The sequence below is a fragment of the Orycteropus afer genome, unplaced genomic scaffold (assembly GCF_000298275.1).
Source record: "Orycteropus afer afer isolate SDZICR_OR568_19922 unplaced genomic scaffold, OryAfe1.0 scaffold00006, whole genome shotgun sequence".
NCBI classification, from domain to species: Eukaryota; Metazoa; Chordata; class Mammalia; order Tubulidentata; family Orycteropodidae; genus Orycteropus; species Orycteropus afer.
In genome coordinates, this window is record NW_006921593.1 from 3,048,805 (window position 1) to 3,119,026 (window position 70,222).

The following is a 70,222-nucleotide window of genomic DNA, read 5'->3' on the forward strand; positions in this document are numbered from 1 at the left end:
TAGAACCAAGTAATATGAAGTCTTTGACAACTTCAGTTTTTTCTCCATTTGTCATGATGCTGCTTATAGGTCCACTTGTGAGAATATATATATATATATATATATATATATATATACACACACACACACACATATATGTGTGTGTGTGTAATCCATGCAGACTATAGTCTTTAATATTCATCAGTAAGTGCTTCAAGTCATCTTCACTTTCAGAAAGCAAAGTTGTGTCATCAGAGTATCGCAGGTCATTAATGAATCTTCTTCCAATCCTCATGCCACATTCTTCTTCATATGGTCCAACTTCTTGGATTATTTGCTCAGCATACAGATTGAATAACTATGGTGAAAGGATAAAACTCTGACACACTCCCTTCCTGTTTTTAAACCATGCACTGTCCCCTTGTTCTGTTTGAACAACAGCCTCCTGGACTGTGAACAGGTTCCTCATGAGTACAATGAAATGTTCTGGAATTCCCATTCTTCTCAATGTTACCCATAATTTGTCATGATCTACACAACTGAATGTTTTTGCATAGTCAATAAAACACAAGTAAACATCTTTCTGGTATTCTTTGCTCTACCAGAAGATACCATAAATGACTTGAACAAACAAGAGTTTATTGTACAGTTTTGGAGGCTAGAAGTCCAAGTTCAAAGTGCCAGGCTCTAGGGGCTGGTGAAAGCCCCTCGACCTTGGGCTTCAGTCCTGCCTCTTGCTCTTGCTCCCGGCCCACTGAAGCCAAATGGCAGGCCATTGATTCAAGTCCATTAAAAGTCCTGAGATTGGCAAAGGATGGCAGACTGCTGAATGAAGACTTGGCTACATGTAGGGTCCAAGCGTGCCAAAAAACTAGAGACCTTCCTCAAAGTTCCTTCTTATATACTAGAAATAGCCCACATCCCTAAGCAGCTACTTAGCTGCTCCAGTAGATTTCCACCATGGAGTTAATTACCAATCTCACCATGGGGAATAACTACATCCAGCTGCCCAGCCACTCAGCCAGGCCCAGCCAAGGTGACACACAACCTTAACTACCACAGCACCTAACAACAACATTCTGATAGGTGTGCAGCAGTAGCTTATTGTGTTTTTAATTTGTATTTCCTCAATGGCCAGTCATTTTAAACATCTGTTCATATGCTTATTTGCCATCTGTGTATCTTCTTCAGTGAAATGTATTTTCATTTCTTTTGCCCGTTGTAAAACAGTGAGAGTCATAATAGTAGTATTAGAACCTCTCTAACTTCATGGCAGGTGTGTGGTGCCGTGAATGACTTAGTATGGCTCTTCTAGCTGTGGTCTTTGTGACTCCCACCAGATGATTGGGTGGAACTATATACATGTGAGGTGCTTGTGGCCCACCAAGGAGATTGGAGAGCTTGTTAATAATGTAAATAAGGTGCATGGTACCCTTGTGGGGGTGGGACCATGGAAATAAGGTGTTTGGAACCCTAATGTGAGCATTCGTCAGTTTTGCCATTTGCTGCCCTTAAAAGGAGCCATTCTCATAACATTCTACACAAAAACATTGTTCTACATCCTACTTTGGCAAGTAGCAACTGGGATCTTAAAAGCTTGCAAGCGGCCATCTAGATGCAACAATGGGTCTCTCCTTGTCCAGGGCAAAGAAGAATGAAGAAAACCAAAGACACGTAGCAGCAGTTAGTCCAAGGGACTGGTACACCATGTGATCCTCAGCCTGTATGACTATGAGACCAGAAGAACTAGATGGTGCCTGGCTACCACTGTCAACCACTCAGAGGGGAATCTATGGAGGAGATCCTGGAAAGAGAGGGAGAACAATGTGGAACAAAACTCAAAATCATAAAAAAAAAAAAAAAAAAGGACCAGGTTTGCTAGTCTGATAGAGCCTGGTAGAACCTCTGAAACTATGGCCCCAAACTGTTCTTTCAGGTCTGAAATTGAACCTACTCCTATGACTTCCAGCCAAGCAAAAGACAGGCATATGAGGTGAACATTTACATTAGGTAGATACACTTCTTGGAGAGATCCATCATGGGAGAATAGAAGGGCTGTGTATGCACCCGGAGACAGCTCAGGGGGCAGGAGTGCATGGGAGGGAAGGACACAGGAAGAGATGACTACGGGGAGGAAGTGGGAAGAGAGCTGTTGCACTGTGGGAAATTGCAGTCAATGTCATGAGACAAAGTGGATGTGAACTGCTGCGTGGAAAATGAATTTGCTCTGTAAACTTTCACCCAAATCACAATTAAAGAAAAAAAAAAAAGACCATCCCAGAGACAGAAAGGGGTATCTCACTGACATTAAGAGAGAGACACAGGAGGGGAGTGGGTCCTCAGACCCAAGATCCCGGTGCTGGACCTCCTTGACCCAGGAGAGGGAGAGATGTAACACTTGACTGAGATGGCAGAGAGACGGCAGAGAGATAGCGGCAGCAGAGGCAACAGAACCCAGAGCCTGGCTAGAGACAGAACAAGAAGACTGCTGGTGTGAGAAATCTGAGTGCCTTTGTGCAGGAACCTTGCTGGCAGAACGCCAGCCCCTATTGGCAGAGCTAAGAGGGCTCTATAACACTTGCTCAAGCAGGACGGACGCCTGAGAGGCCGAGGGCCTAAGAGAAGCGTGCCTATAGGCTTAGCCAAGGGGAGTCTGTCCTGACTGAAGAATGGTATCCTGAGCGTTCCTGAACCTGAACTGTAACCCGTTACTTCTCTGATATACTCCGTAATTGTGAGTACTGTCTATGAGTTCGGTGTGGCCATTGCCACAGATTATCAAACTCAGCAGAGAAGTAGACAGCGCTGTGGGCGGGACAGTTGGTGTCACAATTGGTAAAAGGTTGGGGGGTGGCAGCATGTCTGACTCTGCCTCATAGGAGTCGGCCTTGGGCTGCTGATGGGAGGTCAGATGCCACGCCTGTTCCCTTGAAGTGGGCATTGAGAATCACCAGCAGCACACAGTTGACTCCTATAAGACGGAGGTCAGCCGTACCTCCACCCTCCAACCCTTTACGGTTGAGTACTTTGGTCCTGGGTCCTCTACGGCAACCAACGTGAGAACAAGGAAAAGGAAAAGAGAGAAATCCAAGAAGAGAAGTTCAGTTGAGATTGAGGCTGGGGCTGAGGAGGGCTTCAGGAGAGAGGGGCACCCATCCCCCTCTGTCCCTTGTCTCCCTGCTCACTGAGCCTTTCTTCCAGGGAACGGAGAGCAATCCACTCTGTTGACTTCTAAGTTTATTTAAACCTTGAGGACCTTATCATATCTTCATCCAAACAGCACGAAATTAAACAAAGCAGCTTTCGAGGCCCAAGGAAAGAGAAGTTGATTTAAGATAGGGCTCTATCAGAGGTTACTCAAGCGTTAGTAGCCTTATCGCTGACAAAGGACACACCCTGTCAGGGCAAAACTGTGTGCCCTGACTCTGAGCTCCAATCCAAAGAGTGGTGTTCTGTGGTTGAAGGGGCTCAATTAACTTTGTGGGCCAATGAGCAGCTCTGTGGCTGGTAGACTGCCTTCTTCCCAGCCAGCCTGGCATCTGCTCAATGAGTTGTGACCACAGTGGCCATGGTGGCAGGGAGGAGGCCATGCAGGAGCTTGACAGCATGGGCCTTCTCTCACCAAGGTGGACCTGCATGCCCACTGGCAGCAAAGTAGCATCAACTTTGAGTCCAATATGTCCCTCCCTTGAGGAATCAGCCTGCAAAGGATGACCCAGGGATTCCAGAATCCTGTTGTGAACAGGTCAGCAATTTGTCATCACACGAATAGATGCTCATCCTGGATTTGGATTTGCTTTGCTTGCCTATCATGTTCCTGCCGATACCACCCGTCACGAACTTATTAATGGGAGTCATGCAATATTGCTTCTGATCTAGAAGCTCCCTGACAGCCAAAGAAGTATGAGGAGGTGTTGCACGACTCCCTGCTCTTATCATTCAGAAGCTTCAGGCCTTAGAGGATGACGAAACATTCTTTTCAAGACAGCTGTGGCCTCACCTGCAAGATAATAGTGTGTGAGTCTGAGCCAGTATCTTTCAGCTGTTCTTACGTTTAGTGCTATGTCTCCGACAGCCAGGACATACATGTCTCCACAGACTTCCTTCTCTCCTGGTCTGGGTAGGCTGAAGGAGATCCCCTGATTGTGCCTGATTCCCCCCCTTTTCACCTCTCAGGAGGAAGGATGCGTACTCACTGTGGGAAGGACAGTATGGATCTGCGTAAAACAAGTGTTGAGGTGGGTGGAGGTGGAGGTGGGGAGGAGGAGAGGATTTAGGGGCAGCTTTGGGAAAGATGAATGGTCTGGTTCCCTAGTGCCGCTCTGACAAGAATAGACCACAAATGCAATGGTCTTAACAAACAGGAGTTTATTCTCTAATAGTTTGGAGGCTTTAAGTCCAAGTTCAAAGTGCCAGGCTCTAGGGGCTGGGTGAAAGCCCCTCAACCTTGGGGTCCAGCTCTGCCTCCAGCTCCCAGCCCACTGGAGCTAGAGGCTTTTCTTCACTCAGACAGCTGCTGGCTGCTGAGGCTGCCAAGCCCAAGGTTGACAAGTAAAAAGGCACAGTCCCGATATTACCAAATCACACGGCAGGCCAATAATTTAAGTCCATTGTAAGTCCCCAGGTCAGCAGAGCATGGCAGGCTGCTGAACAATGACACAGCTACATGCAGGGTCCAAGTGTACCATAAGCTAGAGACTATTCCCAAGGCTTCTCCTTATATACAGGAAGCAGACCACATTCCCTAAGGCAGCTACTCAGCTGCTTGTGACAGATCCCACCATGGAGCTGATTGCTAGTCTCATCACGGGGAAAAACTACCACCAGCTGCCCAACCACTCAACCAGGCTCAGCCAAATTGACATACAAATTTAACCACCACAATGAACTAGTGTGAGGAGTAAGGTGAGGAGAGAGGACGGGAAAGGGGATTCTCATCTGTGTGGCAGTGGACCACATATTTGGATAACTTTGATGTCTCTCAAAAGACAAGGTTGGGAGGGATTCCTTCTCAGTTGATATTCACTCCTAGGCTGTACCTTGTGAATGTGACACTGAGGTTGGGTTGAACCAAGTCTTCAGGATCATTAAGTGTTAGGTGTGGATCCAGAAATGGAAGAGCAAAGTCAGAGGTGGTACCACCCCCAGGAATACCCAATGACCCATTCTCGAGAGGTTTGTTTCCTGTCTCTGTGAGCTCTGCCACGGGAGAGATGTTTTCTCGGGGCATGGCATGATAAGAGACAGGAGGACCTGGGTGATGCAGACAGCTAACGCATACAGCATCTTCAAGAAATCAGCCATTGAAAACCCTATGGAGCCCACACCTAGGGGCTTCATGAGTCAGAATAGACTGCAGCTGGTAAAGGAACCGAGACCTAGAAGGGAGGAACTCTCCGGCCATGTTGGGCCCCTGATACCTCTGCAGAAGGAGCTCTGATGCTGTAGTGGTTAAGGCTTTTGGCTACTAACAAAAAGGTCAATGGTTAGAACCCACGAGCTGCTCCATGGAAGAAAGATGAGGCAATTGGCATTTGTAAAGATTTATAGTCTTGGAAACCCAGTGGGGATAGCTAAGAGTGGGAATCAACTCTCTGGCAGTGGGCTTGGTCTGGCTTTTCAGACCTCTTCAGTAACAGGCAAAACGGGATCACGGTAGCAGCTGAGGTGACCAACCCTCAGAGGGTGAATCTAGTCACAGTTACTGAAGAAGAGCACGGGCAGTATATGCATAGCTCAGAGATCCTCCGGGGCCTCCACATTCTGCCGCGGCAAGTGGTAAATGTTCGCAGAGGGCCACTGCCAACCCCCTAGCATGACCACCAGGGTCTGGAAGGCTCAGTCAGCTGTGTGGGAAAAGAGCCCTAGCCCCAGCCGAGGGCCCCCAAAGCTGAGCCGTGGCATGGAGGAGGGGAGGCACAGCCTGGGAAACCTACAGAAACCAAGATGCAGCCCACCATCTTGTGGCTAGAATATAAAACTGCTCTCTTCCTTTTAAAAAAAAAAAAATTTAAAAAATTATGAGATATTTCAAACACACAAGAAATACAAAGAATAATACAAGAAATACCCATGTGGAAAGACAGGCCTATGAGTTGAACATGTACCTGAGGTAGATACACTCCTTGCAGAGAACAACCATGGGAGAAAGAGGTGCTGTGTATTCACAGGGACATAGCTCAGGAGGCAGGAGTGCATGGAGGGATGGACACAGGGAAGAGGTAACTATCGGGAGGAAGTGGGAGGGGAGCTGTTGCATTGGGATAAATTGTAGTCAATGTCATGAGACAACGTGTGTGTGAACAGCTGTACGGAAAGTGAGTTTGCTCTATAAACTTTCACCCAAATCACAATAAAAAAGAAATACCCATGTGGCCCTACCACTCAGAGTTAACACATCCTTACATTCTGTGGAAGCCCCTTTTATATCTCTTCTCCATCCCATTCACTTCCCTTTCTCCCAGAGCTAACACTTTTCTGGAATTAAAACACCATAGTCCAGTTCGCGTTCTTGTATGTTTGCTATTTAAGACGTAAAAAAAAAAAAGCAGAAAACAACATGGGTTGACACAGTGACTGCAACAATGGGCTGCAGTGTGAGGCTGGCACAGACTGGGCAGTGTTTTATTCTGTTGTACATGGGGTCACTATGAGTAGGAGCCAACCTGACGGCACCCAAGAACAACAATATTTAGGACTAACGGCGCTCTGGTGGTGTAGTGGTTAAAGCATTTGGCTGCCAACCAAAAGGTCAGTGGTTCGGGCCTGCCAGCTGCTCCATAGAAGAAAGATGAGGCAGTCTGCTTCCCTAAAGATTTACAAATCGGGGTCACTATGAGTTGGAACTGACGCAATGGCAGTAAGTTTTTGGAGCTTATTTAGGTCTGTATCCATTCATAATCCATAGAACTATTTTGTGCATTTAAAAATTTTACATAAGTGGTATTATATTATACTTATCATTCACAATTTCTTTTTTTTTTTCATTGACCTATATTTTCAACGTTTATCGATGTTTACACAAGAAGCTCTAGTTCGTTCATTTTAACTGCTATGTGGTATTCCAGTGTGGGAATACTACACGTTTTTTATCCATTCTCCTGTTGATGAATTTGAATTGTTTCCAACTGTTTTGCTATTTTAAATAATACTGTGATTCACATCCTTGCAAATGCCTTCAGGTGCTCACACATGAGAATTTCTCTAGAAGTGTAAATGCTGAGTCAAGTCGTAGATGTACACATCTTCCACATTACCAGATATTGCCAAATGTATCTATAAAATTGTTGTGCCAATCAACACACTCCCTCCAACACGTCAGAGCGTTCCTATTGTTACACATCTCTGCCAACACTTATAAATGTCAGACTTTCTACTTTTTTTTTTTTTTTTTTGGTCATTCTGTGGATGTTAAGTGGTATCTCATTGTCATTTTATATGTATTTATCTGACTCCTGGTGACATTGAGCATCTTTCTGTATGTTTATTGCTCATTTCAGTGTTTCCTTCAATGGGCTTCTTATTGATGGCATTTGCCTAGTCTTCTGTTGGGTTGTTTGTCATTTTCTTTTTGATTGATAGAATTCTTAAAATATATTCTGACTACTAATCATTTGTTGGTCCTAAAGGTGACACATATCCTCTCCTAGACTGTGGCTTATCTTCCCCCCACCCCCCTCATTTTTATGGTACCCTTTTATCCTATAGTTTCTTTTTTGAGGCATAAAATACATTCAGTGAGGTACTTAAAATGCACATTTTTTTTTAAATTGTGATTTGGGTGAAAATTTAGAGCAAATTCACTTTCCACACAGCAGCTCACATACACTTTGTCTCATGACATTGACCCCAATGCAACAGCTCCCTTCCCACTCAATAGTTACCTCTTCCCTGTGTCCATCCCTCCATGCACTCCTGCCCCCTGAGCTGTCTTCCTGAAAATGCACAACTCTTAAAGGTACCTGTAGAAATGGTCAAGATAGCATATATTTCTTATGTCTATTTTCACCACAATGAAATTTAAAAAAAGAAAAGAAAAATATCTTAAGGGTACAGCTTAATGAAACGTTTACTTTGGTACACACCCACACAACCACTACCCCAATTAAGATATACAGCATTACTATAACCCCAGAAGTTTCCTGGTATCCCTTCCTAGTCAACACCACTCTCCCCAGAGGTGACCACTAGTCCAACTTCTATCACTATTAATTTTTTAACTTGTTTTTGTTCTAACATGGTGATTGGTCAGTTTTTGCCATCCCACTAGGCTTAAAATGAGCTATCCCAGAGGCAGTAAGGGGGTATCTCACAACCACCAGTAAGAAGAGCTAGGGTGTGGGGTTCCTGCACTGGGAGCCTCCTTGACCCAGGGGACACAGAGAGAGCTGTACCAACTTGCTGAGATGGTGAGAGACAGCGAGAAGCAGCAGCAGAGAAGTAGCAGCAACAGAAGCAACACAAACAAGAGACGCCGTGATACCGTGTGGTGGGCTTCTGGACCGTGGAGCGAGAATGCTGAGTGCCTCCAGGCAGGCGGCTTGCTGGAGGAGTGGGGTGCCCCTGGGCACTTGGTGTAGCTAACTTTGCCCACTGACAGAGGTAGAGCTCAGCGCATTAGGGCTGAGGCTTATGGGGCAGAGTGGGGTGCCTCTTATTACCAGAGTTAAAAGAGCTTTTTAACATTTGCCTGAGCAGGGCAGAGGCCAAGAGGCTGTGGGGACCAAGCCGAGGGCCAGAGAGTGGCATGCCCATGGGCACGGCTAAGAAGAGGCTGTCCTGATCGAAGAACTGTATCCTGAATCATCTCTGATCCTGAATTGTAGCCTCTTAAAACAAAACAAAACAAAACACCCTCTTACTTCCCTAATAAACCCCATAATCATGAGTATTGTTGTGAGTTCTGTGTGGCCATTGCAATGGATTATAGAGCCCAGTAGAGAGTGCTGTGGGAAGGACGGTTGGTATAAGAATTGGTAAAAAGCCTGAAGGGTGGAAGCATGTCTGACCTCCGCCTCATAGGAGTCAGCCTTGGGCTATTGATGCTGACAGTGATTCTCTACTCCCCCTTGTGAAGTGAGAGGCGGTCAGACCCCTCCTCCACACCACTTTTATCAGGGATGTCTGTTTTTCCACATGAAGAACCAGATGTTTTGGCATCTTTTATCTCATTCTCCATTCCTTCTTTTCCTACCTTGTTTGTCTTCCAAACAGGCTTGTCTGTCCTTGGCTCTCTGCTTTCACATATGAATACCAGACCCAGCTTGACAAATTCTTAACAACTACTCCCTCTCCCCCCAAATGAAAAAAGGGTTAGGATTTTGATGGGAATGACTTTGAAATTATAGATGAATGTGGGAAGAATTCACATCTTTTCACAACATAAATCTTGCATAGCTTTTTATTTAAATCTTGTTTTATACCCCTCAATAATAGCCAATTCTTATAGCTTTGATTGGTATTATGAATGCTCTTTTTTTTTTTTTCCCTATTATATTCTCTTAAAAGGAGCTCTGGTAGCATAGTGGCTAAAGCACTTGACTGCTAACCAGAAGGCTGGCGGTTCAAACCCACTAGCCACTCCTCGGAAGGAAGGTTGGGCAATCCTACTTCCATAGTGATACTGCCTCGGAAACCCAAGGAGGGGTCGCTATGAGTCGGGGCGACTCAACGGCACATAACAACAACAACAACAACATTCTCTTAAAAAATGTAGGCACAATATTACTGTATTTTTCCATGTTCTTCCTTTATCTTAAATTCCGTCTGTCTGTCTCTTTCTCTCTCTCTCTCACACACACACACACTCTCTCTCTCTCTCTCTCACACACACACACACACACACAATACTTGTTCCCAAGATGTCCCATATTGTTCCTGTTCTGGAATCTGAATGACAAACTCTTAATTTGTTCCTATAGGAAACCCCAGTATTTATCCTATAAGAATTCCCCCAACCCTAATGATTTTTTCCTTAAGTACATTGTCAGTGTTTGTTGCTTTTCAATCAAAACAATCCTATGGAATGCACCTGCTATCTTTAACACAAAGTCCCTCATCTGATTGGAGAGACACGATCATGCCTTTGAGGGGACCCTTCTGAGGAGAGTTAGGCCCTGCCCTGGGAAGCCTCAGTTTAAGGGGGAAAAGTAAATAATCATGCACACCAGGAGCTGCCAATCAGTCAACAGATGCTGTGTGTGTTGGCACCAGCGCTGGGCTGTGGTGGTGGAAATGGCCCATGTGGCCGGGCGCTATGGGTCCCAGGGACTTCTTGGAGAGGTGATTTTGCTGCTGGCATTTGTTACACAAGACTTCTGGGCTGGATCGGCAAGATTTTTGTGTATTCTCCAAGCCATAAATGGGAAATGTGTTGAGGGCAGGAGACAGCGAAGGCAGGGTGGGGCAGCTGGGTAATTTTGGGCAGGAAATTTCACCTCAGAGTTACTGGCAAATGGCAACAATTATCCCCACCTCAGGCCAGGGGTGATAAAGTGCTTGGCCCTGGGTCACTTAAAAGCCAATCTCGTGCTTTCCTTACTTGAGTCAGTCACTGGTGTTCACTCCCCACCCCAATCTGGCCTCCACCTCTGCTGCCCCCAGGGCCTCATTCCCTCATCTCTCTCCCTAGAGCAGAGCTCTAAGGAATGTCTTAGACCGGCCATCTGAGAAGCAGAACAGGTTCCTGGACTAGCAGGCGAGGTGTGGGTGGCCCCACACCTGTGTCTTTGTGTGTGTTTACCGGGCAGGGAGTGTTGTCAGTAAGTGTGTGTGACTTGGTGGGTGGTCCTCTGTGAGTCTGAAATGGTGGGGGTCTGTGGTTCACATATGGTGGGGTCTGTGTCTGTCTGTGGGGGACGGTGGGTGAAAAAAACCAAAGCCATGGAGTCGATTCCAACTCACAGTGACCCCCTTTGGGTTTCTGAGGCAGTAAATCTTTACAGAAGTAGATTGCCCGGTCTTCCTTCCAAGGAGTGGGTAGTGGGTTTGAACCGCCAGCCTTCTGGTTAGCAGTCAAATGCCTTAGGCACTATGCCACCAGAGCTGGTGGGTGTTTATTTGCTGGTGGGGGGGTGGGAACATTTGGATTTATATCTGTCTCTGTGTTTCCCCTTCAGGGTGTCCACAGTTCCGGGCGTGGTTTTTCCCTCTGTGTGGGTGAAGGTAGGAAGGTGTGTGGTGAGAGTGGCCGGGGCGGGTGGAACTGCTTTCTCTCGGCCTGGCCGGGTTGGCTGGTTTTGGGTACTTCCCAGGCTCTGTAGGGTCACCAAGCAATCGCGAAGGGAGGGAGGAGTGAGTCACTCCCTCCGCCCCCTGCCCCCCCCCCAAACTTCTTCCCTGGCCCCAGGGTCAGGTTTCACCGGAGCCATAAAGAGGCCATACCCAAGCTTGGAGCTCAGTTTCTTCCCATTTTTAGTGAGGTCTGAGGAAACGGAGCCTGGGGGCTGTGCCCTGGCCGCTACCAGGGTGGGACCCAGACAGGTTAGGAATCCCAGGGTCCCTGGGGTCCCAGGGCAACACCTCAGGGCTTTCCCTGGTCAACTCTGGTCTGTGTCCAGATGTGCAGGGTCCCTTCTGCCCACCCAGAGCCCCCTCTCTCTCAGGTGTCCCCTTCCCTCCTGGAGATCCCTCCCTCTCTCTGAGCCCCCTCCCTTCCCTAAAGCCCTCATCCCTCACTGAACCCTCTCCTCCGGGAGCCCCGACCCTTCCTAGACCCCCTGCCCTCCATGAGTTCCTTCCCTCCCTGAACTCCCTTTCCTTCACTGAGGCCACGCCTTCCCTCTGCGCTCACCAATCACGGGGCCCCTTCCTCTCCAGGGACCCCTCCCTCCCCCTGAGCCCCTCCTTCCCCAGGTCCCCTCTCCCCCTGGGCCCTCTCCTCCTCCTGGGACCCTCCTCCCCCTGCACTCCCTCTTCCCCCTAAGCCCCTCCTCCACCCGGACCCCTATTCCGTTGGCCCCCTTCTCCCGCTGAGCCCCTCCTCCCCCTGGGCCCCTCCTCTCCCTGAGTCCCCTTCCCTCTCGGTGTCCCTCCTCCTCCCTGGTTCCCCCCTCTCCCCAGTCTCGCTCTTTGAACCCCCTAATTTCTGGCCCTCAGCCCCCTCACCAAGCTCTCTTGGGTGGGGTCCCAAAGCTAGCCTCGGTGAGGAGGCTGATGCTAAGAGGGGCTCGGGAGGGGCGTGTCTAGGAGACAGCCTGCTAGTTCAGGGCCTGGGTGGTTCTCCTTTCATTGTGATCCTGTGGGCCAGGGTTTCTGCCATCTGCCTAGGCCCAGGTCCTAGCTGTGACTGAGGTGGCACAAAGGCAGGGGTTCCTCAACAGCTTCTGTCTCCCCCTTCTCTCCTTGTTTTCTCTCCTAACAGCCACCCACCAAAGCACACAGTCACCTACCTCCACTCTCCCTCTCTCTGGGGGGTCTTGGCCTTCAAGGTCCTCAGAGCAGCCTCTGGTCTAGGCTTCCTCCCCCAGCCCACCCAAGGTGGGTGGCTAAGCTTTCCAAGGTGGCCTAGGACTGCAGTGTCGTTCCCCCTCCACTGGGGGCTCCTCTCTACTCCTGGGGCTACACACCAGGTTGCCTAGGACCCCTTTCTGGTTTAACCTTCCGTGTGCCTCCTGAGTCCTGCTCGGGGAGCCCTGCTTCCTCGGCTTCCTCCTCAGCCTGTCATTGCCGTTGGCCACACTTGCAATGCCCTCTGCAATGCCAAGGGGGCGCCACACCTTCAGGGTTGCATGGCCCCACCCTGTAGTTCCCACAGCCAAACACATGAGGGCGACTCTAGGGAGGGCTAGCACTGACTGTGGGCTGGCCCAACCTTGGGGAGAGAGGTGGCGGCCCAGCAAGGGCCCCTGGGGTGTCAGAGTCAATGCCAAGGGCACTGTCACCTTGCTAGGTGTCCCAGCTCATTCTGGACAGGCAATTGCAGTTGCGGGGGCAAAAAAACAAAAACAAAAACAAAAAAACCCTGCCATTGAGTCAATTCTGACTCATAGAGAAGACCTCCCTTGAGTTTCCAAGGCTATAAATCTTTATGGAAGTAGATTGTCTCATCTTCCTCCAGCAGAGCAGCTGGTGGGTGTGAACCACCGAGTTTCTGGTTAGCAGACAGATGCCTTACTCACTGTGCCACCAGATGCCTTACCCACTGTGCCACCACCACTGTGCCCCTTGCAGTTGAGGGAGGGGGAGTTATTTGGATAGGGGCTTTTTACCATCTGACTGGGATTTTGGGGGGCCATGTGACAAATGCACCCTGAATTTTCACCACCCTGCTATGTCCCTGTACCCTTCACCCCTAGTCCCGTACCATATCAGGCAGGTCTGACCGGCTCCTGTGTGTCCACAGCCCCACAAGAAGCCCTTAGGGCAGGACCTGTGACCTTCTGAGTTTCTCCCCAGCATGAGTGAACTTGGGGCTCAGTAATGTCTTAGAAACGAACTGGAGCATCTGTTGCTTGTTATTGATCTACTGTAAATTGACGTGGGTATAGACTCGGAAGGAAGGTTGGACAATCCTACTTCCGTAGTGATACTGTCTCGGAAACCCAAGGAGGGGTCGCTATGAGTCAGGTTTGATTCGACGGCAAACAACAACAACAACAACATAGAAAGGTTCTGGGTTCAAATCCTGGCTCTACTAGCTGTGTGACCCTGGGTAAGTCCCTTGAATGCTCTGAACCTCAGTTCCTTCAATTATGGAATGGAGATAGTATTAGAGAGCACGGTGTCATTGAGGATTAACAGAGGTGGCCTCCTGGAGCCTACCTGGCTCTGGATAGACATTCAGGAAGAACTTAGTAGTTATTATTCTCACTGCTCTGAATTTGTGCTTCAAGATACAAAGGGCCGAGCTCCCCAGTCCACCCAGACGATAGAGAAAAGAGAAAGTTAGGAAGGGGTCTTTTTGTACCAGACTCATCCCAAAGTAAGGCCTGGGCTTCAAGTAAGGTGAGATAGGAGGAATTGTTTCCCCGTGTGGGACCAGGTGCTGGGGAAAGACCAGGAAGCGGAGGCTTCAGTGGTCTTGGGGCTGGGGATGTGGGATTCGGGAAGCCTGTGTGTATGTGTGTGTGTGTGTTTGTATAGGGGAAGGTGGCTGGTTAGCTCTGGAGCCTGGACAGGAACAGGCTGGCTTGCAGGGTGGTTGAATGGGCTGCATGCGGAAGCCACAGCCAAGGAGCTCCCACCCTGCCTCACTGATGGCTCTCTTGTCTGTCACTGTCCCCAGGCTGGCTCGGCATAACTTCAGCTCCCCTCAGCATCTCCCCCTGCCCTGCCAGATCCTGGGATTCTGGCCTCACCTTGCCCACCCTTCCTCGGTTCCACCCTGCATGAGCCCCCCACACCTCATGATCTTTACGCATTAGTTCCCCACCTGGAAGATGAGTTCCTCCTGCTCCTTCATTTGGCTGGTCTTGTCTTGATTTTTCTTCCAACTTTTTATTTCCAAAACTTTAGACTTACACTCACCTACCCTTCCCTTAGGTTCACCAACATTAACATTTTGCCACATTTGTACTTTATGTCCTATCCCTACCCACACTTGTGCATGCATGCACACACACACACGCACACACATTTTCTGCTTTTTTCTGAATCATTTGAGAGTTAGATGAGTGACTGCCTGATGCTTCTGCATGCATCTTCTCACAACAAGGACATTTTCCATCAGAGGTTCTGGAACTTGAATAGGGCTGAGGCCTGAGTCCTGGCTGCTGGTTCCCTCAATGCTCCTGGGGTCCCCTTCTCAACTTGAGAGACCAGGCAGCATAAACTGGGAAGGCTCCCTGGAGGAGGTGGGGCGTGGGCTCAGCTTTCTTTCTTTTAAAATAGATTTTATTTGTTAGATTAGTTCAAGAGACTATGGAATCCTCAGCCTATATGACCATGAGATCAGAAGAACTAGATGGTGCCTGGCTACCACTGTCAACCACTCAGAGGGGGATCAGTGAGGGAAATCCTGGATAGAATGGGAGAACAATGTGGAACAAAACTCAAAATCATTAAAATAAATAAATAAATAAAAAGACCAGGTTTGCTGGTCTGATAAAGCCTGGTGAGACACCTGAGACTATGGCCCCCCCAGTTACCCTTCAGGTCTGGAATGGAACTCACTCCTGTGGCTTCCAGCTAAACAACAGACAGGCATATGGGGTGAATGTTTACATCAGGTAGATACACTCCTTGGAGCGAACAGTCATGGGAAAACAGAAGGGCAGTGTTTGCACAGGGAGACAGCTGGGGGGAGGCAGGGGTGCATGGGAGGGAAGGACACAGGGAAGAGGTTACTACGGGGAGAAAGTGGGAAGAGAGCTGTTGTATTGTGGAGAATTGCAGTCAATGTCATGAAACAAAATGTGTCTGAACTGCTGTATGGAAATTGAATTTGCTCTGTAAACTTTTACCCAATCACAGTAACAATTTTTTTTTTAATAGACTTTGTTAGAACAGTTGTAGATTTACAGAAAAATTGAGGAGAGAGTAGAGAGTTCCAATCCACCTGTTCCCACTTCCCCTGGGATTAACATCTTTCATTAGTACACTTGTTACAATGAATGAACCAATGGTGAAACATTAGAATCAACCAAATCCAGATACTTTACAGATTCCCACAGCTTTTACCCAATGTCCTCCCTTCAGTTCCAGAATATTCCACATTACATTTAGTCATCATGTCTCCTTACACTAGTCTTGGCTCTGGCAATTTCTCATGATTATGGGTTTTGTGGAGGAAGCTAGCAGAAGTAAAGTGTCATTTTCATCACATCTTATCAAGAGTACACAGTATCAACATGACTTATCATTGTTGATGGTGACCTTGACGACTTGGCTGAGATAGTGTTAGGTTTCTCCACTGTAAGCTACTCTTTTATGTCCCTCCATTACATACTGTGCTCTTTGAAGGAAGTCACTATGCACATCACACGTGAAAGTGTTGAGGGGCTATGTTCCCCCTCTTTGAGGTCAGAGTATCTACATAAATGATTTTGCATGGAGATTTGTGTGTCTGCTCCATTTACTTATTTATTCAATCATTTATAGCAGGATCACCTTTCTTTCTTCTTCTTGTTCAGAAATAATAATAATTCAGAAAACCAAATGCAGCAGCTGGCTGTTGATGCATATTCTGTAAGCCACACAGGCTGTTCACAGTGGAGTCAGAGAAGAATCACTGGTCCTCCTTTTGAGATAGAGTCCCTGTTGGTGTGAATGGTTAACAGCTCAGCTGCTAACTGCAAGGTTGGCACCCAGAGGTGCCTCAGAAGAAGGGCCTGGTGACCTAGTTCTGAAAAATCAGCCATTGAAAAACCCAATGGAATTCCACTCCGACACACATGGGGTCACCATGAGTCGGAGTTGACTTGATGGCAAGTAGATTAGTTGGGTTTGTTTGGTTTTGCCCTTAAGGAACTCCCAGCATGGTGGAGGCACCCACCACACTCACATCCACACACAGTGCTCCAACAGGGTGAGCACAGCATTTGGGAGAGCCCAGTAGCCGTCCCCAGTGGCCTTGGAGCTGGGAAGGGAAGGATGGGTCTGACGTGTGTGGCAGGACGAGATGGCATGCCAGGCAGACAACTCTACACGTGCAAAGACTAGGAGCCTTGGGAGAGGCCGGTGTGTGCTCACAGCTTGTTGAAAAGGGACCGGAGGCAGGAGGATGCAGCCATTAGGCGGGACTTCCAGGTATGAGGCAGGGCCAGACTCCAGGTCTTGATATCCACTTCTGGGGGTCGGACTTCCTCTTGCACATCTGGGAAGCCTGTGAAGTCTTTTCTGTGGGTGAGTGGTGAGGCAAGTGATGTGTTAGAATGTCACTGTGGCCTCGGTGTGGAGGGTGGAGTGACAGGTGTCAGGCTGTGGTGGGTGGCTGGCAGGAGGCTGAGGAAACAATGCCTCATGGAGGTGGGAGAGTGGCTGCAATGCCAGTGTGTGTTTGTTTGCTTTCTTATCAGTCACCCCATTTCATGCAGGTACTGGCCAGGTTTTGGTTTGGGCTGGGGTGGAAGGAGAGACAGGGCTGAGGAAAAAGGTCTTCCTGGGTTTTGTTTTTGTTTTCCTTAGCGGCTATGAGTCAGCTCCTCACTCATGAGGACCCCATGCACAACGGGATCAGACTATTGCCTTCCATAGAGTTTTCATTGGTTCGGGTGACATAGTGCCTAAGGCACTTGACTGCTGACCAGAAGGCTAGCTGTTCAAACCCACCAGCCACTCCTCAGAAGGAAGACTGGGCAATCTACTTCCATAGAGACACCGCCTCGGAAACCCAAGGAGGGGTCACTATGAGTCAGATCCGACTCGATGGCAGCGAGTTCGGTTTTGGTTTTTAGCTTCTCCGAAGCTCATCTCCAGGCCTTTCTTCCCACTCCGTCTCAGTCCGGAAGTTCTGCTGAAATCTGTTGAGCACCAAAGCAACATGCAAGCCTCAGCTGGCAGATAAGTAGTGGCTGCCCTTGGAGGTCCGTGGCCCGGGAATCCAACTGGGACCTCCTGCCTGGAAGGTGAGAATCCCACCATGGAACCACTACCTTCCTCTCCCTGAGCTTTACCTGAGGTAAAAGGTATGACGGAGTTGGGTCTTCCAAGATGAGGAGAGAGAGAAAGAGTAGGGAAAGAGATTCCTCCAGCAGGGAGGGAATGGCTGGGGGACTGTGAGTTGCTTGAGAGCTTGGGGCTTTAGGGAAAGCACCTACTATGTGCTTGGCTAGGTATCAGGTACCGTTCACAATGAAAACAAGGTTTCTGACCTTGTGCACTTCCATTCTGTCAGAGGACAGGCAGGAAACTGCAAACTATTAAATAGGTAAAGTGCATAGTGTGTTAGGAAGTGGCACCTTTCAGTCATGGCTACATGGCCCCAGTGATTTCTGATTCCTCGATGAGGCTGGGAGACCACAGAGGCCACGCGGACAGGAAGTTATCATGGGAGCCCCAGCATGGCAGGGGCTGATGGGGCAAGGGAAGGGCTTCTCAACATCTCGTCAGAGAAGGACTGAGGTGGAGTTCCCGGCGGGCCCTCCGACATGGCACAGGGTTGGAAGAAGTTGACTGAGAGAAAATAGAAGCATAGAAGACCCTTCTGGCACCTTCAGGTGTGTGGTGGGGGCATGTGATAGGTACCTGGCCTGGCCTGGGTGGGCCTGTGGGATGCAGGGGTGCAGACTGAGGAGGCAGTGAGGCCAACCCTGTGGCAGGGGAACCTGTGAAGGGAGGTAAGGAGGAGTGAGGACTCAGCACACTTCAAAAGCTCAAACCACTTAATTCAAGCCCTAATCTACAAAGAGCATTGGAAAATAAAAGCGTTCCAACCAGTCCACAAGGGTGGCTACTCTGGCTCTGCCCTCCCCTCCTGCTCCCTGGGGGGTGAATGGGGCCAGACAGGCAGGATGAGCCCTTTCTTGGGGCTCAGCTGAGTGGGAAGCCAGCAGGGAATGAGGGCTGGGGGTCAGGGGGCAGTGTGAATAGGTGCACCTGGGTCCTGAGAAGGCAAGGGGTTAGGATTGGGGTCTGTGTGTGGCAGGAGTGGACGTGGGTGGTGTCCACTCGTCCACCTGGAAGGCTGGGAGCAGTGGAGAGGGTAGGAGTGGAAAGCAGGGAGCAGGAGAGAGGCTGGAGGGGCCAGGGAGGGCCAGGCCTGGGGACCTCTGAACCTGGAGGGCGGTGCAGTACCAGCTCTGAGTCACCTGGGGCGGGGGTGAGATTGCACTTATGATACTTGCACTCCTGGGCTCTGTCCCTGGCCCTGTCACAGCTGACTCACTGGCTCCTGTCTGGGAATCCCCTGGTTGGCCTCCTGGTTTCTCCTTTCCTCTTGGGGTGCGTGTCACAGAACTGTTGTCATCAGGTATGTACCCCGCCCAGGATCCATGGAGGGAAAGGTGCTGCGATCTACAATCCTTGAGGCCCCCGCCGATGGGGTCTGGGATGGCCCTCACTGAAGCCCTGCATCCCCTCTTCTGAGGCTCTATCTCCCATCCTGGAGAAGCCAGCCCCTCCCATCTGTCTCCCATCAATTGACCCATCAAATGGACCCAGTTACCTCCCCACAAATCACAGCTGGCCAGAGCATGCCCTCGCTCAAAATCCCTCCATGGCGCCCATGTGCCCTGAGGTGGAAACTGGCCTCCTGGACTGGGCAGCTGCTGTCCTTCCTGATACGCCCGAAGTGCTTTCCAGCCCCAGCCCCACGACCCTCCTGGCTCAAGACTCCTCAAACCCGATTTCCTCCGTCTGTCCTCATATCATGCCACTCCCCTTTGTGGGAAGCTCACCTCCTCTTGGACCTCTGAACACTTTCTCACCTCCAGGTTGCCTTCTCACCTGCCACCTCCTCCAGGAAGCCCACCTTGTGTCCTAGGTGGAGGTATTGTTTCCTCCCCAGCTTTCACAGGGGACTGTCATTTAGACTGGGGGGCCTGGAGGGCAGGCCCTGCCATTTCCTGTGGCTCCCTGCTGTCCTCCATGCCTAGCCTGGGTGTGGTCCAAGGCAGGTGCTGAGTACATCCTTCATGAAGGAATAAGAAACAAACACAGGAGTGATAAAGGAGAGTGGTGTTGAGGATAAGGCCAGAACCAGATAGGGCTGGGGGGGGGCCCTGGTCTGATCACCATCCCAGTGGCCCTGGAATGTCTGTGCCCACCCTGTCAGGCTTCGAGAGGAGTCTCAGGGGGCCAGGAAGGCCCAGCACTGAGGCCTTCACCCCTTTCCCTGATGAGGAAGTTAGTTTAGAGTTTAATTCTATTACCTAGTGTCACAGAAAAAGGAGCTTTGGTGGGATAGTGGTCAAAACATTGGGCTGCTAACCAGTGGTTTGGCAACTCGACCCTACCGGCAACTCCGTGGGAGACACATGAGGCAGTCTGCTTCTGTAAAGATTATAGACCTGGAAACTTTACAGGGCATTTCCACTGTGTCCTATAGGGCTGCTCTGAGTCAGAATTGACTCGATGGCAGTGGGTTTTTTCCTTTTTGTTTTAATGTCCCAGAGCTGGTAGAGACAGAATGTGCACTCAATCCCGGGAGGGCTCGTGTTATTTCGGAAGAGAGCTACTAAGAAGCTACCAAAAGGTGAGCTTGGGGCTCAGCTCCCAGCCTGCACTGGACCCACCCTGCGCAAATCCCCACCACTGGCCTCAGAGGCCAGTCCACACCGACCTGGTCTGGAAACGACGGCCTATTCAGGAGACGCTCCCAGAACAATCCGGGGGGTCCTGAAGGCACAATCTTTACATTCCTAGAGGAAGCGAATTCTAGGCGTTACGCCATCTCACAGCAGACCATCCACTGGAATTTTAACCAGTGTCTCGGGTTAAGAAAGAAACAGGATCTTTTTTTTTTTTTTTTTTTTTAATTGTGATTTGGGTGAAAGTTTACAGAGCAAATTCACTTTCTACACAGCAGGTCACATACATATTGTCTCATGACGTTGACTACAGTTTACCCCAGTGCAACAGTTCCACTTCTACCTCCTCCCGATAGTCACCTCTCCCCTGTGTCCATCCCTCCATGCATTCCTGCCCCCTGAGCTGTCTCCCTGTACATACGCAGCCCTTTTTTCTCCCATGATTGTTCTCTCCAAGGAGTGTATCTACCTCAGGTACATGTTCAACTCTTACGTCTTTTGTTTGGCTGGAAGCCACAGGAGTGGGTTCAATTCTAGACCTGAAGGGCAGCTAGGGGCCATAGTCTCAGTGGTTCCAACAGGCTCTATCAGATCAGGAAACCTGGTCTCCTTTTTTTTTTTTTTCCAAATGATTTTGAGTTTTGTTCCACATTGTTCTCCCTCTCTATCCAGGATCTCCTACATAGATCCCCCTCCAAGTGGCTGACAGTGGTAGCCAGGCACCATCTAGTTCTTCTGGTCCCATAGTAGTATAGGCTGAGGGCTGCATGGCGTACCAGTCCCTTGGAAGAATTGTTTCCATAAATCTTTGGTTTTCTTCATTCTTCTTTGCTCTGGACTAGGAGAGACCCATCGTTGCATCTAGATGGCTGCTTGCAAGCTTTTAAGATCCCAGTTGCTACTCACCAAAGTAGGAGGTGGAACAATGAGAAACAGGATCTTAATTGCCGCCTGGTGGTTGCGTGTTTGTGCACTGGGAAGACAGCAAACTTCTGCAAAAGTGAATCACTGGGAACCAACTTCCAGCTAGAATAGGTTTTGAGCTGAGAATGAAACTTTTTGGGGATCCAAAAAGCCACTTGATTATTTATAGAGATCAGACGTTATGTTTGTGGGGAGGGATGGTCTTAAGTAGCCTCAGTCTTACTGTCGCTGCCGGAGTCCTGGTTCTGTCTGCAGCAGGGTGGCTGGGATTAGAGGGAGCTCTTCTCTGTCCCTTTGTTGGAGACTCCCAGGGGATTAGAGAGCAGAGCAAGGGGTGAGTGTTTGTCATTGAGGACTTGGCTGAACCCCTTGGAGCTCTGGGGACAGGGCCTTGAGGGGTCCCAGCTCCTGCCTGGTGTAAGCGGGGCCGGAGCTGAGGGGTGAGCACTTCGTGCTACAAACTTTACTCCCTCCCAGGTTGACCAGTTGGTGTGGAGTCGATTCCAACTCCTGGTAACCTCATGTGTGTCAGAGAAGAACTGTGCTCCATACGGTTAACATCCTACAGGCTACAGGTTCAAGTCCACCCATGGGCACTTGGAAGAACTCCCCAATCTACTCCTGAGAAATCAGCCAGTGAAAACCCTTTGGAATATTCTACATACAGGGGTTCATCATGACTGGGAATCAATTCAGGGCAGCTGGTTCCTCCCAGCTACTAAATTTTCCAGCTCACACACTTTCATACCAAAAAAAAAAAAAAACAAAACAACCACCCCAAACTCATTGCCATTGAGTGGATTCTGACTCATAGCGACTCCCACTGGGTTCACGAGGTGGTCAATCTTTAAGGAAGTAGATTGGCCGGTCTTCCTTATGTGGAGTGGCTGGTGGGTTTGAACCGCCAACCTTCTGGCTAGGAGTCAGATGCCTTCAGCACTGAGCATAGTTCCATTAATTTCATTCCTGAAAAGGGAAGGGTGTTAAGGTTCTCCTTTCACCAAGGAGGAAGTTGAGATGAAACTGGCTTCCCTGAGGCCACAAGGCTACTAAGGTGGTTCATGGGAGTGGGTAGAGGTGGGTGAAGTGATTTGGAGGGGAGTGGACGAGAGCTATCCTCAATAAAAATAAGCAGGCACGACACAATTTTATTGGCATAAAATTATACAGTGTCTGCTGCTAAAAAGAAAAAGGAAATAAATGCCAAGCATGCCTCTCCCTGCCCTAAACACAAAGGTGTGGAATGGCAGACACATCGTGACCATCAGTGAAAGGCTGGCTAAGCCGGGGCAGGGCCAGGCTCAGGGCTGCAGGGGGCTTTCCTTGCCTCCCCTCCATCTTAGGGATCAGTAAGCCAGAATGGAGTGGGGGCAGGAAAAATGTCTTGGCTTTGCAGGTGTTTTTTTTTTTTTTTTCCAGCAGTGGGTGAGGATGAGCCTGGTGTTAAAAAAAAAAAAGTCGAGTCCATTCCAACTCACAGCAACCCTATAGGACAGGGTAGCGCCCCTATAGGACAGGGTAGAACTGCCGCATAGGGTCTCCAAGGCTATAAATCTTTTCAGAAGCAAAGCCCAAACCAAACCCACTGCCACTCAGTGGATTCAGACTCACAGCGCCCCTAGAGGACAGAGCAGATCTGCCCTGTAGGGTTCCAAAGGAGCTCTGGTGACATAGTGCCCAAGGCATTTGACTGCTAACCAGAAGGTTGGCCATTCAAACCCACCAGCCACTCCTCGCAAGGAAGGCGGGGCAATCTACTTCAGTAAAGATTTACCATTTCAGAAACCCAATGCGGGTTGCTATGAGTCGGAATCTACCCCACAGCAGTGAGGTTTTTTTTTTTTTTTTTTTAAATAGGGTTTCAAGGCTGTCAATCTTCATGGAAACAGCTGCCTCATCTTTCTCCCTCGGAGCGGCTAGTGGGTTGGAACCGCCAAACTTTTTAGTTGGCAATCCAATGCTTTAACCACTGTGCCACCAGAGCTTCTTGGTATAAATAAAACATCAACAAATGTCCACTCATGTGCAAAGCTGCTCACTGCTCCTCTAGGATGCCTGTCCTTCCTTCATACCTCAGTCCCCCAGCCTCACTCTGCCTGTGCTGTTCTCCGCCCCTTCCCTTCCCCCAGCTCTCACGCCCCCGCCCCTCCCCAGTGGTCTGCTCCTGATATGCTTGGCTGGGTGAGGCAGGGCCTGCAGGAAGGCCGGCTTCTTAGTTTCTTAGTCATTCTGTCGGGCCATAGGTGGAAAATTCTAGTGCCGGTTGTGGCCCTCTCCCCCATCCCTCCCTCCCAGTTGACTGTGTCTCTGGCAGTGGGGGTGGGCTCTGGCCAATATGCTTCTGGATTGGAAAGCCTGGGCAGGGCTGCCTGGAGTGGGGAGACAGGTAAGAGGCTCCTGAGTGAGGAGGCTCTGCTGTTGGGGTGCCTACCCAGTCCTGGGCTAGTCCCTGGCCCCCTTGGGGCCAGTGGTGGGGGGAAGGCTGTGATGAGGTCATCGGCAGGAAGGTGCCTGTCAGTTATGGAGGGTAGGTAGTTCTCTGTTGTTCAGCCCACAAGTCTGTGTGTCTGCTCCTCACAGCCTTGTAAGGGAAGTCCCAGGGGGGAGTGGTCCAGCAGAAACCACCTGTGTTTTTGTTGGGGTGTGTTTGTATGGGGGAGGGGAAGAGAAGGGAGGGGGGATCAAGAGAATAAGCACTGATGCCTTCCTTTTGTCAACATGTGTCACTGCCAACTCTTAGTAGGGGACACAGATGGGTTTGTAGCTAACTTTACTGTCCCCACTTGTCAGATGGTTGGATGGCGCTAACTGTCCCAGCCAGGCCTGTGGTTCAGATGCCATCCAGGTGCGTGGGGCTCAGACATCTCTACTCATCCACCCCCACCTCCACCCCGTCACAGCACCCGATGATTCCACTTCAGGAAGTGGCAGGGCAGAACGTCTGGGTCAGAACTGGACACAGCCAGCCTGGGCTGCCAGGTGTTGTGGATGATGCTGGGGACATAGGGACACGTTGGAGCCCTGGTTCCCGAGATGCTTTCCCAGCAGGGTGGGGAAGACACACAGAATGACCACACAGAGGGTGAGGGACCCCTTGATCCAGCTGCAATGAGCCCAGTCACTCTCCCCCACAAGGACCCCTTCTGGGCCACTCAGCCTCCTACCCTGGACTGTTGTTGTTGTTGTTGTTATGTGCCATCGAGTCGGACCCAACTCATAGTGACCCCTCCATTGGTTTCCAAGGCAGTATCACTACGGAAGTAGATTGCCCAACCTTCCTTCCCAGGAGTGGCTGGTGGCTTTGAACCTCCAGCCTTCTGGTTAGCAGTCAGATGCCTTAGGCACTATGCTACCAGAGCTCCTTACCCTGGGCTAGGTCTTCCTAATCCTGGTCCCTTGCCCTGTGTTCACCTCCATCCTGTTTCCAGAGACATCTTCCTGAATGGTGTGTGGACATCCCTCAGCCTGGACCCGAGGCCTTTGTTCATCTGTGTGGCTTGGGCATAGTGTGTGTGTGTGTGGGGGGGGGTCAGGCACAGTTGGCTCCTGTCATGGTGACGGTGATGTTGGGACCTGAATCTTGAAGCCGAGGTTCTGACCCCCTGCCTCTCGCCCACACACACCAGTCAGACTGGATTCCTCACTGTTCCCAGCACTGCCTCTCCCCCACTGCGTGCCTCCTTTCCCTTGAATACTCTCCCGTGTCTCCCTGCACACCATTCACGGTGATTTCCATCTTGTTTGGTGCTCTCTGCAACACAGCGCAAGAGTACAAGGTGTTCAACACCCTTTGGGAGCTGTGGCACACAGGCCCCTCTGTTGTCAAGCCTCCCCACCCCCACCCTAGGCTGACTCCTCCTTGCCCTTTGAAGCGTCAGGAGACTTTATTCCCATCCTGGCTTTATCAGATGGCTCTGTGTATCTTTACAGAACAAACTGTTTGCTGAGCTGACGTCAGGAGGGTCTGGCCCCTGGTTTGCTCTTTGTGGTATCCTCCATTTGGTCTTGGCCATGCCGGCTCAGCCAGGTGGGAGCAGAGTCTATGGCCCTGAAGAGGAAGCAGCAGGCTTCCTCCTCTTTGCCCTAACGTGGGTCACTTCCATGGCCCCCTCAGGTAGTGAGAGATGGGGGGAGCCAGGGATGCACTTCATTCCCTGGAACTAGCCAATGCCGGGAAGATTGCCAGGAGGGCAAAGGCACTGAACCCCCACCACCATCATCATCACAGTGGATACCACCCGTGGTGGGGATGATAAGGGCAAGGATAACAGTAGTGACTCAAGGCTGGCTTATCTCTGACATGTCCAGGGTCCTTCCTTAGCCCCTTTCTCTGAGGGTCCCTACCCTGGATCCACCAGCCCAAGCCTGGGATAAGGGTGCGCTGGGCGAGAGAGGTGGTGGGTGGACCCTGGGTTTGCTGCCCACCCCTGCCCCGCCCATGGAGATCCTGGTGCCTCAGGGCTGTGACTCAGTGTCATCTCCTAGCTGACCTCAGCACTGAAGGGCGGGGAGAGGGCTGTTTCCTGGGACGGGCTCACCAGGGTAAGGGACCCAGAGGCTCCGGGCTGGGGCTCTACAGTGCCTCTGTTGGCTCCAGCTCAGGAATCCAGAGGAACTGGTCAGGGGACATCCCAGTGACTGAAACCCCTCCCTCTGCCCCCACCTGCCCTGCCAGGAGCCTTATAACCACCTGCAGCCGGAGGAGGAAGGAACTGCTCACCTTCTGGCTGGCTGGTGGCTGCTTTGTGTATCTGCCTTGAGAGAGACCAAGCTTCCGCGAGACCCTCAGTGACTACTCCGACTGGCTTTGTCTCAGGACTTCCCTTCAGACAGCGAGCGGCCTTCCTCAGTGCTGATCTTCCAGTCACCCAGAGCCTTCTTGGTCCCAGACCCCAACAGACGCTGAGCCATGGCCTCCATGGGGCTACAGGTGATGGGGATAGCGCTGGCCGTGCTGGGCTGGCTGGGCGCCATCGTGAGCTGCGCGCTGCCCATGTGGCGCGTGACGGCCTTCATCGGCAGCAATATCCTCACGGCGCAGACCACGTGGGAGGGCCTGTGGATGAGCTGCGTGGTGCAGAGCACCGGCCAGATGCAGTGCAAGATGTACGACTCGATGCTGGCGCTGCCGCAGGACCTGCAGGCGGCCCGCGCGCTCATGGTTATCTGCATCGTCGTGGCGGCGCTCGGCCTGCTGCTGGCCGTGGTGGGCGGCAAGTGCACCAACTGCGTGGAGGACGAGAGCGCCAAGGCCAAGACCATGATCGTGTCGGGCGTGGTGTTCCTGCTGGCCGGCCTGATGGTGATGGTGCCCGTGTCCTGGACGGCCAACACCATCATCCGTGACTTCTACAACCCGGTGGTGAACGCCTCGCAGAAGAGGGAAATGGGGGCCGCGCTGTACATTGGCTGGGCTGCCGCAGGCCTGATGCTGATTGGAGGAGGCCTACTCTGCTGTAACTGCCCACCTCGCACCGAGAAGCCCTACTCCGCTAAGTATTCGGCCGCCCGCTCTGCCGCGGCCAGCAACTATGTGTAAGATGCCACCACTCAGCTCTGCCTCTTCCAGCTTTGTTTTTCCCAAACTAAGCCTGGGACTCTAGGATGGCCTGCCATGGGCTGCTGACTTCTGGGGGCTGGGCACACAGGGACTGAGTCAGGCTACTGGCCAGCAGCCCCCAGTCTCCTGGCCCTTTTGGATACCCTGCAAGGCCCCCTCTGCACTAACAAGGATGGAAGCAAAGACCTCCGTGCCCCTATTCCTCTGACTGGCCCCCAGATATAGAGGAAGCTGCCAGAGCAACAGGGTGTGGCAGTGGGTGGGAGATAAGCTGGCTCCTGCTGGCCAGGATGGCTTAGCTTTGACCCTGCGAGCCCACACACCATGCCCTGTCCATGCCTATGATGGGCACCGTGCCTTGCTTTGACCTTGCGCAGGGAGGGAAGCTCAAGCTCGCATCGTCCACGACTCTCTGCAGTGCCTGCTACCATCCCCTGATCCAGCAGTGTGCCCAGCCTTGCCCCCTCTGCTGCGTGCTGGCGGGCGGCTGAGTGAATGAATGCTTGGGCTGTGCCTGGGTATTGAAACCCGGGGCCCTGAGAACTGCTGGGCCTCCGCCACCCACCTGCCGAGGGGCACAGAGTGGACAGATGGGTTTGGGAGGGGAGGGGTGAAGGTGCTACAACTGGTTTGGGTGGGTTGAGGGCACGGGAGTCGTGGTGGGCCAGGGCTGCTCCCACTCTTCCCACCCCCACCCTGCTGCCTCCCTGGACCCCTTGAGCCTGGCCACCTCCAAACCCTCTGCCCCTGCCAAGGACACTGGCCAGCCAAGGAGGGCCCGGGAGCAGCCTTTCTCTGGCTGCACCCCAGGAAGCCCTGGGGCTCCCTGCCTTCCATGTGGTTTCTGTTTTGTAATTTAAGGAGATTCATTCATCACTGTAATTATTATTATTTTCTACAATAAATGGGATCTGTGCACAGAAGCAATGAGGTATTTACTGTGTCTGTTTTGGGAACCGAGCGGCTGTGGGCAGAGGCAGGGCCAGAGCCTGAGGAGAGGCTGATGAGGGTGGGGTCAATGAGGGGCTCCACCTTTGCTTTGTTGCTGAGACTTGAGCACTTAAAATATTGGTTTCTGGGAATTATGAAAAATCAGAACTGGCCCCAACCTCTGGAGTCACTTTGTTCAAGCACTTTCTTATTTGGAGGTAAACCCTGCATGTGGGTGTGCGCCCAGGACTGCAGTAAGGTACAGGGCCATCCCAGGGGAAGGCAGATGGGAACACCCAGTTGGCGGCCCTCCCTCCTTCCTCCCACCTCTGTCTGGACAGCCAGGCTCTCCCTCTCTGGGTCACCCTACAGGTCCCACCTCAGGCTGTCCCTGCCCTCAGCCTGGAATGTCCTTTTTCCTTTCTCTGCCCTTCTGAATCCTGCTTGTCTTGAAGGTCCGGCTTTACACCGCCTCCACAGGACGCCTTCTCACGGTACCCAGACGCAGGACTCACCCTCAGTCCTGTCCTGTCCACCCCGCTGATGGTCACGAGCCCTTTCACCTGCCCCAGCACTCACATTCCAATCTCAATTCACAGACAGGGAAACTGAGTCTGGGACACGCGAAAATGTTTGGCCCAAGCCCTGATTGAAAGTTGGGCGCTATGGCTCTGGATCTGGACCCAGAGTCTGGGAGTCAGCAGACACTTGGCCTTGGACTTGACTCCCACTCTGCCTGGTCCCAGGGTGCACATGTCCCCACACTGCCCAGTGTTAGTTAGTGTTAGTGAGCATGCCTACTGCACCTGTTGAGTGTGCCAGGTTCAGCGTTGGCCTGGTGAGGGCACTCTCTCTGCTATAGCCTTCCCTGGGGTGAGAGAAAGAGTCTCTCCTCGGAGCTCATTTAATAGACAGAGCTTTCTTGAGGGGCAGGGCTGTACCATTTTACAGATGACGTAGGGGGGCCCAGCAAATGGACATAGGATCAGGGGCCTGGCACGGGCTAGGGGCTGGGCCTCGTCCCTTCAACCTGGGCTGCCTCCTGCTTTCGGTAAAGATAGACGATGCCTGAGATAAAGTTGTCCCCGGCAGAGGTGCCAGGCACCACCTCAAGCTCAGAGGTAGCCAGCTCCCACTGGTCCACAGGCCAGGCCACCAAGCGCTCCCACGCCCCAGCCTGCTCCAGCCCGTCCAGTGTGGCCTCCAGAGCCTCCTTAAATCGAAGGTTGGATGGGTTGGTTCTGGTGGTCAGACACACCAGCCCGCCTGGGAAGGGAGAAGGTAGGAGAACTGGGTGAGGGACCTGGGAAGCTGTCCCCCTGCTGCTCGTGTTTTCCAGGCCCTAAGTTCTTCCAGCTGTGTCCCCAGGCCAGTCTTTTCCCACCCCCATGGCCGTGATGCTCACAGTTCTCTCTCCCAGAAATGCAGCCTCCCATGCAGCCCCTGAAGGAGCCCTGGTGGTGTAGTGCCTAAGGCATTTGACTGCTAACCAGAAGGTTGGTGGTTCAAATCCACCAGCCACTCCACAGAAGGAAGACTGGGCAATCTACTTCTGCAAAGATTTACTGCCTCGGAAACCCAAAGGGGGTCAGTATGAGCTGGAATCGACTTGATGGCAGTGGGTTTGGTTTTGTTTTTGATGCAGCCCCCCGAGGCCCAGCCACTGGTCATTCCTGACTGAATCCTCAAAGAGGCTCCATCCTCTCTGACGCCCCCAGGCTCTCGTCTCCAGATTGTCTAGGGGCACTGGAAGTGGGAGGGAAGCACTTAAGCTTTGACCTTGGGTAGGTCCCTTCACTGCTCCGAGCCTCAGTTTCCCAGTTTGCAGAGGGGATGACTTCCTGTGAAACAGGAAGTCTGGGGTGTATGAAATGCCTGGTGCATTCGGATATCACTGGCTGAACAACAGGATGACCTCGTCCCTCAGGTCCTCCACCTCCCAGTGAGGTCTCAGATCTACTCTGAAGGAGGTCAGGGGAAGACCAGTGACTGGAGTCTGGGAAGCTTCCTGAAGGAAGTGGCGAGAGAAAGTGGGGTGCTCTCAGCAGTGGGGACACAATAAGAGGACAGGCGCCCCAGCAGGGGGTCTGTCACAGGGTGGGCGGGGCTGTCGGGTGAGGTGGGGTGGGCTAGAGTGGCAAGCACGGCTGGGCACGGAAGGCCCCGATGTTGCTGGTTCATGTTTTTAGGCCCTACCTTAAAATGTCCTGCTGAGCCTGCCAATGTCCTTTTGCTCACCCCAAGCCTGCCCAGACCTGTCCAGGCTTAGCCACACCCCTGCTGGGCCCAGGGGCTGGAGGCACAGGGGGTGGGGTGGGGGTGGTGATCACCCAGTGATAAGAACGTCCCTCTGACCCTCTGACTTCCTGTTTGCTATGGCCGCCAGTGCCTCACACCCTGCCATTCTCCATTAGCTTAAGTTGGAGGGACTGCCCTCACTCCTCATCCCAGATCCCAGCCCTCCCGGAGACCACTCTTCTCTGAATTCTCAGATCAATGAGCACTCACAGTCCTGGTGGCCCTGGGCCCTCTGGTCCCTTCCTGGGCCCCAGGGGTTGGTGAGCAAGTCCCAGAGAATGGAGTCTGTATCTTTTCCCCAAAGCACAGGGCTGGGTACACAGTAAATACAACCTATACCTGCACTTGACTGCTAACCAGAAGGCTGGCGGTTCAAACCCACCAGCCACTCCCCGGAAGGAAGGTTGGGCAATCCTACTTCCGTAGTGATACTGCCTCGGAAACCCAAGGAGGGGTCGCTATGAGTCGGGGCCGACTCGACGGCACATAACAACAACAACAACAACATACCTGCACATCAGCCCAGCTTGGAGTTCACAAATCGTGCTCTCCAAGGAGCCCCATTTCACAGATGAGGAAACTGAGGTTGGTAAAGAGAAAGAGAGACTTGTCTAAGGGTGGCCCACGAGCTAGAGAGGAAGCTGGAAGGTGACCAAACTGAGCTGAGCACCTACTGTGTACCACGGCTGAAGCAAAGGCCTTACAGACATTGTCACCCAGTTCTCACTGTCATCCTATGGGGAGGGATGAGGGCCACCCGTTTATAGGGAGGAAACAGAGGCTGGTGAGGAGAGTGCAGTTGGTCCCGGTTGCCCAAAGGAAAAGATCTGAGCTTGCTGCCCAATTGCCTGGTCTTGTTGATGGTGGCCACTGAGGCTGAGCCCTGGGCTAGTGCGTGGGATGCTAGGCTGTGAATATTGCATGACTCTGGGCAGAGCCTTGGCCCGCCCTTGGCCTAAGGGGTCTGAGGCTGGTGTGGAAGGGCAAGTGTGTGTATGGGATCACTCCTCACCTGGCTTGGTGACACGCAGGAGCTCAGGTACTGCACTGCAGGGCACCTGGCCGTCGCTGAGGGCACCCACCATCAGCACTGCATCGAAGGTCCCTGCGGTGGGGCATGGGGATACGGTGGGATGGTTTGTCTGTGGTGTGGCCTCAGGCCACCCTGGAGGACAGTGCCTCATGGCGGGGGGGTCTGGGGAGAGACAAGGGCTGCCACCAGTGTCTGCAGGACCCAGATCCCAAGGGGGATACGGCAGGTGCAGCCTACGTGTGGGCTGAGGTCAGATCGCAAGGTAGAGGGCTCACTGAGGGGGTTCCTGGGGACTCAGAGGATCTCAGTGAGGGGGTGGGAAGCCTACCAAGGGGAATGGGGGCTCACTGGGGGGGCTCATGGAGCACTCAGTAAGGGGGATGGGACTTAGAGAGGTGAAGGGGGGTTTGGTGAGGCCAAGTGGGTCTCAATTAGGGGACTGCGGGCTCAGTGAAGGGCAGGGCCTCATGGGGCAAGGGAGTAGGGATATAGCAAGAGAATGGGGCTTGGGGCAGGAGAGCCTGTGGCAGGTGGGCTTGGTTCAGTGGGCCTTGGGATATCAGATGGAGAGGTACCTTCAGGGCTGGGCAGAGGCTCCTGGCCCAGGGTGCAGAGGCTGAGGTGTTGGTAGAGGCCACGGGCCCGAGCCTGTTCCAGCATCCCCGTGCTTCCATCCACCCCGTGTAGCTGGAGGAAGCCCCGAGCCTGCAGCTAGAGGAAGCGTTCCAGTCACCCTTCATACCCTTCCACTCTCCAGCTGGGTCCTCATGCCTGGAGAGGGCAAGGGGTCCCACAGTGGATGTGGCCCATGTGTCTGAGACCAGTGAGAGCGGAGAGAGGGGAGGCAGCACGCTGGGGCCTCAGTGGTAGGACTTTCAAGAAGTGGGGGCCTGGCAGAGGGCAGGGGATCTGGGGAGGCCTCACCTCAGCAGCCACCAGGCCGGTGCCACAAGCCACATCCAGGATCAGGGCGGTGTGGGGCAGGCCTGGAAGGGCTTGAGTGAGGCAGTCCACAGCAAGCCGGGGTGCACGGTACTGCAGTGTGGCCACGTCCTGGGGACACAGTGCTGAGCCAACCACCACCCCATGTCCTGGGGTGTGGGGGGCTTCCTGTGTGTTAGTCTGGGAGTCAGCCAGGCCAAGGTGTGTGTGTGTGTGTGTGTGTGTGTGCGCGCGTGCACACATTGGTGACTCTGGCCCTTCTAGGGCGACAGGGAGGGGAAGCCTGGTGGAGAGTTAAGCTCCCTCTCAGGGACCTTGGCTGGCCAAGGTGGCTCTCTCTGCTTAGTCCAGAGTGACCCTCAATGTCACCTCCTCCAGGGTACCCTCTGGCTGCGCTGTAGCTCAGGGTGGGGAGGGTTGGTCCTTGCTCTCTGAGGGTGGGGCTGGTCAGGAGGCAGGGCTGCTCTGGGTGGATAGGGGAAGGGTCAGTCTATAAGGGGGCAGGGTTTCCCTTCATTCTCACAGCTGTCCTGGGACCTAAGGGTAACTGGTCATTCCCACTTTACAAACGGGAAAACAGTTTGGGTGAGTAGAGGGAGGCAAGGCTCCAGGTGGGTTACCTGGTCGTAGTCTGGGGCCCAGCGGTCATAGAAGTGGAGTTTGCAGGCCAGGTCGGTGATGCCGTGCGAGGCCCCAACCCGCGCCTGCACCTCCGGCAGCCTCCCGCCCTCCTCCTGCGCCATCCTCCTGTGGGGGGACAAGGCCTCCTTTCCCCTCCAGCCCCGAGACCCCTTCAATCTCCAGCCCCACCCCACTCCCGCCCCACGCCCTGCAGGGCAGGCGGCAGACTCTCCCCTCCAGGCCACCAGCGCCAGCCCCTCATTTCACAGGCGGGGACACTGAGCACACAGAAGGCGGGACATCGACACGCTAGGACGCAATGCTGGGGACAGGGGTGTTCCCTGTAGCGAGAGGGTCTCTAAGGCTGTCAGGGTCAGGACTCACCGCCTATCAGCCCTCCCAGGACCTCCGGAACTCGGGGCGGGGCTTGCACATAGAACCTGGCCCTGCCCACCCGTCGCCCTCGATGATTGGCTTCCTGCTAATCGAAAATGCCCAATCAAAAGAAAGCACTGGCAGCCCGCGCGCCACGCCCCCAGCCAGTGAGCTCAAGGTCGTCAGCCAGCCAGCCTCCAGCCTGGGAAGGTCCCAGACTCAGAAGTAGCGCTTTCTCTACCATCCTCCCTCCACTGCCTTCTGAGCTCCCAACATATTTTAGGTTTCCTAAAAGCATGGACTTTTAGGCAGTGGGGAGATTCTGAACTTTTACGGGAAGGAGAGGATCAGCCTTCATTTTCAGAAGGCTCACCCATGTCTAGCAACGCTGCCCAGGAGAACTTTCTGTCCTGATGGAAAAGTGCTACAATCTACTCTGTTCAATACGGTAGCCATGAGCCACATGTGGCTGTTGAGCCCTTGAAATGTGCCTAGTGTGAGTGAGGACCAGAATTTTAGATTTATTTCATTTCAATGGCTGTATGTATGCTTAGTTAGGAGCCTTGGTGGCACAGTGGTTAAAGCATTGGGCTGCTAATAAAAGTGGTGGATGGTTCGAACCCAACAGCTGCTCCATGGGAGAAACACATGGCAGTCGGCTTCCTAAAAATTACATCCTTGCAAGCCCTATGGGACAGGTCTCTTCTGTCCTCTAGGGAGACTGAGTCGGAATCAATTCCATGGCAACTGGTTTGGTTTGTGTGGCTCAAACTCAAACTCACTTCCATTGAGTCAGATCTGACTCACAGCGACTACTCCTTGGGTTTCCGAGGTGCTGTCACTATGGAAGTAGATTGCCTGATCTTCCTTCCGAGGAGTGGCGGATGGATTTGAACCTCCAGCCTTCTGGTTAGCAGTCAAATGCCTTAGGCACTATTGGGCAGTGTAGGTCGGTTAGAGCACCATCTCAGCCTCAACAGCTTGGGTTACTTCAGGGGACATCCTTGAAATGCCAATTCTAATTCCAACCCAGAAGCATTGCCTCCAGGACCTGTGTACTGGATTACAGTTTGGCAGGCAGAGGTTTTGGGAGGCTGTTGCAGTTGTCCAAGAGGGAGGTGATGGTAGCATCAACTCAGGGAGAGGTCATGGCACTGGAGAGGAGTGGATGGACTTCAGAGATATTTAGGAGGTAGAAACAACAGGGCTTTGATGATTGACAGAGTGTATGAATGGGGAAGCGAGATGTCAAGATGATGGCCAGGCTTCTAGCTTGAAGGTGCTCTGGTGGCATAGTGGATAGAGCACTTGACTGCTAACTGGTAGGTCAGTGGTTCAAACCCACCAGCTGCTCCACGGAAGGAAGAAGGCTCTGATTTACTTCCCTAAAGATTTACAACCTTGGAAACTCAATAGGGGTAATTATGAGTCGGAGGAAGGACTCGAGGGCAGTGAGTTTTTTTTTCCCCCTAGCTTGAGAACTTGGATGGCTGTTGGTGCCATTCATAGCAGGGGACATGAAGGAGGAAAAACAGGTTTGGCGTTGAAGAGGCTATTAACAGTTTTGGGCAGGTTAAGTTTGAGGTGTCTGTCTGTGATGTGTCTAGGTGAAGATGTCCACCTACCTGGCTGTTTGATGCAGAATTTTGGAGCTAAGGAGAGAAGTGGGTTCTGGAGACACCTTTGGGACCTGAGTGTAATTGGTGGTAGCTGAGGCAGCTGGTAAGAGTGAGATTGTATAGGGCGAGAAGAGGGGGAAGAGAGGAGAGGGCTCAGGACCCAGTCTGCACCCCAACACTTCAGGGCAGGCGGAGGACAAGGAGTGGCTAGGGATGTTGGAGAAAATCTAGAGAAAGGAAGTGAGGAAGGAAGCTGAGAACAGAGATACTGTATTTTAAAAAGAAACCAAAACCAAACTCACTACCATCAAGTTGATTCCGACTCATAGCAGGTTTCTGAGGTGACAAATATTTATGGAAGTAGATTGCCCAGTCTTCCTTCTGCAGAGTTGCTGGTGGGTTTGAACCGCCAACCTTCAGGTTAGCAGTCAAATGCCTTAGGGACTATGCCACCAGAGTTCCCAATAGAAAAAGAAGAAATAAAATAATCCCTATTTGCAGATGGCATGATCCTATACATAAAAAACTCAAGAGACTCAGCAAGAAAACTGCTGGAACTAATTGAAAGGTTTAGCAAAGTGGCAGGATACAAGATCAACATACAAAAATCAATTGGATTCCTCTACATCAACAAAGAGATCTTTAAAAATGAAATAAGGAAAATACCATTTACAATAGCTACCAAAAGATAAAATACTTGGGAATAAATGTTAACAGGGGTACAAAAGACCTATACAAAGAAAAGTATAAAAGACTACTTCAAGAAATGATAAGAGATCTACATAAATGGAAGAACATACCATACTCATGGATAGGAAGACTGAACACTGTGAAAATGTCAATACTACCCAAAGAAATCTATAGATTCAATGCAATCCCAATCCAAATTCCATCAACATTCTTTAAGGACTTGGAAAAACCAATCACTAACTTTATATGAGACCACAACTGGACCAATGAGCAGCATCACAATAAATGGAGAGAAAATTGAGGTTGTCAAAGAATTCACGTTGCTTGGTTCTACAATCAATGCCAACAGAAGCAGCAGTCAGGACATTAGACGACGTGTAGCATTGGGAAGGTCAACCGTGAAGAACTGTTTCAAGTGCTGAGGAGCAAGGATGTCTCCTGGAGGACTAAGGTGTGCCTGACACAAGCCATGATATTTCCAATCGCCTCGTATGCATGTGAGAGCTGGACAATGAATAAGGAAGACCAAAGAAGAGTTGATGCTTTTGAGCTGTGGTGCTGGCGAAGAATGCTGAAAGTACCATGGACTGCTAAAAGAACTAACAGATCTGTGGAGGAAGTGCAGCCAGAATGCTCCTTGGAAGCAAGAATGGCCAGACTTCGTCTCACCTATTTTGGTCATGTTGTAAGAAGGGACCATTCCCTGGAGAAGGATGTCATGCTTGGTAGGGTGGAGGGTCGACGAAAGAGGGGGAGGCCTTCAATGAGATGGATTGACACGGTGGCTGCGATGATGGGCTCAAGTATAGCAGGGATTGTGGGGCTGGCGTGGGATCAGGCAGTGTTTCGTTCTGCTGTGCATGGGGTCGCTATGAGTCGGAAATGACTCGACGGCACTTAACAACAACAACAACAACAAACTTTATATGGAAAGGAAAGAGAGTACGGATGAGCAAAGGACCATTGAAGAAGATCAAAGTAGGCGGTCTCACACTCCCCAATCTCAAATCCTACTATACAGTCACAGTAGTTTAAACAGCCTGGTATTGGTACAACCATAGACACATAGACCAGTGGAACAGAATTGAGAACCCAGAAATAGATCCATTCACCCACGGACAGCTGATCTTCGATAAAGGGCCAAAGCCCAATTCAATGGGGAAGAGATAGTCTCTTTAACAAATGGTGCTGGCAGAACTGGATATCCATCTTCAGAAAAATGAAACAAGATCCATACCTCATACCATACACACAAATGAACTCAAGATGGATCAAAGATCTAAATGTAACATCCCAAGCTATAAAGCTCATCAAAGATAAAATAGGGGCAAACTTAGGGGGCGTAATTTATGGCCTTAATAGACTATCAGACATATCCCAAAATGCACAAACAGCAAAAGAGAAACTAGATGATTGAGATTTTCTCAAAATTCAATTCTTATGAGCATCAGAAGACTTCTCCAAAAGAATAAAAAGAAAACCTACCAGATTGGGAAAAAAAATATTTGGCAAGGACATATCTGACAAGGGACTTATCTCCAGAATTTATAGAAAACTTCAGCACCTCAACATCAAAAAGACAAACCATTTCAAAAGATGGGCAAAGGACATGAGCAGATACTTCACTAAAGAAGATATTCAGGGAGCCAACAAGCACATGAAGAAAGGATCACAATCATTATGCATTAAGAGAGTTGCAGTCAAAACAAAAATGAGATACCATCTCATTCCAGAAACAATAGCTGGAACAACACAAACACAACAACGTGTACAACATGACCGAAAACAACAAATGCTGGCGAGGGTGTGGAGAGATTGGCACTCTCATACGCTGCTGGTGGGACTGTAAAATGATACAACATCTGTGGAAAATAGTGTGGTGCTCCCTTAAAAGTGGGAAATAGAAATACTGTTTGATCCAGTGATCCCATTACTAGGAATATATCCTAAAGAGGTGAGATCCAGGACACAAATAGATACATGCACACCCATGTTCATTGCAACACTATTCACAACAGCAAAGAGAGGGAAACAACCTAAGTGACCGTTAACAGATGAATGGATAACTAAACTATGGTATATACACACAGTGGAATACTACGCAACACTAAAGAATAATGAAGAATCTGTGAATCACCTCATAATGTGGATGAAATTGGAGGACATTACGCTGAGTGAAATAAGTCAATTAGAGGAGGACAAATACTGTATGAGTCCATTATTGTCAAAAGTTAAGGAAAGGTTTACACAGGGAAGGAAATTTTCTTTGTTGGTTACCAGGGATGGGAGGGGAGTGGAAGGGAGGGAAAACAGGTAGATAATTAACCTGACAGGTTTGATATGGGTGAAGGGAAAAGCAATATACCAAAAGCATGTGACTAGCACAGTATCATTAAGGAAAAGGAAGACATGGAGAGGTGCATAAGAGGTACAGACAATAAAGGCAAAGACCATTGCAGACACATTACTGTGTTATCAGTAACAGCAAACACTGACCCACGGGTGGATACATAGGTAGACAAGAATATATATATATACAGAGAGAGAGACAGACAGACAGACAGAGAGACGAGAGACAGAGGATGGCTGTAGTGACCAATGTTGCTAAGAGGTGGTGTACAGTGAGGCCTAAGAAGTGAGCAGTGCTTCTGGGGCGAGGAGGTCTCTGGTCGCTGACATGGACCCTGCCAGTACACACCAGTTGCCCAATTTGCCTCTTCTTGAGCCAGACTACATGTCTCAGCTTCCTTGCATGACTGTGACCATGTGTTGGACTTCTGGCCAATAGGATGTGGATGAAAGTGAAGTAGTCCATTTCAGACCTGGGCTGTGAAAAGCTCCTCTATGACCCTTTGTGGGGTTTGGCTCTGAGGACCCAGAGGAGTGGGGAGCTGTAAGATGACAGAGCCAGGGGCCCCAAAGGATTGCATGGTGTCCTCTCCACCAACCCGCACTGGACTACTTCCGTAGTGAGACTGCCTCGGAAACCCAAGGAGGGGTCGCCATGAGTCGGGGCCGACTCGACGGCAAAACAACAACAACAACAAGAAGTAAACCTTCATTGTGTTAAGCCACGGAGATTTCAGGATGTCCTTATTGGCACAGGGAGCTCTGGTGGCATAGTGCCTAAGGCATTTGACTGCTAACCAGAAGGCTGGTGGTTTAAACCCACCAGCTGTTCAGTTTGGGCAATCTACTTCTGTAGTGATATCGTTTCAGAAACCCAAGGAGGGGTAGCTATGGATCCCACTCGATGGCAGTGGGTTTGGTTTTGCTCTATTAGCATAACTTGTCATTTATCTTTTTTTTTTAAACTTTGTATTGTGATTAGGTGGAATTTTTACAAAGCAGATTCCTTTGACATTCGATAGTTCATCTACCTTGTTTTGTGACACTGATTATACTCCCCACGGTGTAACAGCTCTCTTCCCACTTCCCCCCTGGGGTCACCCTTTCCCTGTGTCTGTCCTTCCCACCTATGCATTCCTGCCTCTCTAGCTTTCCCTCTGTGCGAACGCTGCCCTTCTGATCTCCTGTGGTTGCTTGGCTAAGGAGTGCATCTCCCTCACCTTGTAGGCCTGTCTTCTGCTTGGCCAAGAGCTAAGCCACGGGAATGAGTCCAATTCCAGGTCTGAAGGGTGACTAGGGGCATACATAGTCTCAGGGGTTTCACCAATCTCTATCCAATCAGTAATCATGGCCTTTTTTATGTTTTTAAATTTTTTTTCCACTCTCCCCCCGACCCCCATCTATCCAGGATCTCCAATTCTAATCCATTTCCAAGTGGTTGGCATTTGTAGCCGGGCACCATCTACTTCTTCTTGGTCTCAGGGTTATATAGGCTGAGGTTCTCATGGTCCATTAGTCTTTTGGAGTACTTGTTTCCACGCATCTTCAATTTTCTTCACTCCACTTTGCACTGTTGTTGTTGTTATGTGCTGTTGAGTCAGACCCGACTCATAGTGACCCCTCCTTGAGACCAATAGTTGCATTTTAGATGGCCACTTGCTATTTCGTTTATCTTAATAAATACTGGGGGAGCTCTGGTAGTGTAGTGCCTAAGGCACTGGACTGCTAACCAGAAAGCTGGAGGTTCAAACCCACCAGTCACTCCTTGAAAGGAAGGTTGGGCAATCCACTTCCATGGTGATACTGCCTTGGAAACCCAAGGAGGTTGATATGAGTTGGGTCTGACTCAATGGCAAATAACAACACAACAACAATAAATACTGTCGCTATTTCATTTATTTTAATAAATACTGTGACCTTGACCCAGATTTCAGTGGTTATCAGTTTACTCTGAAGGTCGTAGAATATCTGTACCCTCTTGCACTCGACTGCAAGTAACAGAACACTGGCTGGTGCTGTTGTTAGCTACACTTGGATCCAACTCATGGAGACCTCGTGTGTGACAAGGAAATGTTGTCTGAGCCGTGTTCATAATGGTAGGTATGTTGGAGTCCGTCTTCATGGTTACTGTGTCAACACATCTTACTGGACTTTTCCTCATTTTCATTGACACTCTGCTTCACCAGACATGATGCCTTTTTCTAGCCATTGGTCTTTCCTGATGCCCAAAGTACGTGAGTGGAATCTAAAACCCCGTGGATCACAGTGAAGCCACTATGGAACCCTATAGTAGTGGCTTAAACAGAGAGAGTTCCAGGTCTGATCTCAGCTTTGTTGGAGCCCTATCGTGTGGCTTCTGCTTTGTCCTCTTGGTCAGACTGGATCTTGCAGCCACTGCTCACTAGTCACTGAGTAGGGAGTAAGGTTGGGGATGGGGCTCAGGTCAGCCAACCATCAGTATTGATTCCATCTCTGATGCCTTGGACTGGGCTGAGGCCAATAAATATTTATTGTGCACCTCACCTACTTCTTGCCAGGCCCTGGGCAGGGCACTGGGGTTACAGGCATGAGTCAGAATCAGCCCCTACCCCGGTCCATTCTAGATGGGGAGTGGAGATGGGTGGGGGTGTTTTCCCTGTCCAGGCTCTGTTCACTCTCTCCTAAGTTCTGTTCACTATCTACTAAGCATAGACATTTAGGGTTATCTGTCTAAACCCCACCCCACCCCCAGGGTATCCAGGGCTATTTCTTTGGGGAGAGGGGTTGGGCATGATATTGAGGGGTGTTGGGAGGAGTCAGTAAGGTAGGTGAGGCCAAGTGTAGTTGGGAGGCAGTCCTGCTGGAGTATAGGAGGGTGGCTTGTGTTACACTAGGGAACACCTTCACAGGGGGCCCATGTATCTGCCGTCCTCAGTGGCGTGGTGTCTCATTGAATGAGGACTGTGGCATCAACTGGTTCCTACAAGGGTGGCTCTGGGCCCTGCTGGAGGACACCAATTGCCATGGGGGACCTCGGTGGAGGCTGGTGGTTCCTAAACCTGTTCTACTCCTCTCAGGTGTGGGCCCCAGGCCCCCCTAATGTCTTTCCCCACAGCTCACTCCCTTTCTCCCCACCCCACCCCCGGCCCAGGACCCTCAAGGGCTGGAGAGTTTTCTCTGAGTCACCCAGTTTGTTTTTCTCTAATCCTGTAGTCCCCTCAAAGGAGCTCTGGTGGTATAGTAGTTAAGGCATTTGGCTGCTAACCAAGAGGGTGGTGGTTCAAATCCACCAGCTGCTCTGTGGAAGAAAGATGAAGTAGTCTGCTTCCATACAGATTTACAACTTTGGAAACTCAATGGGGGTCACTATGGGTCAGAATCGACTTGATGGCAGTGAGTGTGGTTGGGTTGGGTTGTTATTGTGTGCCATCGAGTCGGACCCGACTCATAGCGACCCCTCCTTGGGTTTCCAAGGCGGTATCAGTATGGAAGTAGATTGCCCCACTTTCCTTCTGAGGAGTGGCTGGTGGGTTTGAACTGCCAGCCTTCTGGTTAGCAGTCAAGTGCCTTAGGCACTATGTCACCAGAGCTCCTTTGGGTTGGGTAGTCCCCTCAAGCCCTAAGATTTTGGAACTCTTCTTTGTCTTTTGCTAGGATGGACCCTCCCCCAGGACAATGTTTGCCATCTGGCCTGGCTGGTTCCCAAATGGGGGGAGGAGTTGGGGGTTGGGTAACAGGAAATGGTTTTGGGGGTGGGAAAAGGTAGGAAAACAATCAGTTCATGTTTCAAAACTGCCGTCCGGTCCTGCAGGTGTTCAAGCCAAGGGTCAAGGTTGCAGGAGGCCCTTGGAGGAGCGGCAGGTGTCACTACACGGCATGAGTGAGTGGACGAGGGTGAGGCCAAGATGGTGCCATGACAAGGCATGGAGATACCAAAGGGCACATTTCTGGGGCAAGACGAGCTTTCATTGGGTCAGGAGTGGGCGGGAAGGCTTGTGTGCACCTGAGTGTGTGGGGTTCAGTGAGGTATTCAGGATGTGGATGTCAGAAAACCGAGTTCAGAGTGGCTTAAATGGTAGGGTTTTGATCTTTCCTGTTAAAAGACACAATCCATTGTCTCCAAGGCTGGCTCACTGCTTTCACCAAGGACCAGGGCCTCTTCCCTTCTCCTAATTCACCATCCCATGTGTCTGCACCATTGTCTCTTCAGGTCACAAGATGGTGGTAGCAGCTCAGACATTGTTGAGTCCTCCCATACAGGCCCCAAGGCAGGCGAGAGATGGGCAGGGGCTCCTCCCTTCATCGCTCCCTTGGTGTCTAAAACCAGCAACCAAACCAGCTGCTGTCAAGTTGGTTCCCATTCACAGGGAGTCCATGAGAACTGCTCCACGGGGTTTCATGGCTGTGAAATTTCAGAAGCAGGTCACCAGGCCTTTCTTCAGAGGCACCTCTGGGTGGGGTGCTGGTAGTCGAGCCTTAGTCATCTGTCCCGCCCATATTTCCCAGAAGCCCTCAGCAGACCCGCCTCTGAGCTCCTTTTGCCTGGGCTTGGCTCCACTGCCCAGGCCCCAGCTGCAGGAGAGGCTGTGAAAGGTTGGGGGTGGGTCTTTCAGGTTTGATGTGGGAGGTGAGTGCGCCCTGCCTTTGGGGAAAGGGACAGGAGAGGGCTGTTGGTGAGAGCCCATTTCCCGCCCCTCTGCGTGTGTGGACGGCTGTGCTTGTGTGTGTGTCTATGGGCTGCAGACCAGCTGCTGACTGACACAGGCCTAGGCCACGCGGAGCGGGTCGGACGTCTAGGCTTCAGGGACAGTGGGGAGCTCTGGTACCAGGCTTGTGTTTCACAAGGACGGCTGCAGAAGGCAGCGGGGGGAGTGGCCTGGGTGGACTGCCTGCTCTGAGGCTATTGAATGGTTTTGGGAAGGGCTGGTGTCCTGAGAACGGGCAGGTCCTCTGTCTTTGCGCTGCTCTTGCCTCTCGCCCCATCCCTTTCTTCAACAACCACACTTCAATCTCCTGACTCATTTCTGGTTTGGGTGAGAGGTGGCTGTTGACTGTGTTTGCCTCCCACGACTGGGCGGCCTGAAGTCTATTTAGTAGCCACTCTGAGCTGGTGCTGATAGGCTGTGGGGTTGAGAGAGGCTGTGGGGGACGAGAGAACTTCCCATTCTTCAGATTTCCTCCTGCTCCCCAAACTGCTTCTTCTCAGTCTCCTTGGCTGCCACTGCCTCCTTTTCTCTTATTCACTGCCCTCTAGTTGATGCTGACCCACAGCGCCCCTAGAGGACAGCGTGGAACTGCCCCACAGGATCTCCAGGGCTGTCAATCTTCAAGGAAGCAAAGCCCAAACCACACCCACTGCTGTGCAGTCGAATCCAACTCATAGCGCCCCTAGAGGACAGCGTGGAACTGCCCCACAGGACTTCGAAGGCTGTCAGTCTTTATGGAAGGGGACTGCCTGATTTCTCTCCTGTGGACCAGCTGGTGGGTTCGAACCACTGACCTTTTGGTTAGTAGCCAAGCGCTTTAATTGCTGAGCACCAGGGCTGCTTCCTTTCCTCTACTGACCTCTAAAACACGGGAGGGCCTCTGGGCTCAGTCCTGGGTTCTTGCTTCCTTATCTACACCCACTTCCTGGGTGATCTCATCTAGTCTCATGCATGGCTCTAAATACTGTTTATATGTTGATGACTCCCAAATTGGCCATTCCTGCCCTGCCCCCCCCCTCCCCCTCTGCCCTGAACTCTGGACTTGGCCATCCAACTGTGCGATGACATCTCCCCTGGAGGTCACAGGCCCACACCCACCTCAAAATCTCCCCGATCCCAAGCCTGCTCCTCCTTGGACACTCACCTCACCAAACACCCCCACACCCCACGTACCCAGGGGCTCAGTCCTAGTCATCCTTCTCCCGTCCCACCTTCTGTCCATCAGCAAATTCCAGGGAAGGAAAACACACCTCTCCCCTCCACTTGTGACATGCCGGTCTCGGCCACCCTCCCCTCTAGCCCAGACTCCTACAGCTGTCATCCTACTGGTCACCCCCACTTCCCTCTTTTGCCCCCATATAGCAACCAGAGGGCAGTATTAATGATTATTTTTAAACTGTTCATGAAAAGTGTCAAACTTACACAAACTTACACCTCGAGTATGATAAACCCCTACCATCTTATCTGTTCATCACTATTTCAATAGCAAACAAGACATGTCCAACCCGAATGATGTTTTCACGGTGTCTATATGGGAGCTCTGGTAGCATAGTGGCTAAGACACTTGCCTGCTAACCAGACAGCTGGCGGTTCAAACCCACCAGCCACTCCTCGGAAGGAAGGTTGGGCAATCCTACTTCCGTAGTGATACTGCCTCGGAAACCCAAGGAGGGGTCGCTATGAGTCAGGTTTGACTCGACGGCACATAACAACAACAACAACATGAGTTTGCACCTCAAATCCAAATTCCTTCCCCACCTCACCCCTAACCTCTCTGCTCCTTGAGCCCACAGTCTGCTCTCTGCATCCCTGGAATGTGCCAAGTTCACCTCAGGGCCTTGGTCCCGCTCTTCTTTGGCCTGTATATGTCTTCTTTCCAATCTTTGCGTAACCAGCTTGTTCTTAACCTTTAGGTCTCTTCCATCCATAATGAAGAAATGCCAACACGTCATTATCCCTCAGAATGTTGGAGAAGAAGAAGAGAACACACCAGATGAAGCCAACATCCCTTTGACATCCTCTCTCCTCCATCCGCTGCCCCTGGACCACAGTTCTCCTGGGAACCATGAATGGTGGGGACCCGCTAGGTCTTGTTCTTATATTTTTACCGCATGTATTGTGTGCCCAAAACAACATGTAATCTTGCTTCATGAGTTAGAAAAAATTATGCAAATAGGTAGCCTAGTGCCTAAGGCACTTGACTGCTCACCAGAAGGCTGGCGGTTCAAACCCACCAGCCACTCCTCAGAAGGAAGGTTGGGCAATCTACTTCCGTAGTGATACCACCTCAGAAACCCAAGGAGGGGTTGCTATGGGTCGGGTCTGACTCGACAGCACATAACAACAACAACAGCATCATGCCCCAGCTATCCCTCTGTAGCTTTCCTTTTCCACATAACATCATGTTTATGACAGCCTTCCACATCAATGCATATAGATTTTGTTCATTCCAACCACTGCCTGGTCATCCCTCCTCTGGGTACCAAAACCCACCTCCATCAAGTCGATTTCCACTTTCTATAGACCACCCCCCATTGGGTTTCCAAGGCTGGGAATCTTTACAGAAGTAGATTGCCTCATCTTCCTCCCTTGCAGCAGCTGGGGGGTTTGAACCTCTGACCTGGTTAACAGCCAAATCTCTTACCCACTGCTCCACCAGAGCCCCCTGATATGGGTCCCCCAGTTTAATTATCCATTTCCTTGTGGATGGGTAAAATGGTGCCACACACAGCCTGGGCCATACCTCTCTGTTTATAAGTGGCTGTTTTTCTCCAAGGAAGTGTTTTTCCAACTGGGTTTACAACCTGTTGGAGGGTAGTGGAAACAATTGTGCGTTGTGACACAGAGTAGCAGATAAAAGGAGACAGCCCAGTAGTCAGGTTAATTATAGTTTCATTAAGCTCCTGTTTCAGTTTCACCTGTGTGTAATGGGTGGCTTTGTGAATTACACTTCTCACTGCGGGTGTGGCAATCCAGGTTTGACACACAGCTCCAAGCTGCTGGGTCATCAGGCCATCTGTTCTCAGGCTTTTGTGTTTGTGAATGAGCGTAAGACGCTCATGGCTCATCGTGCTTTTCACTGGCATTTCCCCGGTTACTGCTGGTTGATCATCTTCTCGTGGGTTTATTGCTCGTCTGTGACCTCACTGCCTTCGCACATTTTTTCTTACTGATCTGGAGGAGTTCTTACATACTCCTTATATATATGTAATGATTTGCTTACACATTAGGAGCTCTGGGGGTGCTGTGGTTAAGGCATTGGGCTGCTACCCAAAAGGTTAGTGGTTTGAAACCCACCAGGGGCTCCATGGGAGAACGATGGGGCAGTCTGCTTCCGTAAAGATTTACAGCCTTGGAAGCCCTATGGGGCAGTTCTGCTCTGTCTGGTAGGGGCTTTCTGACTTGATAGCAGGGTTTCTTTTGGTTTTTATATATGATATGATTAATATTCTCTATATATTGATCCTTGGACTGTTTCATGGGTGGCGAACATCTTCTCCCAGACTCTCACTTGCCTTTTGGCTTAGTCTCTACACCAGATTCAGGCACAAGGAGGTTGTCTTTGGTGGTGGTTAACAAAACAAAACAAAGCAAAACTCACGGCCATTGAGTTGTTTCTGACTCTTAGTGACCCCCATTGGGTTTCTGGGGCTGTAAATCTTTACAGAAGTAGATAGCCCTGTCTTCCTTCCGTGGAGAGGCTGGTGGGTTTGAACCGCTGACCTTCCGGTTAGCAGTCAAGTGCCTTATCCAGTATGTGGAGGTAAGGTAAAGTGAAAACTAGATGGCCCCAGTGGCTGGTGGGGATGAGGAGGTGTCGGCATGTTGAAACGGTGAGGAGGGGGGACTCTCTAGGGCAAGTGAGGTCTGGTGGAGACAAGAGCAAGGATGGAGGTGGTGGCCGAGGATGAGGTGGGGACGGGAAACATCACAGAGGTCTTCGTGAGTTGGCAGAACAAAGGTGAGCACAAAACACTGGTTCTGAACAAACGGATCACTAAACGGACTGGTGAAAATTATAAACATTTCTGTGGGGGTCTTTTCACGTCCTGCCAACGTTTGTACCCTGTGGGTCTGCTTTTCCCATCGGATGCCTGCACTTAACGCACGTTGGTCCATTTATTAGGAACCTCCTTTTGTGGGTGAATAATATTTTTGAACAGTGGGATAGTTTGGCAACTTCATGTTGTTGTTGTTAGGTGCCGTCCAGTCGTCTCTGACCCTGTGCACAACAGAATGAACCACTGCCCGGTCCTGTGCCAGCCCCACAGTCCTTGCCATACCTGAGCCCATCATTGCAGCCACTATGTCAGTCCGTCTCGTTGAGGGCCTTCCCCTCTTTCGCTGACCCTCCACCTTACCAAGCATGATACCTTCTCCAAAGAATGGTCCCTTCTGACACCATGACACCATGACCAAAATAGGTGAGACGAAGTCTGGCCATTCTCGCTTCCAAGGAGCATTCTGGCTGCACTTCCTCCAGGACAGATTTGTTCATTCTTCTGGCAGCCCATGATACTTTCAGTATTATAGCCTTAAAAAAATTTTTTTAAAAAGCATTTTCACGTTAAAAAACCACTTTGAATCACCTTTAAGGTAGCAATGCCCCTTGTTTACAGTGTTTGTGTCTTCAAACTGTAGTCTTGGGCTCCAAGTGAACGCCTGAAAGCAGGTCTGTGACAAACACGTATTTCCACATGCTGCTTTGTGAATGAATAAAATTTGTGCACCCTGAGCTGTTTTATTATTACAAATTTGCACATATTTTAAAGGAATTTTGCCCAATTACTAACTTATTATTTCTTAAATCTTGAATTCCTTTTTATCCACATGCTGAACGCACCCCACCCCAGCATGAGAGCTGGGAACCCTGTTTCACCCAGCCTCACACAGTCTTCCAGAAGGTTCTACGGACTGTATCCCTGATTTATAAGTGAGGAAATTTGGGCCTGGAGCTTGTCTCAGGTCATAGCCTTGTAAGAGGTTCGTTCAAACCCAAGTCTGTCTGACTCCAAAAGTCTTCCCTTAACCAGATGCGACTTTCATGTTTTCATTCATTATTTTTGCATTTAAATGGCTTCAGCAAAGCCATCTTTAGAACCAAAAAAGAAGAGTTCCTGTAGGTATGAAAGCATAATTAATGTTGTGTAGTTCTGGAAAAAAAAAAAAGTGAAGATATGAAATGAAGTTTTCACATTGGAACATGAAGGAAAGAGGAGAGGATATGGGTCCGATTATTTCTTAGTGGTTTCGCCTCCAGCAACGAAGGCATGACTGGACTGGCCCAGGGCGAGCTCCTTGGGATGACGCAACGTTATTGTCACACAGAAACCAGCCTCGCAGGCTAAGAAGGGGCAAAACAAAGAACTGGAAACTTTCCACGAATCTGTGTCAAGCGCCTACATGCGCCCGTCCTCGCCGCTGTCGGTGTCTGCTGCCCCCTCGCGGCCATGCCGAAGTCCTGCACCCTCAGGGGGCGCGCCGGTGCAAACCTCAGGCGCCAGGCCTAGGGATGAAATTGTAGGCCAGCTTCCTGTTTCTCCCCTGCCCTTGGTCTCAGCTGGGGGAAGCACTCTCACGGAGGAGCCGGGCAGGGGCGAAGAAATGGCGTTCCCTGGCGTTGTGCAAGGCAGCGGCCGCAAATAACTGGGCTACCCCACCAGCTTCCAGTTATTCTGAAAAGTAGAACTCTGAATCTTTGCTGTATCTTTGCTCTCCTGGTATGGCCCAAGGCCACGCAGCCTTGAGCTTTGAACCCAGCTGGCTTGGAACCTAGGTGTTGACTAGGGAAGAGAAAGGGGAGGGTTTGGGATGGGAGAGAGGTCCCCCAACAGCCCCTGTGGGTTGCTTTTTTTTTTTTTTTTTGCCTCTGATTCTTTTTATTATTTTAAAATAATATTTTATTGGATTTTTAGTGAAGATTTACATAGCAGTTTAGGTTCCCATTCAACAATTTCAACACAAATTGTTCAGTGACACTGGTTACATTCTTCATAATGCATGAAGATTATCATTATTTCTGTTCTGGTGGCTCTGTTTTCATTAATCTAGTTTCCCTGCCCCTTTACATTCTTAGTTTTTAAGTTGTAAGTGTACACCTTGTTGAGTGTTCACAGACCTAACACACTTCTGTAACTAGCACCCTGATTAAGAACCAAACCATGGCCAACCAACACCCCAAAAGGCTGGTCTCAGGTGATTTTCTTTTTACTTTGAAGTTGTATTATTCAACTTGTATTGAATATTTTATTGTATTAAATGTAGTATTATTATTATTATTTAAATTGTGATTTGGGTGAATATTTACAGAGCAAATTCACTTTCCATACAGCAGTTCACATACATTTTGTCTCGTGACATTGACCACAATTTACCACAATGCAACAGCTCCCCTCACCTGTGGGTTGCTTTGGACTGAGAGGCTGGAGGGCTCCCAGCTGGGGCATCAAATTGGAGGTTCTTTCTGTAGTTTCTGCTGCCCTCACAGCCACTGGAGGTTGGGATGCCATTGTAGGCCTTTATCCTTCATTCATGTATTCATTCAACAAGTATTGAAGGAGCCTGTTGATAGGACAGAGCCCTGAGTGCTGTTCCAGGTATGGGACACAGTAGTGAACAAGACTGTGGTCCTTACCTTCAGGGGTGGCTTGTCACGAAGTGAGGAGGAGAAGGTGGACAGGGATGACTCTGGGGTTTCTGGCTTGTGGGCCCAGGTGGGTGGCAGGGGGTGGTGTTTCCTGAGCTAGGTTGGGGAGCAGTCATTCTCCAGGGGAGGCCCCTGATCTTTGTTAAAGGATGTCCATGCTTCATGGGCCTCTCTGAGTCCCACCCCTCCTGTGAACACTTGCTGACATCTAGCTTGGGGACCGAGATGCGGGCTCTGGCTGCGGCTGATCCTGGGACCTGAGCTTCGTGCTCTAATGGAGTTGAGGTGTATTCTGAGGGGCCACCTTGAGGAGTGGCAGGGCAGAATGAGATCTCTGTGACCTTAGTCCTGCCCTGACCACATGGTCCAGGGAGTTTGGTCAATATGAGCTCAAGGACCGTCCACTCATGAGCACTAGTGACAGTGGAATTCTGGGTATGGGCAATGCCAGGTAGTGGTGAGGGCTACCCCAAAGGGGGCAGGAAAGACAGGAGGGAAGGTGAGTTGCAAATCCTGGTTCAGCTACCACCCTCTGACTCCCAGCAGCCTCTCCCTCTCTGCCCTGAGCCCCAGGCTTGAGTCAGTAAGACTGACTTGAACTCTTCCCTAAAACTGCTTCTTTTCCTCTTCGACCTCCATGTTACTGGGCAACACAATTATCCGCCCTTCACGGAGCCTTTTGACCAGTCGTCCTGCTCAGTCCTCTGCTGGCAGACAGTTCACGGGCTCAGGTTCCTGCCAATGAGGGCCCTGCTGACTGGCCTTTGTTCTGGGCAATCTCCAAATGATGGTATATCAGACAACCTTGAGATACAGAGATAGTGTCAGCCCATGGAGCAAAGGGCAGGCATGCTCCAGTCCAATAAAGATAGTGCCCGTCTCAGGAGGAAAGGGCAGACATGCTTCCTGCCTCTTACAGCAGATGTGGCTCTTCTGTACCATCCCACTGCACGCACACGTGGCCTCTGCCCCTTGTTACATCACCCTGTGGGATTGGGGGCTCAAGGAATCAAAGCAAAACACTCACACTCTAGTTGACTGCCATTGCCGTGAGGAATGCCTTGTCCTTGGTCTCTGACCGGGAGTCTTAGCATCCACAAAGCCACGGCAGGCTGACTTGTTAGCTTGTTAAGTAGGCTACAGTGTGAGATCTTTCCTAGTTCCCGCCCGCCTAGATCCTGTCATTGTTACCTTCTCCACACTCCTGACGTCTGTCCACTTTCCTCCACTCCTAGTGCCACAGCCACGGTCCAGGGTCCCACCACCTCGTTCGTGTCTGGAGGAGATGTTGCTATTGGTGCCTATCTGAGCTCCCTTCCCTAGACACCTTCTCCACCTCACTGTAGCCTCCCCTTGCAGCTGGAGGGACTGTCCTGCAGTCCACAGTTGTTCCTAACTGCCTTGACGCTTAAGGTCTTCAATGTCTCCTGTCCTTTAATGGACTCCTCTGTGACCCACGTGGCCCTTACCCCCCACCTCCTGCTGCTCCCCGCTTCCTACTTTATGCTCTGAAAACCAGTTGCTGTTGAGCTGGTTTAGGATGGCCACGTGCAGAACTACACTCGATCGGGTTTCAATGGCTGATTTTGGGGACGTGGATTGCTGGGCTTTTTTTTCTGAGGCACTCTGGGTCAATGCAAATCTCTAACCCTTTGGTTTAGCAGCTGCGGCAAAATGCTTTCGTTTCTGTGGCCTTGTGTCTTGTTTTTTTGGAAAAACAGCTTGAAAGAATTACCTTTGCACTAGTTTTCTGCCACAGGGGGTATATTAGTTTTGTTCAAAGGGCTGACATTTTCTGGGTAAACTGTAAACAACTTGATGACTTGAAACTTTGTGGCTGGCCCTAGGCAGCAGCCTGCCCTGTGATTGGTCCATTGGACACACTTGGCAGGGATTGGTTCCTTTACTCTTGTTGTTGGTAGGTGCCATGGAGTTCGGGCTGACTCAAAGCGACCCTGTGGACAGCAGAACAAAACACTGCCGGGTCCTGAACCAGCCTCACAGTCTCTGCCATACTTGAGCCCATCACTGCTGCCACTGTGCCAGTCCATCTCATGGGGGGGTCTTCTTTTTCACTGACTGTGTACTTTACCAAGTGTTCTGGTTCCCTAGTGCCGCTCTGACAAGAATATACCACAAATACGATGGCCTTAACAAACAGGAGTTTATTCTTACAATTTGGAGGCTTTAAGTCCAAGTTCAGAGTGCTAAGCCCTAGGGGCTGGGTGAAAGCCCCTCAACCTTGGGGTCCAGCTCTGCTTCCTGCCCCCAGCCCACTGGAGCTAGAGGCATTTCTTCACTCAGACAGCTGCTGGCTGCTGAGGCTGAGAAGCCCCAAGGTTGACAAGTCAAAAGGCGCAGTCCTGATGTTACCAAACCACATGGAAGGCCATGAATTCAAGTCCATTGTAAGTCCCAGGGTCGGCAGAGCATAGCAGGCTGCTGAGCAACGACATGGCTACGCAGGGTCCAAGCGTGCCTTAGACTAGAGACCATTCTCAAGGCTTCTCCTTATATACAGGAACCAGACCACATCCCAAAGGCAGCTACTCAGCTGCTTGTAGTAGATGCCACCATGGAGTTGATTGCCAGTCTCATCACGGGGAATAACTACCACCAGCTGCCCAGCCACTCAACCAGGCCCAGCCAAGTTGACACACAAACATAACTACCATCATACTTCATCAGTAAGTGCTTCAAGTCTTCTTTATTTCATCTGGCAATGTTGTGCCATCTGCATAATGCAGGTTGTTAAAGAGTCTTCCTCCAATCCTAACATCACATTCTTCTTCATATAGTCCAGTTTCTTGGATTATTTGCTCAGCATACAGATTACATAAATACAGTGAAAGGATACAACACTGACACACGCCTTTCTGATTTTAAACCATGCAGTGTCCCCTTGTTCTGTTTGAACAATTGGTTCTTGGTCTCTAAACAGGTTCCTCATGAGCACAATTAAACATTCTAGAATTCCCATTCTTCACAATGTTAACCATAACTTGTTATGATCCACAGTTAAATGCCTTTGCATAGTCAGTAAAACACAGATAAGCGTCTTTCTGGTAGTCTCTGCTTTTCAGCTGTATATAGTGGTAAGTATCCCCACCTGTCATTCAGGAGACCGGTTAGATTTTCCTATGAGGAACCAATTATTAGGCTATGCAAATGAAAGGAGTCCGGCTCGCACGGTGGTTAAGAATTTGGCTGCTAACCAAAACGTTGGTGGTTTGAACCCACCAGCCTCTCTGTGGGAGGAAGATAAGGCAGTTGGCTTCTGTGAAGACCCACAGCTTTGGAAACTCAATGGGCAGTCACTGTAAGTTGGTGGACTGGATGCCAGCGAGTTTGGTTTTTTGGTTTCACCTGTGGTGGTAATCTCGTTCTTTGTTGTGTGAATGAGGCCATTTTCAGTGTAGGGTGTGTCCTGAACCGAATCACTTTTGAGAAATAAAAGTTGCAGATTGACCCTGAAGCAAACAAGCAGAATGGGGGGAGAGAGATGCCCGTGGAGCCTTCTAAGGAGTGCCAAGAAGAACCCTCAAGAAACTGAGACAAGGATTTCCCTTCAGAGTGGACAGAGAGAACCTTCGCTTAGGGCTCTAAAAACCAAACCACACTCACTGACAGCAAGTCGGTTCTGAGTCATAGCGTCTCCCTTTGGGTTTCAGAGGCTGAAAATCTTTATGGAAGTAGATGGTCTCTCTCCCGTGAAGTGACTGATGGGTTTGAACCAACGACCACCTGGTTAGCACCCAAGTGCCTTATCCATTTGGACTTCTAGCCGAAATAAATTCTGTGAGAAAATACATTTCTGTTCATTGAAGGCACCCACTTGTATTTCTGTTGTAGCGCACTGAGAAACTCAGACACGCTCTATGATCAAGGCTCTGGAATCTCCCAGAATTCTAAGCCATTGACCCTAATCCACGCCCCCTTTCCCTCTCTGAGCTGCTCCAAGGCAGCCTGTGGCACTGTGGCGGCCTCTGTTGGCCCTGAGGGGGGTTGCCCAGCAAATGGCCCCCTTCACCTCAGTACCTGCGCCCCGCCTGGACACCCCGAGACCTTTCCTGCAGCACCCCTTCCCCTTAACCTATCCTTAGAGCCCGCTAAACTGTCACTGACTAAGAGCTTGGAGAATAAATGTCCCAATATTATCATGAAGCAGACTAGCAAAATTCAGGAAGAACTAATGAACCCTTGGGCAGGAGAAGGGCAGCTGAGGGGCTGTCTGCCTCCAGATGTTTTGTCACTTAGCCCTGGGCACCAAGGTTTCTGTTCCCCAGGCCTTGAAACTTTGGGATTTGGAGGCTGTGGAAATGCATCGCCCCCGCCTGCCCTCAGCCTCAGTTTCTGCACAGCCTGCCTGCTTCCGCTGCCATTCCTGTCTCCCTTGGGTTTTCCCCGGCTGGAGTCTCCGAGCTCAAGCTTGTGCTGGGCAGGCCAGGGGCTTAGGGGTTCATGCCCCTAGAAACCGCCCTTCCATCAGTGCTGGACAGGAAGTGGAAGATAAACACCCAGTGTTTGGGAGCGCCGGTGGTGTAGCACCTAAGGCACTTGACTGCTAACCAGAAGGATGGAGGTTCAAACTTACCAGCCACTCCCCGGAAGGAAGATGGGGTAATCTACTTCCGTAGTGATACTGCCTTGGCAACCCAAGGAGGGGTCGCTCTGAGTGAGTTTGGTTTGGTTTGTGCTTCAGTAGGGGCAACTGTGAGGTGTGCTCCTCGTTGTCCCCTCGTGATCCCCGATGAGATCAAGCCCCATTTGCCCAAAGAACTCGCCCATGAACACACACTACAAGCTTGCTTCCCTGGCCCACCTCTCCGTCTCACTCCTCTGCTGATGCTTCGGGACGTGCTCTCTCACATGAACTACTCACACTGGACTCCCTTCTTCAGGGTCTGATTCTGGGGAACCTAACCTGAAGGAAGCTTTGCCCAAAGAGGCCACGAGGTGGCTGGGCCTGGAGTGAGGTCTGGGAAGGAACAGTGAGGGAACAGGAAGCGGATTAGGGATCTCCTGTGGCAACTGAGTCCCCATGGTAACTCGGCCCCCACCCTGCGGCACCTGTGAGGTCACCCTGCTCTCTCCCAGCTGGAAGAGGGGAAGCAGGGCCAGACATGGAGGCCGTCCCTCTGGCCAGACCCAGTCTCTCGGGGATTCTGCTGCAGGTTGCGAGGCTCTCAGTGCTGGTGAGTGGGGATGGGGGCTGGTTTGAAGGGGGCCAAGGGTGGGCCCAGTGGCCAGGGCTGAGAGGGCAGCCACCTCAGAGCCGCAGCACCCAAGCCCTGCCTGGTCCAAGGAGTGGAGTAATCTACCCCCTGGATAACCTGACAGCACCTGGAAGCCCCAACCCCAAACCATGGTGCCTGGATTGTCTATTCAAAGCGCAGTCCTGTGTGGTAAGTGTTGCCCTACCCTCTGTGTTTTTAAAATATGCAAATGCTTGTGGTTGGGCTGACACAACTGAATCACCACCCTTCAGCAGGTTGAGCTGTCAGAAAGGGGTCCCTGGGTCTGCCACCGTGTCAGGGAAAGGGGAGGTGGTAACATGGTACAGCAGCAAGAGATGGACACAATTGGATTTGGATCTCGACTCTTCCACTCTTTAGCTGTGTGACTTTGCGCAAATTACTTCACCTCTCTGAGCCTCTATTTCCTCTCCTCTAAAACCAATCTTGTAGGATCGTGTGGCACAGCAAACCTGTCTTCTTTCTGGTTTCAGCATTAAGATCCGGGAGACTGGCTTCCACCGCCTGTCCCCATCCTAATACCTCTCCCAGCTGGACCCCACGGCCCCCTTTCTTGTCCAGCATGGCCCCAAGACCTCGACCTCTGCTAACTGTGGGTGGGGCCCACAGCTGCCTCAGATGGCCCCCTCCCACCCTCTCCCTTAGAGGCTCCAGGATCCAAACTCTACAGGACTTGACCTGCTGTCCCTGAGGGCGCAGGACAGGTGGCTTGAAGTCACTCTAGGGCTGGAGGCTGTAGGGCTCTGGTGGGGGGTCTCTCAGCTCCAGGGCTCGCGTCAAACTCCTTCCCTCACCCAACCCTGCTCTTGTGTACTTTCTCTCAGCCAATGAGAGACGTTTGTCACCCAGGGCGGACGTCTGGAAGGCTTTTCTGGGCGCCTTCACCCCCTCAGCAGGTCAATCATTGATTCTGTGTCCCCCATGGTTCCTCTCACGTCTTTTTACCCCTAATGGCACTGCCACCTTCCTCAGGTACTTTCATGACACCAAGAGGCTACAGGTGTGAGAGCAGCCCAGATTCAAGAAAACAGCTGTCCTGGGTTCAAATCCTGCAAGTGTAGAGGAGTGAGGGGTGTCACTCCTTAAATAATACTAATACTAATGCTAATACTAATACTAATACTAGGAGCTTTGGTAGCATAGTGTCCAAGGCTGGCGGTTCAAACCCACCGGCCACTCCTCAGAAGGAAGATGGGGCAATCTACTTCCGTAGTGATACTGCCTCAGAAACCCAAGGAGGGGTTGCTATGAGTCGGGTCCCACTCAATGGCACGTGACAACAACAACAACAACAACAACAACAACAGTACTAATACTAATACTAATGAAGCACACTGCTTTAGTCTGGAGAACACATATAAAACTCACTGCTGTCGAGTCAATTCCAAGTCACAACGACCCCCACTGGGTTTCCAAGGCTGTAAATCTTTACAGAAACAGACTGCCTCATCTTCCTTTTGTAGAGCACTGGTGGGTTTGAACCACCAACCTTCCGGTTAGCAGCCAAATGCCTTAACCACTACACCACCAGAGCTCCTTGGAGAACATATAAAATCCACTGCCATTGAGATGATTCTGACTCACAGCAACCCTCATAGGGTTTCCAAGGTGTAAATCTGTATGGAAATAGATAGTCTCATCTTCCTCCTGCAGATCCGCTGGTGGGTTTGAACCAGTGACCTTCTGGTTAGCAGCCAAATGCTTTACCCACTGTGCCTCCAGAGCTCCTTGGAGAATATATCTAAGTATTTAAATTCAATGGAAACAAAACTTGTTGTTGTTGTTGTTGTTTGCCATCGAGTCGGCCCCGACTCATAGCGACCCCTCCTTGGGTTTCCGAGGCAGTATCACTACGGAAGTAGGATTGCCCAACCTTCCTTCCGAGGAGTGGCTGATGGTTTTGAACCTCCAGCCTTCTGGTGAGTGGTCAAGTGCCTTAGGCACTATGCTACCAGAGCCCCTGGAAACAAAACTAGATATAATATAAAACAAAACGTCTTCTAAAGCTCCCTGAGAATGGAGGCCTTGGAAGTAGACAGAGATCATCCTCGTGTAGGGGGAAACTGAGGCCTGGAGAGGAGAAGAGCCTGGCCTAAGGTCGGGTTCCTGGCCCAGGTGGATAGCAGTGGGGGATGACCACCTTTCCTTCTTCCTGCAGCTGGTCCAGAACCGGGTCCACCTCTATAATTTCCTGCTCCTGAGGATCGGCCTGTTCAACCACTGGGTGTCAGAGCTGGCGCAGGAGGCCTGGGGCTCCGGCGGCAGGCAGGCCCACGCAGCCCCGGGGGGCTCAGCCAGCCCAGTGGGCTGGGCTGCACGTGCTGGGCTGGCGCTGATAGAGATCCCCGTGTGGCTGGCACTGTGCGTGCCCAGGCTGGTGTGGGGCAGCGTGCTGGGCTGGGCCCGGGCCTTGGGTCTGTCCCCACGATGTCTGCACGCCCAGGGGCAGCTGGGTCACTCTGCGGCCACCTGGACGGACCTGCTTCTGTCCTGTTTGCACAGCCTGATGCTGGCGGCCTTGCTGCTGCTGCTGCTGGCCTGGAGGCTGTGCCGGACGGCCCACCGCGTCAGCCTGGGCCAGCTGCCCAGCAAGGTGGGTGGGCTGAGGAACGGGTCGGGGTTGCCCGAGGGCAGGGTGGGGCCAGGGGGCTAGCACCTGCCTGTCCACCTGCCTGCTGCAGGGCCTGCTGGAGAGCCGCCTGGTGCCGGAGCTCCTGTCACTGCTGAAGCGTCTGTACCAGTGGATGGAGAACACGGTGACGCTCACCTACTGGCACCTGGCCTACCTGGTCACCTGGACCACCTGCCTCGCCTCCCACTTACTGCAGGCTGCCTTCGAGCACACAGTCCAGTTGGCCCAGGAGGCTGAACCCCAGGAGGCCTCATGGCCCTTGCTGGAGTCCCCACTTCTTGAGTCCCTGACCCCCAAGGCTGGACCAGCCTTGCCAGAGCCTGAAACTGCTGGAGAATAAATGTGTCTGTCTGCCTCTCCTGGCCTTGGGTCTTCCTCTCCCTCTCCCCTGCTAGGCCGGAGGCATGTTTTGTGTGTGTGTGTCTATCCTAGGGCTGCTTGGCCCTGGGAAGGAACGCACATTCCGGGAGCACCCGCTGTGTGCCAGATGCCATCTCAGACACTCGACACACATACTTTGTTTAACTGTCGCAGCCACCCAGGCGTCAAGCTTGATTAGCTCCACTGGATGAGAAAGTTGAGTCTTAAAAGGCTGTGGCTTCCTCAAGATTGCTAAGTTAGGGGCAGAGCCAACTCGAGGGGCAGACCCTAAAGTTTTTGTTTCGCAGAACCAGTGACTTTTTCTAGATCCAGATCACTGGTTCTCAGGAATTTTGGTGCCTAGGGTTTTGGGAGTGTGGGGCAGACTCTGTCCTCTGGGGGGTGCCAGGGTCTCACGTTTTAAAGACTTGGAAAATTCCTTTTAGAAGTAGTTACTCTTGAGTCAGTCTGCGACTGGTCCATCCATTCCTTCTCACATTAGCCACTCACCTCCCCACACATCCACTCACTCACCCATCAGTCCATCCACCTATCCACCCACCCATCTATCCATCCACCCATCCACTCACCCAACCACCCATCTGTCCATCCACCCACCCACTACCCATCTATTCACCCACCCACCCATCCATCCATACATACATATACACTCACCCACCCACCCACCCACCCACTCATCCACCCACTGACCCATCCATCCATCCACATGCCCACCCACTCATCCATTCACCCACCCATCCATCCACACATCCATCCACCCATCCACCCACCCACCCATCCACCCAACCATCCATCCATCCATTCATCCACCCACCCATCCATTCATCTACTCACCCACCCACCTATCCATCCATCTACCCACCTGCCCACCCATCCATCCACTGACAAACCCATCCATCCACCCACCCGCCCATCCATCCATCCATCCACTCATGCACCCATCCATCCATCCATCCACCCACCTGCTCACCCACCCATCCACTCACCAACCCATCCATCCACCTACCCACCCATCCATCCATCCATCTACTCATGCACCCATCCATCCATCCATCCATCCACCCTTCATCCTGTCTACTCGTCCACTCCTCCACCCATCTATCCATCCAACCATCAACCTCTCCACCCATCCATCTGCCAATTCATACATCTATCCACCCATCTGAGGAGCTCTGGTGGTGCAATGCCTAAGACATTTGACTGCTAACCAGAAGGTTGGTGGTCCAAACCCACCAGCCACTCCATGGAAGGAAGACTGGGCAATCTACTTTCATAAAGATTTACCACCTTGGAAACCCAATGGGGTCACTATGAGTTGGAGCTGACTCGATGCATTGGGTTTTGGTTTGGTATCCACCCATCTACTCGTCCATCAATCCATCTATCATCTGTCCTTCCATCCATCTCTTCCAGGGATGGGGAAACTGTTCCAATACCTCAGCAGTCACCATCCCTTCACCCCTGCTCAGGGGCCTATGGAGGCAAGAGCTGATGTAGCTTTGCAAGCCCAGGTCCAGTGGGTCAGGTCCTCCAGACACAGCCCTCAGGTGAGGGCTTCTGATGAGAGGAGGGGAGTTAGCCATCCCTCCCCCACACACACCCAGTTCCAAGCCAGAGGGTGATGTGAGTGTGGGGAGAGGGTCCAGGGAGCTCCACTCACTTTCCTCTTCTCCATCTGGTTCTCAGGGAAGTTGGGGCTAGATTGCTATCTGCCCAGATGGGTCTGCACACAGCCCACTGTGGATTTGGGGAGAACTTCCAGGTCCTTACCTTCAGGCTGAGGGCCAGGCCCCGCCTCCCTGGGGAGACATCTGAAGAGCTCCTGTCTGGTCTGGTCTGTTTGAGGAGGCAGAGCGTGCTGAAGAGGGAGCTACCAGCCCCTGGCAAAGGGCAAGCACAGCCAGCAATTCAGACCCCAGCACATGCACACAACTTGCAGGGAACCCTGCATGGTTCTTCTGCAAGGGCCGAAGTGAGTGAAGGCAGCCGGCCACTGGGGTGGGGCCTGGGGGAATGTAACTGGGGCTTGGCTGCTTGCTGGACAGGGGTGCAACCTGGGCTTCTGGAGTGGAGGGGGGGATGAGGAAGGGGGCAGGTGGGGAGGTTGCAAAGGACAAGCAGTGGAGGAAGGGTGGTGGGAAGTGCCTGGACAGAGGGATGGGAGAGAGGATTGAGCCACTGTGGAGCGAAGGGATGGCCTGGAGGCGGCTGGCGCCTGCGGAAGCTCTCACCAGCTCTGGGCAGAGGGTGACACTGTGCTTGACACAGCTCTTTGTCTTTTTCTTCTATGAAATACTTTTATTTTTTTTTAATTTTTTTATTGTGATTTGGGTGAAAATAATACAGAGCAGATTCATTTTCCATGCAACAGTTCATACACATTTTGTTTCATGGCATTGACTGCAATTCCCCACAACGTAACAGCTCTCTTCCCACTTCCTCCCTGTAGTTACCTCTTCCCTGTGTCCTTCTTTCCTGTGCACTCCTGCCCCCTGAGCTGTCTCCCTGTGCAAACACTGCCCTTCTGTTCTCCCATGATTGAGCGCTCTAAGGAGTGTATCTACCTAATGTAAATGTTCAGCTTATATGCCTGTCTATTGTTTGGCTGGGACCCATGGGAGTGAGTTCAATTCCAGGCCTGAAGGGTAACTGGGGCTACAGTTTCAGGGTTCTTACCAGGCTCTCTCAGACCAGCAAACTTGGTCTTTTTTTTTTTTAATGATTTTGAGTTTTGTTCCACATCATTCTTCCACTCTATCCAGGATCTCCTGCACTGATCCCTTCCCGTGGTTTGACAGTGGTTCTACTAAATTTTTTAAAAATAAAAAATACAGAGGTATTATAGTTAAAAAAAAAAAAAAAACCCTTCCCACTTCTTTCGTTCTAAACTGTGAGCTGTGATCTTTCAAGACCCAATGTTTTGCATATGTGCAGACCTGCACGTGAACACACATACACTTGCATAGATTGTGCTGATGAAAATCTGATCAGATTACACATTAGGTGAATTGTTCTTTGGCATTTAACAATATGCCACCCACCTGTTTCCAAGTCACTGTGCGTAGATCAGCCCATTCCTTCTGATGGCTGCACGGAAGCCATTCACGCCAGCTCCGTCTCCCCTATTTCACACATCGGAGCTCTGAGCCACCACCCCCTGGTGGCTTTTGTGGTGCTGGGATTCTGAAAACTGTGCCACCAGTATTTAAAAAACCAGCTTCATCCATGGTGGGCAGGCTTCGGGGGGCTTCCAGACTACGACAGACTGGGAGGAAAGGCCTGGTGATCTACTTCCAAAAACGGTTGTTGTTGTTGTTGTTGTTAGGTGCCGTCGAGTTGGCTCTGACTCATAATGACCTTGTGCACAGCAGAGGACGAAACACTGCCCAGTCCTGTGCCAGCTCCACATCTTGGCTGTACCTGAGCCCATCGTTGCAGCCACTGTGTCAGTCCATCTCATTGAGGGCCTTCCCCTTTCACAATGACTCTCCACTTACCAAGCATGATATCCTTCTCCAGGCAATGATCTCTTCTGACAACCTGACCAAAGTAGGTGAGACGAGGTCTGGCCATTCTTGCTTCCAAGGAGCATTCCGGCTGCACTTTGTCCAAGACAGATTCATTAGTTCTTTCAGCAGTCCATGGTACTCTTAGCATTCTTCTCCAACACCACGACTCAAAAGCATCAACTCTTCTTTGGTCTTCCTTATTCATTGTCAGCTCTCATATGTGTAAGAGGTGATTGAAAATGCCATGGCTTGGGTTAGGCACACCTTAGTCCTCAAGGAGACTTCTTTGCTCTTCAGCACTTGAAAGAGGTCTTTTGCAGCAGATTTGCCCAATGCAATACGTCATCTGATGTCTTGACTGCCACTTCCATTGATGTTGATTGTAGAAGCAAGTAATATGAAATACTTGACAACTTCAATCTTTTCTCCATTTATCATGAAGCTGTTTATTGGACCAGTTGGGATGGTTTTTTGTTTTGTTCCCAAAACTAGCCAATAAAACCCCTACAGATCGTAGCAGAATATTGTCTGATACAGTGCTAGAAGGTGAGACCCCAGACTGGAAGGCACTACACAATCGCCACAGCCTTGGTCTCCAACACACCACTGGTCGTGAAGCCAGTGCGGGACTGGACAGTGTTCCGTTCTGTTAGACAGGAGGTTGCTGGGGGTGGAGCTGAGCTGATGGCAACAGCTTGGAACCAGGGGACAGGGTGGGCTTTGGGGGCATAGGCTGGGAGGTGGGAGCTCTTCTCTGGCCTTCCACATGCTGTGTTCCCAGCCCTGGGCTCATGGGTCTGAGCCCTCACCTTGCTGGAGTGAGCCTGGGGAGAGGGGACCCGGCTTGTGAGGGGCTGGGGCAAAGAGGTCACTTGCTCAGCTCTGGTCAAGGGGGCTAGCCTGGGCTTTGGTCCTGAGAACGGGCAGACCCAGGACACCAGCCTGGGTTCTGGGCTTAACCCTTGCTACCCTGGAAATGCTCTCCTGCATAGAGTACCACTTCTAACAGTTGGTTGTGTCAAGGCGTAGGCGGACTTTCTGCACTCCGCTTGACAGGGGGTGCTGTAGTGTGGCTGTGCTTTGGGGTAAGGGCTCACCTCCAGGACACAATGGCAGGAGAAGACCTCAATGGCTCGAAGACAGTATCTTGTTGCTTTCATGGTTACATGGGGCTGGGGCACACTGGGAGCCATTCCTTAAGGCTGGGGGCTGGGAAGGCTTCCTGGGGTGGGGGAGGGAGGCACTTGAACTAGGTCTGAAGACAGGACTAGACGGCAGCCCTGAGGAGACCTGGGTTCTGCCCAGTCCTGCCTTTGCTTTGTAAGCTTTACCCTCTCTGGACCTTAGCCACTGGGCTGGTCTGTTCTCTGGGCCCTGGTGCACAGGCCGGCAGACCTGGAGTCACCTTCAGGAAGACCCCAGGCTGGAGAGATGAGGTGGCACTTGGCAAGGGGAGGCTTGTGTGAGATGCCCCTTCTTGGTCTGAGCCCAAGCCTGGAGGAGAGGCCTGGGCTGGGAGAAAATGCTTGGATGCCAGGCGGCTCTGCCCCTGCCTCTCTGAGTGACCTTGGAGAAGGTGCTGCCCACTCTGTGCCTCAGTTTCCATGCCTGTCAGTACCCGGATGACAGCATCTGCAGTACTTTGGTGTCCTGGCCCTACTCCTGGGCACCACAGGTAGGAAGTGGTCTTGGGCTGGTGCAGCTCTGGGACACAGGGCTCCTTACACAAGCTGAACTCTGGCTCCTCAAATCCCCTGCCCTTGGGGGCTTGCAGCTTATGGTTTCAGGCCATGAAATAAGGCCTCCAGGCCTTACAAGGGCCGCATCCTGGGGCGGGGGCTTGGGAGGCAGGAGGGTGGCCCAGCAGCTGCCCTTGGCTGCCCCTCACCAACAGCGGGATGGAACAGAGCTCTTGGGGGCAGGAAAGCCTTGAGTTTGAATCCCGGACTACAGCTTCCTGTCTGTGTGACTTTGGGCAAGTTACTACAGCCTTAGTTTCCCCATTGTGACAGGGCACACAGTCACAGTACCCTGGACCCTCACAGTGATGTTACCCCTGCTCTGGACCTGGCCTGAGGGGTTCCAGGGAACCCCAGCTCCTTGTTCCAGGCCTGTCCCTTCTCAGGGACCTCAGGGACCCGGTTCTGAGGCATAGGGGGAGGATGGTCAGTCCACCCATCTCAGGCCTGGCCTGCTAGAGGAAAACAAGTGGGTGGTGGTGGTGGGGGGTGCTGCGGGCAGGGTGGGGGGGACTGGCTGCAGGGCCGGCCGTCAGCTCCACGTAACTTGTCTGCTATGCAGGGCCGGCCTGGCCTGTATTTATTTATTCTCTGCGTGTATTTATATCAGCCCCTTTTTCATTAATAGGGCAGGAAATGGCTGGAATTGTTACATACCTGGCGGCCCAGGGGTCCCACTCGGCCAAGACACACAGGGCCCTGGCTGCCCCAGCCCGCTGGAGGGGCCCCCACCTTGGTCTTCCCGCAGGCCCTGGCCCAAGTCCCTGGTCCCGCACTTTCACTGAGCCCTCTCGGCCTCCTTGGGCCCACAGTCCTGGGAGAGGGGCTCATTTCGGGGTTCCCCCTCCACTTTCCCCCATTCCTGACTCCACCCCAGCTCCAGTAAAGACAGTGGGGTTAGGAGCATGGAGGTGCAGACTGGAGGGTGGGGGAAAGGGTCCCAGATGGAGCAAATGTGGGAATGAGGGCAGGGGTCTCCAGGTCTAGCAGTGGTATCTTGGGGTTCAGGTGGTGCTGGCTTGGGTGACGGGAGGGGAGAGAGAGGGCCCTCCTGTGGATGGGGTGTCCCTGGGCTGTGCCCCTCCTTCTGCTGCCCACAAGCCCAGCCACTTGGGCACACTCTACAACTTCCTCCCTAGGGGACCCTCCGGGCCCTGGGAGGGGTGTCTGTGTTTACCCCTCCCTCCCCATAAGTCCCCAGGGCCTCACCCCTGTCCTGCCTTCCTGGCCACAGTGGCCCCGCAGCCCCGTCCCCGGCCCTCCTGCTGCATTGAGACCCAAGCCAGAGTCTTTCTCCAGGCCCCAGCTCTTGGGCTCCAGCCCCATGTGGGGCTGCCAGAGCCCAGAGGCGCGGCCCCCTCCCCAGAGCTCTCGCCTGACATAACCTATTATCGCTTCTCGCCTCAGCCTCCTTCCCCTTCCCCAGCTTCCCCACCCAGGCCAGACTATAGCTCCTACTGTCCCCTCCGGGCGCCGCCGGGGGCCAGGGCAGGGTTCAAAGGACCCCCACATCCCTGAGCTAGCAGTGCCTGTTCAGCCCTCCCCTCACTGGGGTTCAGGGCCTCTTTCCTACCCAGACACCTCTGCTCAGCTGGGCCTCCCAGCAGCTGCCGGGTTCAGCTGGGCTTGACCTCTGCTGTCTGCCTGCTGTGGCCAGGAAGCCTTCCTGGCTCAGAGCCCAGGGCTGGGGCCACGTACAGAGCCTGGGACTACAGCTCCGAAGACAGAGGTGCAGGGCTTTCCTGAGGTCCTGCCCTTTGCTCTCTTCCCTGTTCACTCACCGGACTTCCAGGACCCGGCCGGCCCCCCGCTGGTCTTGGGGAGCTCCTGGTGCTGAGGAGGGGTTGCTGAGAGGTAGGGAGCTCTGCTGGCACAGTGCCTAAGGCACTTGACTACTAACCAGAAGGCTGGAGGTTCAAACCCACCAGCCACTCCTCGGAAGGAAGATGGGGCAATCTACTTCCGTAGTGATACTGCCTCGGAAACCCAAGGAGGGGTCGCTATGAGTCGGTCCGACTCCACGGCACATAACAACAACAACAACCCTGTTCTCTGGGCTGGAGGCCTCTGGGTGGTGGGAGGAGGCAGCTGAGTGTCAGGCCTCACTCTAGGACCACGCAGGGACCTGGGGCTAAAATGCTATAGGAAGCAGAGTCCAAGCCCTGGACGCCCCTTCCTCGGGGTTTCCTTGAGAGTGCTTTCCACAGACTCCAGGGGGCCCCCATCCCTCAGAGCCCCCAGTCTGAGATAACTCCGGGCCAGGGCAGGAAGCCTGGTGGCCCTCCAGTCTTGCCTGGCCCCGCTTTCAGGGCTGTGCAGGTGGTAAGGTCCTGCGCAGAGCTGTGTGGGCACCAGCTGCAGCAGGAAGGATCTGGTATACACTTGGTGCCCAATAATGAAGGGCCTTTCCATCTTTTCCCCCTTTGCCCCCTTCACCTGCAGCAGGGCTCTGGGGGTCGGTGGTCAGCTCCAGGTCCTCGGCCCACCGGGGCTCCTGCCCTTCCCCTTCCCAGATGGAATAGTGAGGCTTGAGGTTGAGGGGCGGGGCCCCCAGGGCCAGGCTGGTCTTCAGAGATCCCCCCGGGGCAGGGTTATACCCTTTACACTGCTCGTCCAAGCACGGTGTGCGGTTCCATGCCCAGTCTGTGATGTCTGTGTGGGGGCCAGGAGGGAGGCCTCAGGCAGCAAAGCCCCACCTCCACCCTATGGTTTGAGGGACCCCAGACTCTCTGTTCCTGTTGGGGAGGGGGCCCTGGGTCTGCTTCCTCTCTGCTCATACAGTAAGGGTCCCTTGCGGCTCTGAGTTTGAGTTTCTGCAAACTCTGAATTCCTCTTGGTTAAGGGGGCCAGTAGGCTGGGGTTGGGGGTGCTGGAGGGCATGAAGGAGGAGACCGTGGGGTCAGGATCCCCGCTTCCTGGCTGCAGCTGGGCCCTGTTGTCTCCTGCTCCCTCCACACACATCTGGAGCCCTGTTCCATCCCCACCCCGGGCCCACATCTGGACTCAAAAGCCCGCTCTGCACCTACAAGCCAGGCATCTGGGCCCCCCAAAGAGCCTGTTCCCAGGTTAACACAGCCCATCTGGGCCCCTCTCTGCCGTCTCCACAGTGGAATGCTAGCCACACTTCTGGAGGGCTGGAGCCCCGGGTCTCCTGCCTGCCCCACGCCAGGCCAGGCCTGGGTTGCTGCTGCCAGCACCCCTGCCCTGAGGCGGGGGGTCCTGTGGGCACAGCTTCACACCTTTTCTAATGGCGTGGCTCGTACAGCTTCTCCTTGGGTTGCCCTGGGAATAGCTGAGTTTTGACATAATCTGGATACATGTCCCCTGCCACAAGTGGTGACAGTTACCACTCGGCACTGACTCATCCAGCAGCCCCCTAGCACTGTTTGAAAGAGTCTCTGGGCCCTTGGATGGCCTGTCTGCTCAGCATCATGGGGCATCTGGGGGGGGGGTGCAGGGGTGCCACAGCTGTGGGGGGAATTACTGCGGCCTCTTGAAAGAGCCCACTGCACACATTGAGCCCCACTGTCACTTCCCAGGAGCTGTCCCTTGTCCTCTCCACTTCCCTGCCAATACTCCTGCTTGGTAGGAAGGGGTTGGGTTACCCCTGTGCCCCCAACTCAGAGAAAAGAGTTTGAGGAGGCAGGTCGCCTGAGGGAACTAGGGCTGGCATCTCAAGCCCCAGGGGCTGCCCAGTAGGGACATGGTCCTGGGGCAGCCAGGGGAATAGGGCAGGTCAGGGTGTGGTTGGAAGAAACTTTCTGGCCACGGGAACAGCCCAGTGGTGGCCTGGGGTACTTCCACTTCAGTGGGGTTTGGACCTTGTTCTTCCGACCTCAGGGGACATGTGGCCATAATGAGCTAAAGCATGTGGCAGTCTTAAGTCACAGTCATTGTGGTAGTGAGTTTCCCGTCACAGAGGGGTCCAAGCTGTTGGGGCTGCTCTCCCTCAGGGATACGGCAAAGGCTATTCTCACCAGGAATGCGAGGCTACGTGACTGCCTAGCACTCCACTGTTGTTCTTGGTATGTGCCCTCAAGTTGGTCCCAATCACAGGGACCTTGTGTGACAGAGTAGAACTGCCCTATGGGTTTCCTGGGAGCTCTGGTAGCATAGAGCCTAAGGCACTTGACTGCTAACCAGAAGGCTGGCGGTTCAAACCCACTAGCCACTCCTCGGTAGGAAGGTTGGGCAATCTACTTCCATAATGATTCCTCCTTGGAACCCAAGGAGGGTTCACTAAGAGTTGGGCCCGACTCAATGGCACATAACAACAACAACATAAGGAGCTGTGGTGGTGCAGTGCCTAAGGCATTTAACTGCTAACCAGAAGGCTGGCAGTTCAAACCCACCAGCCACTCCTTGGAAGGAAGGTTGGGCAATGTACTTCCATAGTGATACTGCCTTGGAAAGCCAAGGAGGGGTTACTATGAGTCGGGGCCAACTCGATGGCACATAACAACGACAACAACATGGATTTCCTAGGCTGTAATCTAGGGAGCAGTTCTGGTGAGGTCTTTTATTTGAGGAGGCACTGGGTGGATTCGAACTGCTGACCTTTCAGTTATCAGCTGAGCTCTTAACGGTTGTACCACTAAACTCAAACCAAACCCACTGGAGTCAAGTAGATTCGACTCATAGCAACCCCTCCTTGGGTTTCTGAGGCGTATCTTTATGTAAGTAGATTGCCCAACCTTCCTTCCGAGGAGTGGCTGGTGAGTTTGAACCTCCAGCCTTCTGGTTAGCAGTCAACTGCCTTAGGCACTAGGCCACCAGAGCTCCTTTGCACCACACTAAATGGCTACATCAATAATCCCAAGGTTTTGCAATACTGTCTTTCAGATTCTGAGCCTACTGTGACAGGAGGTAGAGTAGCCATGGAATGGAGCAAGGGGAGAAGTGGGCTGGGTACGCCAAGAAGAGGTGCCAGCCTGTGGCTCGAGACCCAGGAGCTCACCGGCTCCCTGCCAGGAATGGCCTCAGTTCTCACCCCAGCTGGGCCTGGGAAGCCCGTGCAGAGAGCACCAGCAGCCCTGCCTCCTGTGGTCCAGCTTTATCGCAGCATCACTGGCCCGTGGAAGGAACCCTTTGTTGCCAGCCGGGGCCCGGAGCAGCAGGCGTTGTGACCACAGTCTCAGGCCTTCTCCTGCACCTCCTCACCCACGGAAAATCTGAGTCAACAAACATGTAAGACAGAGACACAAATAAAAAACAATGAGGGCAGGCGTTGAGTATTCATGAGGGCCCAGACGTGGCTCCGAGGGCCTGCCTTGTGTTAACTCCCTGGGAGGGAGGCGAGGAGCTCTGGTGGTGCAGTGGTTAAGGCATTCAGCTGCTAGCAAAAGGTAGATGGTTCGAACCCACCAGCTGCTCCTTGGGAGAAAGATGAGTTTTAGTCTGTTTTGTAGCATTGCTATGAGTTGGAATTGGCTCATTGACAGTGGGTTTGCTTCGGGGTTTTTTGAGGAGGAAGGTGCCCTGATTACATTAACCCACTTTACCCATGGGGGACCTGAGACTTAAGGTCCACTGGGCTACTGGGTGACAGAGCTGGGATTCAAACCAGGCAGACCAGCTCCAAAGCCAGTGTCCTTAAGCACTACTCCACACCGTTGCTTCACAGGTGGGGTGTCAAGACAGAGCGGCCCAGGTGGAGGCGGACATTGTGAGGCAGAGAGAATGGCTCTGAGGCCTGGGCTCTGATCAGTCTCAGAGGTGATGTTGCTGTCCCCTGTGCAGGAGAAGTGGCGTGGGCTGAGTTACAGGGAGGCCACCCTGCCCTGTGTCCCCCCCGACCTTCAGGGTAAGGTGTGGGGTGTCTAAGAGCAGTCTCCCACCTTGTCATGTCTTCCAAAGGCAGACAGAGACAGGCTTTGCTTGATCTGAGTTCTGCTGGCTGGGGCTGGGGCTGGGCGGATCCGTCAGCCTTGGATAGCCCAGTCTCCTGGGTGACCTCCCAGGCCTGAGGTGGGGACGCTGACGGGAGCTGGGGTTTCCATTGGTTGGTGCACGTGTGAGTGTGAGTGTGGATTCTCTCTATCTGCTTCTGCTGCTCCCTGACCTGCCAGAGGAACTGAGCAGAAGGTGTTCTGGAGCCTGGTCACTGTCTTGGGCTCACTCAGACGGACCTTCCCTGTCCCACAAGTACCAACCTTCTACCAACCTCTCCTGCCACCCGGAGCCCCTCCCCTCCAGTTCTAACATGGCAGCTACCCTTAACCAGACTTCCTTCCTGCCAGGCGCTGTGGTGAAGTCTTGTCACGTAATTATCTCATGTAACCCTCACAACAACCTCGACAGGAAGGGCCCATATCTCTCCATTCTACAGATGAGGAAACTGACAGAGACAGAAACTCATAGGGACGGAAAATTACTGACAAGTAGCTGAAGCGGGGCTCAAGTCCAGGTCTATCTGCCCCCTCAATGAGCCCTTAATTCTCACCCCTGTCAAGTAGGGTAGAAAGAAACCCCCTCCTTCTTCAATTCCCCAAAGTCCTGGGGTAAGGCCAGGCTTCTGCAGCCCCGGCCTGTTGTCCCTGTGCCGCAGCTGGGCCTCTTCGGCTGGGCTGAGCCTGTTCTGTGGTAACTGGCCCAGGACTGAGGGTGGAAAGAGAAAGAACAATGGGGGGAAAGGAGCGGAAATCCTCTTGGAAGTGAGAAGGGGCACAGGAGGCCAGGCCAGCAGAGGTTTCTAGACAGGCTGGGTCCTGGCGTGCACGGGCCAGAAGCTGGAGGCGGGGGTGCCCAGGCCAGGCTTCCTCCATGCCTTTGCGGGGCTCTGGCTTGGCCCTGCGTGGGGAGACTGAGGCAGGAAGGACTGGAACCAGTCCTGCCTTGTGCTCCCAGGGGTCTTGACCCTCCCTGGGGGACCTGGATCTGAGGGGGAAGTAGGAGGCTCCCAAGACGACCTCGATGACCTGGACTCTGCGCTGTTGTTTGGCGAGAGGCCGGCAGTGGCAGCTGGCTTAGCCCTGATGGGCCTCTGCCTCTGGGCAGCTGGGAGTGCTGGGAGAAGTGGTGGAAGGCCCTATGCCCCTGTCTTGGCTGCACAGAATGCCCCGGCTTCACACCAGCCAGCCTGCTGCCCCACCAGATGGACCGTACCAGGTGGAGCTCCCACTGGTCCCTCCTGACCCATCCACTTTGCTGTTTGGGTCCCAAGAAAAACACTCATGTTATGTAGATGGGAAAGTGGAGGTTCAGCTCTGAGCTGGTGGGGGAGCCTGGGTCAGTCTGAGTCCAGGGCCCTCCTGCTGCTGGCCAAGGCCCCAGTGCATTTGCTGGTGTGGACGGACCACCTGCTCTGTGTCCGTCCCAAGTCCCCAAGGATCTGAGGCTGTCTGGCCTTGCTGTTGTGGTAAGGAACTACAGGAGATGTGGGACATCTGAGTGTGTGGGACAGGAGACCGTGGTTCTCAAAGTGGCCTCTGAACCCCTGTGACCCTGCAGCTTCTCTCATTCGGGGCTGTCACTCACGCTGGGAGGTGCCAGCCCTGTTCTCGACATCTGGCTGGGCTGAGGCTCCCAGACGTGACTCTGCACTGCTGGTCAGTGGCTCCTGTCCGCTGTCCTAACGAGGCCTTGGCTGTGGGCTGGGCCTTCTAGCCCCTAGTCTCACGCCTACTCCCCACAGCCCCTGGCTTCAGTGTTGTGTCTCTTTCCTTCTGGGAGCTGCTGTCCTGGGTCTGCAAGGGCACCGTTGGAGTCCCCAGCCCTGTCCTCGCCTGGGAGGACGTGCACTCCTCACACCTGGGGAGGGCACTCAGGTGGCAGTGACCAGGGGCCAGTTCTTCTTTTGTCTCCTTCCTCTGAGCTGAGGGTCAAAGGGCTTTGGCCATCCTCTCAGCCCACAGGTACTGAAGACCCTCCACGCTGGGTGCTGGGCTGGGCTCTGGTCTTGGTTTCCCCTCTGAGGACGGGGTGGACTTA

At 52.1% G+C, this 70,222-nt stretch overlaps 3 protein-coding genes across 3 annotated transcripts; 2 read left to right on the forward strand and 1 right to left on the reverse strand.

Moving 5' to 3' along the window:
- The first annotated feature begins 25,938 nt into the window (after positions 1-25,938).
- CLDN4 (claudin 4) lies at positions 25,939-26,568 on the forward strand. Its single transcript, XM_007940421.1, has one exon. The coding sequence runs from the start codon at positions 25,939-25,941 to the stop codon at positions 26,566-26,568; it is 630 nt and encodes a 209-aa protein (XP_007938612.1).
- Positions 26,569-28,464: 1,896 nt separating this feature from the next.
- Positions 28,465-32,535, reverse strand: METTL27 (methyltransferase like 27). The gene is given in 6 exon segments (XM_007942470.1): positions 28,465-28,663; positions 28,665-28,785; positions 30,830-30,922; positions 31,426-31,561; positions 31,775-31,903; positions 32,413-32,535. Coding segments are annotated over 6 exon segments (801 nt in total).
- Positions 32,536-53,900: 21,365 nt separating this feature from the next.
- Positions 53,901-57,004, forward strand: TMEM270 (transmembrane protein 270). The gene is made up of 3 exons (XM_007942478.1): positions 53,901-53,972; positions 56,191-56,625; positions 56,714-57,004. The coding sequence occupies exons 1-3, from the start codon at positions 53,901-53,903 to the stop codon at positions 57,002-57,004; spliced, it is 798 nt and encodes a 265-aa protein (XP_007940669.1).
- The last annotated feature ends 13,218 nt before the right edge of the window (positions 57,005-70,222 follow it).

Bases quoted from the DNA above. Each gene is read 5' to 3' on its own strand.
- CLDN4 (XM_007940421.1), top strand. From the start codon at position 25,939: ATGGCCTCCATGGGGCTACAGGTGATGGGGATAGCGCTGGCCGTGCTG.
- TMEM270 (XM_007942478.1), top strand. From the start codon at position 53,901: ATGGAGGCCGTCCCTCTGGCCAGACCCAGTCTCTCGGGGATTCTGCTG. The intron at 53,973-56,190 runs GTGAGTGGGGAT...TTCTTCCTGCAG, and splicing joins TTGCGAGGCTCTCAGTGCTG to CTGGTCCAGAACCGGGTCCA. The intron at 56,626-56,713 runs GTGGGTGGGCTG...TGCCTGCTGCAG, and splicing joins TGGGCCAGCTGCCCAGCAAG to GGCCTGCTGGAGAGCCGCCT.